General features: G+C 40.5%; 2 long non-coding RNA genes across 2 annotated transcripts in view; one reads left to right on the top strand and one right to left on the bottom strand.

The window, feature by feature from the left end:
* LOC145429207 (uncharacterized) overlaps nucleotides 1-550 on the bottom strand; it is a 5,487-nt gene extending 4,937 nt beyond the window's left edge. The window contains exon 1 of the long non-coding RNA XR_013909431.1: nucleotides 1-550. This exon is cut by the window's left edge and continues 330 nt beyond it. This is a non-coding gene — a long non-coding RNA (uncharacterized LOC145429207).
* Nucleotides 551-35,618: 35,068 nt separating this feature from the next.
* Nucleotides 35,619-37,392, top strand: LOC145432405 (uncharacterized). Its single transcript, XR_013912693.1, has 2 exons — nucleotides 35,619-36,892; nucleotides 37,148-37,392. It is a non-coding gene; the product is annotated as an uncharacterized LOC145432405 (long non-coding RNA).
* The last annotated feature ends 34,697 nt before the right edge of the window (nucleotides 37,393-72,089 follow it).

Genomic DNA, 72,089 nt, shown 5'->3' with positions numbered 1-72,089 from the left:
CATAAGCAGAGAGAGAAATTTATTTCAATTCATACTTGCCTTGCAAAAAAAAGGAAGTGTCATTGGGTTACCAGAGAAAAACAAAATGCTTCGAAGGAGAAAGATCAAAGAGGAGAGAGCAGGAAAAAAGAGGAAGGCTGAGCAGTCTTTTCCACCTCAGGGTATCTTGCTAAAAGCTATCTGTTCCCCTGGTGATGGAGTGCAGCGCAAGTTCTGAGGTTTGGAGAACAGAAGCTTGCAAAAACTCACATGCACATATACGTGCACACACACACACAAACACCCTTTGCTTCCATCAGTCCTCTCTCCATCAAATTTGTCCGTCCCCCTTCAATCATGTCTCCTACAGTAGCTTTGTGTGGCCCCTTCACCCAGCCTGTCGACACTTCATTAGCAGGCATCTGTTAGCAAGTAATCTCATCTTTCTACAGTTGAAATATCCAGCAGCTCTCTTAGCATTCTGCAACCCAAAAGCAGGAAACAAGCCAGGCTCCAGCAGCAACCACGGCCAGCCTCAGCCCCAAACAGAATCAGTCCTGCTTTATTACATGTCAGCATCTCTTCTTTTCATTTTTTTCTTTTTTTTGTCTGGGGAAGAGATTATGCCCCAGGCCAGCAAGGGATGCAGCAGCAGTGGGATTGGAGGGAGGGCGATGAGGGAGTCTATGGTGAGAGGAAGAAGAGGGAAAGCTCTGAATTTCTCATCACTCAAACCACAGGTGTTTCTTTAATACCTTGCTTTGTTGGAGGTGATGAGGAAATGAGGGGGGAGGGTTGTTCTCCCCCCACTCTTTTCGCTTCTTCTTCCCTCCAGGACTCTCGCACATTTCTCTCCGTTTAAGACAAAGCCAATTTGATCTCCACTTTGGAACATATGGTGCGGCGCCCTCCTTCCAACATGCCTGTCGCCCTGCACACAAAGGCCACTTCCTCAATATATTCTGCTCCAGCTATTACGAGATTCATCAAAAATTAAAGCAGCAGTCGAGAAAGGCTGCAGGGGAACGCAGAACTCCTAAAGCAGGAATCACAATGCAGATACATGACTGAGGTTGAAAATCTGGTCTGTTTTATCATATTCATAGAGAAACACACTTCCACATATGGTGGGAGATAGCTCGGTTGCCCTGTTTGTAGCTGACAGGCTGTTATGTGTGACTCACTATGTTCATATTCAACACACCAGGCTGTTGCCACCCGCCCTCCTTTTCTTTCTCATCTCACTTGGTGATAAATACGAGTAATAAAGGAGATACATTAGCAGAAGATTGTCTTTTTTTTCTTTCATTTTACAGGGAGACAGAGATAGATATTGATCATGTGGTGAGACATTGTCTTGCTAGGCCAATCTGTCTTGCACTGCAACTGGTAACGCATCAGCAATAATGTGCAGTGCTACAGGGCGAGAATCACTCTTCTGTATATGAAGATATTTATTCTTCACATTTACCATAATGTTAGATATTAGACCTTTTCGTGACCCTTTTACGGAAACCAGGCCAAAGCTACTTATATGTTCTAAGCATATCGTTAGATTACTTTTAGTAGTTAAAGATAAAAAAAACAATGCCTTGTAATTTAGATATCTGCATATGAATTTCAAAAACGTACTATTTTCTCATATAGCGCCAAATAACAACAGTCATCTCAAAGCACTTTATACTGTAAGATAAAGACACTACAATAATAAAGAGCAAACCCCAACAATCAGATGACCTGATCAGGCTCAGGGAGGAGAGGCCAACTGCCGGGACCGGTTTTGGAAGATGGGAAATATAAAAGACAAAAGACACGCTGTGAAAGAGAGCCAGAGATTAATAATAACTAATTATTAAACACAGAGTCGTGTGTTAGCACATAGAGAGTGAAAAAACGTGAGTGAAGAAGAAATGCTCAGTGCATTACGGGAGACTTCAGGGTCACCTGATCCAACCCTAACTATATGCTTTATGGAAAGGAAAGTTTTAAGCCTGATCTCAAAAGTAGAGATGGTGTCTGTCTCCTGAATCCAAACTGGGAGCTGGTTTCACAGAAGAGAGGCTGGAAGCTGAAGGCTCTGCCTCCCATTCTACTTTTAAATATTGTATATTGTAATTTAAATATTATCGTGTTCGATAGGGTGAGAGCAGTGTGCTCGATTAGGGTGATATGGTACTATGATAAGATGGGGCCTTGTATGTCAGCAGAAGAACTATTGAATTCAATTCTGGATTTAACAGGAAGCCAATGAAGAGAAGCCACTATGGGAGAAATATGCTCTCTCTTTCTAGCCCCTGTCAGTACACTCGTTGCACCATTTTGTAAAGTGTGCGTGTTAGTCCCCATAGGGAAATAGTTCCTCTGCATTTAACCCATTCACCCAGTGAAGCAGTGGGCAGCCACCAATGCAGCGCCCGGGGAGCAGTGTGTAGGGACGGTACCTTGCTCAGGGGTACCTCAGAGTAGCCATTCAGTGGAGTTGAACCCCCGACCTTCCGATCATGGGGCCACCACTCTACCTACTGAGCTATCCCTGCCCTTTTGGACTACTACAGGCTTTTCAGGGAGGTTTTAGGACAACCTGAAAATAATGAATTACATTTGTCAAGCCTAGAAGTAATAAATGCATTAACTAGTTTTTCAGCATCACTCTGAGATGTGTTACTAAATTTAGAGATATTGGGCCTGCAAGAAAGCAGTCCAACATTTTTGTTTAATATACTAAACATAATATTTAAGCTCTTGTATTTCTATCGATCACGCAATTGATTCAATCGATTAGATTGTGCATTGATGTAGCTAAAACTCTGCCAGTATGAACACAAACTTGTTTGAATGGTTGGAAAAAGAGAGGGGAGATTTTGAGGGAACATGCAAGGATTTTTACTGCTTTAGCAGCAGGAAGCACCTGCGCCACAACTAACTTACCGGATGTGTTTGTCAAATCTGCTTCCCAGGTGGCAGCCTTGCATGTGTGCGTGAAAGAGCTGTGTTAAAATCTTGTTGACTGTGTCTGCACACCTGTCTGCATTTGCAGGACAGGTAGATTTGTGTGCACTCGTGACTGAACGCATTGTTTGTGTGTTTGTCAAGTGATGTTCATATTTTAAGAGATAGACAGCGCTCATACACAGGTCAAGCCTAAAGGAAACCAGACGGATGTGTGCACTGGGCTGTGACCACTAACAGTTGTGCGAGCCTTTACTGTGTCCATCCCTTCATCTCCCCTCATCTTTCTTTCCTTAGCATCATCCCCTGTTTTCAGAACAAGCGAGGATACAGATTGTCTCACTCGATCAGCCTTGACTGCTCGACAGCATTTTCTTACTGTTGTTGGTTCAACAAGTTTGGCTCAGTGAAATTTAAATCTCAGCAATACAGACGACCAAAATATAGCAACAGTCCCAACCATACCATATGCTAATGGTAAACACTCAAATCAGTAAATGTGTAACATTAAATGTCATGTTCATTTTCCTAATCAGAGCATAGACAGTATTGAAGATGGATGGCGCTAATGTGACGTCACCTGACGCTGGTTTGTAGTCCTGGTTTTAAGTTTTGAGATGAGCAGTTGCCATCACTGTTGCCATCTTTATGATACTGACATGACAATGACAATACAGTTTGTTGCGCTAATTTTACATGGGATTCTGCCATTTTCAAGTGCTTTTAGACATTAAATTAGGAACATTTTAACGTGATCAAACAATGAAATTACCTATAAACAAGGTCAATGAATGTGGCAATATGAATCATAATACATAAATGTACAGAAATATATAGTTAACAGTTGGTTTAAATAATAATGGATTACATGCCCTGGGACAGACTGACAGAGGGGAGGCTGCCATATCGCACCATCAGCCCATCACCAGTAGGTGAAGAGTCTTGACCACGGACACAACGACCAAGAGTGTAAGAGCCGGGGATCGAACCGGCAACCTTCGGATCACAAGGCGAACTGCCAACTCTTGAGCCACGATCGCCCTAAACAGCAACGATAATAATACTTATGTTATGTAACACAAGCTTATAGGGATCATGTTATATACTTTTCCATAGCATTACATTTGAATTCAACAGTTCAATCTTTCAAATAACGGACAGATATTTGTGAGATCATGATACATTTGCGAATGTATTTTAACAATCTAAATATGCATATGTACGGACAGATACATTTAATAATCATGAAAATTATGTTTTATTACATTACAGTGATTTAACGTTAATTTACTTTTGAAATGTGAAATCACAGTCTATTTACATAACTTAAATGATATTCTAGAAGAACAGAACAAAACTGTAACATGCACAGTAAAATACTTTTATATTAGGATTTTTTCCTACAGTACAGCCATACCCGCGACCTTGTGGTTGCTAGTTCACATTCATTGGCCGATGCTTAGCGTCATGTTATTATGTGTCCCAACATCCAATGGCATGTCACATTGTTTTCATGGCCACACCCTCTTCCCAGGTGCAGAGGCCTATTTCTGTTCAGGAATGTTGTGAATACTTTGAGATTTATATTAATTACAATTCTTACCGCCACATTTATTTTTTGAAATATATAATTAGCACAGCGTGGCTGTGCAATGTTTTATATGTTTTTTTTAGTTTTTATTCCTATTAATTATATTTTCACTTGTTACCTCTGAATTATTGAATCAGACCTAGATGACATGAAATTATCAGCAAAATTATAATTCAAATACTCCTTTAATTATTGATTATTCTCATTCATTTTTGATCATTTTATATATTTTTCCATAGTATTACATTTGAATTTAACAGATCATTCACATAACAGACGAATTTTTGTGAAATTATGATACATTTCTGAATGTATTTTTACAATCTAAATATGCATATGTACAAAAAAATTTTAAAAAACAAGTAAATTGTATTTTACTATATTTACAGTGATGTTATGTTATTTTACCTTTGACATGTAAAATCACAGTCTACTTATGTAAATTTAATGATATTCTTGAAAGACATTACAAAACTGTAAAATATACAGTAAGATACTTTGACATTACTATTTTTTGGAACAGTACAGAACAGGTGATTGCATTGCCTTAAAAATCTTCTTGCCCCCCTGAGAAATATGATGGATTTCTCTATGTACAAAATATATCAGATTTTTGTCTCTTTAACTGCTGTGCTATCACCCGAAGCACATTGTTTGAACTTTGCAAACTCTTTCTTATTCACTGCTTAGGGAGGTGGAAGGAACCACACTTTTTGGACAGGATCCATTTTGGCTGTCAGGCAAAGGAGGAAATGTTCTCCACTTTAAATCATTTTGAAGAGTGAGACAGGCAGTAGCCATTCTACAATTCAAAACAGTATTTTCTGGCATGAGATTTGGTGTGTTTGCATGCATTGTATTTCATTGCCAAGCATTTTATTTGTATTAAGTTACTGGTATAAAGGGCACTGACAATATCAGTTGCACTGGATTTTTCTCGTTTAAGGCTAATAACAAATTAATACATATTCCACTTTCAGCACATTGTTGGTTCTTCAGTTCAGCTACACCAACATGCTGAACACACAGCCGCCTGGTAAATATTCCCACACAAGTCAGCTTATATTTTTGCGACAAGATCTCTGTCGTCCTGCATATATTAGGAGAAATAAATCCACAAAAACCATTCTGCCTCTGCATGCACATAAGGGGAGCTGATTTAAATGGTTTCTTAAATGATATATAAAGCAGTAAATCTCTATGCATGGAGTGCTGCAGAAGGCACGAGCACTGCCAGGTGAAAAAAGATAATGGTCGAAAAGAGAAAAGGGGTTATTTATGATGACAATGACGCTTTTGTTTTTCTCCCAGTTGCAAAGACTGACGACGTGCTTGAAGTACACGCGGCGGGTAATGAGAAGCTGTCTGGAGAGAAGAGTTTCCATTCGCCAGTTAATTGTGGAACTGTGACGCACATTTGTATGAGATAGCCATACTTTGACCAGCACCACTGGAGGCAGCCCTCTATGTCCAGTTATTATCTGGTTAACAGTAAGTACAAAAAAGAAATATGTGAAAAGCAAACATAAGCTCAAATTAAAGGTATCATAGACATCTGGTTATTTCCACTTAGCATTAAAGCTTTTACTATAAAGACTTCCTGCGCCTTGAATACAGTCGGTCTGTTGCTAACTTGCATTTCTGTGCACAAAAGTTACCTTTAAATAAACACCCGATGCACGCATCTACCGGTACTTCAGTGGCTCTATGTAAAGCAGCTGCAAAGAAAGGCTGATAGGTGGCAGAGATCATATTCATGCTTCACATTGTAGAAGCCATATCAATATTCCATGTCCATCTAAGTGTCGGGCCATGAGAGTTGATTGATGTGTTTTCGCAGCAGTGGTTAGAAAGTGAGCCCGGGAGACACGGGGGCAGCAGTGAGTGAGCGCTCCTGCCTGAAGAACACAAAACTCCATTTTCCCCACAACACAAAGTCAAGACAGATCACTCAGTTGGTTTCAGGATTAACTACTGTTTATGTATATGCGCGTGTCACTGGTAATAAATGTACACAGAACATGCAGACGGGGAATATGCTAACGGTTGAGTGATTCCGCAGACATTTCAGAAGGTGAGTAATTATTCAGCTTTGCTGCAGATACTACTGGTCCCTAACAGCACTTCAGATGAACTGTTAATATTTATTATCCTGAGGAGTGCAGCATACCGGATTAATTATTCACAAAAACTATTACATGCGTGTGATCCATGCTAGGCTTCTATGCAAGGCTCCAGCTTAATAATCACAGGCATTTGTTATTAATGTCTGCAACATGTCAGTGTACAATAATAACACATGGAGGAACAAGTCAGTCATCTCGAGTGTTGAAGGGAGGCAATTTCAAAAGTATACAGTTATTTATGTTTTCCACAGTATTAGGGTGGAATGATGGAATGGATTACCCGGGTATCAATCACTGTTTTCATTTTTTTTTCTTCCTATGACAGTATCCACATGGGAAGGTTTCAGGCTGATATAAGCTTGTTTTCAGCGTATTTGGATGGATATTTGTCAGGTTGTGCCTGAGGCCATCCTGGCTTGGTTAACTAAAGGAAACATGTCAGATGAAACTGCTTTGATCAAAAAAAAAAAAGAAAGAAAGTTCAGAAGAACCCAAAAGGGACAACAGAACTAATGCAGTAGCTATGTGAGTAAGCAGCTGATCGTACACCACATGGCTAAAATACAGCAGCCTGGGTTTGAATGTGACCTTTGACCCTTTGCTGTGTGTCTTCCCGTTCTCTCTCTCCCCATTTTCCTGTCTAATACTTAAAATCAAAAGCTAAACCAAGGTAACACATGCCAAAATGGGACCAGGATAGAGAAGCGTAATGAGCAAGAAGTGCAGTAATCATATTTGCATAAGCCAACATTTACTTTAATAACAGCTGGAAAGAGTAAATTTCACTTTGCATACATACATATACCTAATAGATTTAATAGAATTAGTGAAATAACTGCAGATTTAAGCATACCACCATATAAAAGGTATATTTTACTTAGTTCTTTATAATTCTGAAGAGCTCAGCTATATCTGTCTTCATACCACTGAAGTTTGTTGTGTCTGTGTTGGCGCGCAAAGCGGCCACTATCTGTCACTGTCTGAGCCTGGCTCTGTCGTTCTGTCAGAGACTTCCTGTGCCTCATAACCAGTCTATTCTGGCATCTCTGTCTGAGTCTGAGCATGAGCCTCAGTATATATCAGTTTCCGTGATTTAGCCAGCCCCTCTCTCTGAGACTGAGACAGTTTTTGCTTCTAACTTTCTACATCTGAACCTGAGCCTGAGGCCAGTCACTACTTATATCTGTTTCTCAGTCTATTCAAGACCCTGTCCATCAAGCCGTCACCCCGTCACAGTCAGATATTTGATCTCAGGAGTTCTTGCTTTATCATTTGAGTGCTCTAGGTATAGTGTGTGCGTGTGTGTGTGTGTGTGTGTGTGTGTGTGTGTGTGTGTGTGTGTGTGTAACATTTGAATAGAAGGTGGGGGGGACTCCTGTGCTCATGTACCTTAGATGTTGAAATTGGGGATATCTGCTGTTACTTATATAATACTGGGTTGTTTTGGTGATTAAATACCTACAATATGAGTGAAAGTAACAGAAAACAACAGCTGAATAAAAGAGGCACACAGTGATCCCAAAAGAGACTCATGACTGATTTCTTTGCTGTTTAGACCAGCATTCATTCTTCCTTGTTGAATCTTTGCCACTCTTCCAAGCATGAGTGTTTTCCAATAAAACCACACCTGGTGTATCGAGGCACCATTGCCAATGGACACCTCGTGCTTTGTCTATTTTCAGTGTCTTCCATCTTTCTCTTTCTACTTCAAATGTTCATTTTTTGGGATTTTCCATATTCTGACCGGTTTTATTTACCCTCTATTTATATTTAGATACTTCTCTCTCCTGTAGAGGTCAGCTGACACATTCACCTGTCTTCCAGTGTTGTCTCCTCAGTCCCAGTGAATATATGGCTTTCAGAGTCTTTGCCAGACAGATTATGTTGCCAAGCTGCCACTGCATACGGTCTGTTGCCTGCTACCTGCTTGTATCTGTCTCTTGTCTGATCACCTGTAGCTTCTTTGGATTTGTTAACCCGATTTGACTTCCTAAATATGAGAGCCAACATTTTTTTTTAAATTAGGATAGATTTAATCAGCATGTTAGACCTCTGGAGCTGAAAAATGAAGCCAACACCAAGATGCCAAAAAACTGCCGTTCCCCTCTGGTGGCCACTTGTGGCTGGCTCCAAAAAAGCGAGTCAGTCCAAGCAGATCGAGGTAAATGGAACAAAAAAATATGACGACTGATGAAAAGACAACTTGCGAAGAACTTGAAAGTAAAAGGCAACCTTTGGGCTTCTGCTATTAGATCTAATTGGCAACACTTGTCTCAGCTCTTCTTCTTACTTAGTGTAGATGTCTGGAAAGTCTCTTCATTTAAATTCGAATGTTTACTTTCAAAGGCTAATAGAGTGGCCACTGGATGATTTTTCCACAGAGTTTTCTGTCTTTACTACACTCTGCACTAAGTTGCATCAATGTTCACACATTACTGTTAAAATGCAGGCTGTACTGTATGTAAGTAATAATGCATGTGATGAATCTCACCTATTAAAAAAAGTTGCATCAACATAAAAAAAATCAGGCTGTACCGTAGAAAACCTGGGGCCCTAATTGTCAAAAGTGCAAGCAAAAGTGGGGGCAAGTGTACCTGGACCTGGGATATAGAGTATGTTTGGGAAGTGTGAATGTGTGTACAGCGTCTATTTCTGTCTGTCTCCACGTTGGGTGAATTGCTTATGTGTATATGGGGGTGGGAATGCATGTTTGTGTCTGCGTGCACCTGTTCGTCTGTGCCTACATGTCAGGTCGGGTCTCTGGGAACACCTCAGGGTCCCCGAGGTATGGAGGCCTATCTCCCCTCACCACACTCCCTGCCGGTGGCTGATGCCCTCCGATGTTGGTGCGTTGGTGGTTCTTGGTGTCTGGGGCTGGGCGCTCATGTATGTACCAGCTCACTCCTGGTGGCCGCTTGGCGGGGCCTGGCGCCTGTGGCCCGGCTGGGCCCATTCCTCAGGCCTCTGGGCCTGGGGCTCGGTCCTCTTTGGCACAGCTGGCTGCCGGCAGAGCCCGCGAGCACATCACTGCAACCCCCTCTGGCCTCTGCTCCGTGGCTGCTGGGTGACCCCTCGTCTGGGGCTCTCCTCAGCTCGTTCCAGGAGCGTGGCACGGTTGCCCCTTTGGTGGTCCTTCTTGGATCCTCGTACTCTGGGCCCTCTGGATGTCTGGGGCCTGGATCTCCTCCATACCCGCTTCATGCCCTGGGGGACGGGGCCATGGCTCCCCACACTCCCTAGCAGATCGTTACATGGAGAAACCTTTTGAACACAAGCGTGCTGATCCACAAAGGTGTGCACACAGGTGTACACACAGGTGTTCACAGACACAAACTACACCTTTCTTGGCTGCTACCTCAAAGCACATATATTTAGTATTTATTATTGCTGCACAATAACATAAAATATTTTGTAGTACTGTTAGCTAGTTTATTGTGATGGTGTTGTATTTATTATGTTGTTCTTTTTTGTTTGTTTTCTCTTCTGGTTTTTCTTCTTCTCTCGACAGGTGATCCAGGTGTTTTTTTCTTTTTTGTTTGCTTGTTTGTTTGCTTTTCTTTTTTTTCTCTTCTCTCCTTTCTCACTGTCGCTTCTCCCCTCTATTTTGTCTTTCTCTCCCTCTCTTTCTTTCATTCTTTCCTTCTCCCTGTCCTATCCCCCAGTCATATCTGTCCCATCTGTAACAACTGAAAATAAATAAAATAAATACATAATAATAACAAAAGATAGCAACTTGTAAAATGCAAAAAAGAAAGTGCAAGCTCTTACTTGAATTTTTTTGTTTAATAGTCTTTTTTTTCTTTAAATTGTGTAGTTTTACTACAATAAATGTGTACTCTGTACTGAAATATGTGTACACTAAAATACTGAAAAATGTGCAAAGTTCATGGTTGATATTGCTATCTTTGCAGCTATAATAGTTCTTCTACAACTGATATTAATCAAGCTGTTACTCTATTGGGGATTTAGTCTCACCAGCCATGCACTACTAAGAAATCCAGAGTACAGCTTCCTTCAGATCAATTGATCTTGGTAGGTAGAAACTATTTGTGGAAGCACTGCTTCCCATAGACGTTGGTTTTAGCTACAGAATTCTAATTAACATAGCTCAATATTGAGTGTTACCTTAGCACTCGCTTTATCTCACATGCTCCTTTTCCCTTAATTGAATCAACAGAGAAATTGACATTTTTTTTCTTTTTCTTGCTAAACAGGATGTTCGATTTTTGCCTGGCCAGATGGGGAGCAAAGCCATGGGGACTGGGGCGCTCTGATGACCTTGGGATGTTTTACAATCACATCACGACCTTGCCTCAGAAAACACAGAAGGGCAAACCAAGGAATCATGCCGTTTTAAACGTTTTACAGTGGTTTATAACACATTTACTCAATGACTCCTTAATACTGACTTTAATATGAGAAATGTTTAAATGGTACCCGAATACTTTCATACAAGGTGTGTGTCGGTCCTGCTCACTAATTTCACCCATGTCACCATAACTGATGGGTAGAGGCAAAAAGTCTTGTTTTTTTCTTTCTGGTTAATAACTGTTGAAGCTTAAAAAAAATCCCATTTCAATTTCATTTTTCAGGTTCATATTTTGTGAGAGGAAACATTAAAGTCAGACACTAATTTCTTATCACAGTGCAGGTAAAAGCCCAATGAAAATACCTGACGCCTCTGGTAATTCAAAAATCATTCATCACTCATTTTTGCAATAGTGCTGTGTTTTCTTCATGTCAGGGTGAGACAAGGACAGAGTCAGGGACTAATTTGCAGTGTTTGTTTGGGGGGGAAGGTTTTTATATTAATGCGCTATTTCAGAGTGAAAATAAGTGAACTCTAATGGTCCAAAATGTGATCCAGGAAGTACAACAGGCCTGCAAAAACTGCCAGTATCTCCAAAAAGATAAATAATGGACCTCTGTGCATGGAAGAGATGTGTCAGGGAAATGCTGCAAATGTGGTTCTTAACAAAAATATAAACTGATATGTTATAGCTGTATTTTTGTTTGTATGGTTTGTTTAGTTTTTAACCAGTATTAATTAAAAACCAATCTCAGCACAGCATGGTTGTTGCTTGGTTTTAGAACTTCGCCCACATTGGACTGCAGCACTGAGTTTTTAGCGGCCTGCTGTTGCTGTTGACATGATTGGGTTTCTTCACATCCTTTCTGAAACCACACTGAGGTTCAAATTTGTGCAAAAGACGACCTGTTTGCATACTCCAAAATACAGGAGATTTCAATTCCACATTTCTTTTAGGTTCAACATACAATTAGTGGAGTGTCTGGCGGCGTAAAGACAGAAGACAAGCAACTGTGCAACAACGGACATGAGGATCCATTGATGCTGAAGCACAGAGTACCTCATAAGCAGCTAGTGCTAAAATTACGGCGCTTTATATAAATGTCTCGTGCCATAGCAAACTTATTTTCTCAGACTTGTGCCTTGAGATCCCAAAACTCTATTTCCCACAACTATGTGCAGGAAATGGTTGTTCAAATAAAAAGTGACATGAATGGAGTGAAAGTCTAAAATACTGTGCAGTTACACTTCAACAATAGTGGCTGAAAAAAGATTCAAGTAGGAAATCTAATTAAATAGAGATGCAATCAACTAGCTCTCTATTACTGAGGTGTTAGCAATTATTTTTTTCAATTTTATCCATTTTATTTGTGAGCTTATTTCACACATTATCTGCAGGAAACAATAGGAGGTAGCGGAATAGAAGTGGACCATTCCTCTCTGCAAGGGGAGGTAAATAGACAAAGATTGAAGCCAACACAGAGCAGAAGCACACTTATGCCAGAGAGACATGGAGGACATTCCTTTTTCAAGGAAGGTCATGAAGGGAAAGAATGCAGTCAGTCATATTTTTACAGCTATCAAGTGGCTGTGCTATTGTAATAATAAGTCAATATATGACAATAATAATAAATGTTATTGACAGTCTGCATGTTTGTGTCATGGCTGGGGTTGCAGTCGTGTGGTGTTGTGAGAAAAGGACCCAAAATGCAGGTACTGGCTGGTGTGCGAGTGAGTGTTTATTTACACTGACCGCAAAGTTACAAAAACATGAAATAAGGACTAGGGAGCTACTAAAACCTAGGCTGTGAAAAACTAATAAACAAACCTAAAAACATAAGGACACGGGGATGATACGTGAAGATGACATGAGAATGCAGGGCAGAGCGACGCGGAGTAATACCAAATAACACAGACGGAGAGACAACGAACACAGGCAGGCACACACTATATACACACAAGGTAACGAGGCAATGACACACCAGAGGGGAACACAGCTGAAGCTAATTAGACACGACGAGACACAGACCTTCAAAGTAAAACAGGAAATTCACAAACTGTTCTACAACACAAACTCAGGGACACGAACAGAGCACAGGGGGAAGAACACAGGTAGGAATAATAAAACACTGACCACAAGAACCAAACCCTAAGAACTAATACAAAATCAGAGGAAACTAGAATATAATGACAATAAACTCGACTGGGTCAGCCATCCAGGACCATGACAGTTTGGGAGCAAGTAGAAGAGAGCCTGGAAAGGTGGAGGTATGCACTAAGAAAAAAAAGAGGGATGAAGGTCAGCAGAAGCAAGACATACGTGTGTGAATAAAAGGAAGACAGGTGGAAATATGAAGATGCAAGGGGCAGAGGTAGTGAAAATGAATACGTTTAAATACCTGAGACAGTCCAAAGAAATGGACAAGAAACAAGAGAGGTAAGGAGGAGAGTGGGTGGAGATGAGTGTCTCGGATGATTTGTGACAGAAGGATAGCAGCAAGACTGAAAGGGAAGGTTTACACGATGGAGACCTGCTATGATGTATGGATTGGAGATGGTGGCTCTGAAAATAAGACAGGAGGCAGAGCTGAACATGATTTTCACTGGGAATGAGCGGGATGGACGGGATTAGAAATAAGTACATCAGAGGGACGGCTCGGTGAGCGGTTTAAAGACAAAGTTGGAGAGGCAAGGGTGAGATGTGCATATATACGTATGCAGAGGTGGGATAGTGGATATATTGGTTGAAGGAGCTGCCAGGCAGCAGGAAAAGAGGATGACCACAGAGATTTATGGATCTAGTGAAGGAGGACATGCAGAGGGTTGATGTGACGAAAAAGGATGTTAGAGATAGAGCAAGTCACTGTGGTGACCCCTAAGTGGTGCAGCCAAAAGAAGAAGAAGACGTTATATTAACTCTGGGATTTAAAAAAATACAATGAAGTCTTTTGAATAATAGGTGTTAATCAGCATATATTTAAAAATTCAGCCCTAATGAGACAATTTTAACATTGTTCTTCTTTATTTAAATGATGAGGTCTCAAATAGTTTATCTGTGTAAGTACTAAAGTTTAGGACAATTTAAAACATTTAAACAGCCATGCTGAGACACTCTCAATCTAAAAATCGTTAATATTAACACCAAAATGCATTTCAACAGAGTACTGTAAAGTCTGTCTCTCTATGGAAGTGCTCACCATTAAGCCATTTTCAGATATGGGATATTTAACATAGCTTAATTTATCATCAATCATTCTGTCATTCAGACATAATTAATTTTTACATACTGTCCCTAATGGCTTTGAATATGATAGAAAGAGGAGCGGAGTGCACACAATATTTGCCGTATGCATTAGAGCATCCTCACTCTGCCCAGGTTATTCCCTAATTGGTGTTTGGAGATGCTGCTGCGGAGGTGAAAGTGGTGAGAGAAGAGAAAGACATCGGGCTCAGAAATTCTCTAAATAAGTGATTTTGAGTCATCTTGATAGGCTTCCACTCTGCACAGCCTAGTCTTTCCTTTCCTAGTTCCTTGCCTCTCTACAAACTCTGCCCCATTTTGCTCCAGGATATAGGCACCCTATTGTTGAGTTGATTAGCAATTAAACTGTTAATTAGGATAATGTATAGGTTAGAACCAACAATTTATGCCAGAGACTGCTGTTTGTGAGGGGTCTTATTGAGGGTCTGGTAAATCCCCTTCTTTAATTTTATCACCTATGGATGATAAACAGAGGACACGAAGCTGCCATTATAAGCTTATGACAGACGGCCACAGCTTACGAGTCTGAAAAATAAAGCTAACCTGATCTTAATAAGTGTCTTAAAACTGCATCTTTTTAAATGGCCAATAGGGGGTGACTGCCAGTTACACAAAGACTTGAGATCATTTAGAAGTTATGAGAAAAAGGCACAACATTTTTGAAGAGGGACCAAAAAAATCTGTTGAAACTGAGGTTCAAATTCTGCTATTAAGTAACAAATACAGCAGACAGAGGAAAGGTAGTTTCCCTGAAATCCCTTTACCCAGTAATGATACGTGTTCAACTCAGCTCTTATTGATCCTAGTAACCATGTCCTTGAACTGGTAATGGCTTAATGGAATTGCATCTACAATATTGTTAGACTTTCAAAGGGAACACACACATACTGTCCATAACAGACTGGGGCTGTATTGATTCTACTTTATTAGATGACAGGGATTACGATGATTTTAATAATGACTGACATAGTACAAAGTTGAAGGAGCTTAACAACATAACTGAAGAGAAATTATTTTTCTTATTTTGTTCATTTTTTTACCTTTATTTAGGCAGGAAAAAATACGACTCTTGAGGGAAAAAATAAAAAAAATAAGTCTGAAAAAGTGTCTCTCACACACACACACACACACACACACACACACACACACACACACACACACACACACACACACACACACACACACATCCAAATCTACATACTAGTTGAATATGGGCAATAAATATTAAAATAAAATACAGAAAGAACCAATATTTTTAAACTTCAGTGTCAATAAAGAAGAAATACCTTAATAAAAGTAATTGGCTATAACCAGAATCATCCATAATAGTGTTCAGGCATGAAGTAACTGTATCCAAATCATTTAAAATCACTTGAAGTTAATTCAGTGAGGTTGTCCTTAAGCTTGAGATGATTCTGTAGATGATTGCACAAGAGAGGAGCTGCAAATTTGAATGCTCTTTTTCTAATTTCAGAGCGAACTTTGAAGAGAAAGAATGAATCTCGGGACCACAAAACTCCCAAACTCTTCTGATGAATACAAATCAGCAAGTGTAGTGGCAGTAAACCAAGAATAGACTTATAAATAAGAATATAGCATATTTCAGCATCTTCTACGGAACCATAGTATGAGACTCCCAGCTGTAAAAACATTAGGAAACTGCCCAAACAAAGCTCACAAATGTCATGAAAAAGCCCATCAACAGTCTATTGTTGTACATTTCAGTCTTCAGCGTCACCACTGACATTCAGACCAGCAGTGCCAGGATAAGGATCTTACTCTACGAGGAGGGTCAACGTGGTTCAATGTGAAAAGCGGCTTCAGGGTTCGCCAACTTGTCGAGCCATAGCAGGTACATTTAATGACAAGTTTGGTTCATATTACGGGCGCCAACATGAACCCAAAAACGACACCCTCACCTGCCATGTGTTGCTAACACTCTCTTCTGCCACGGATAAGTGTTGCAGACTGCAGTGCCAGTCAAAGGTAAACAGATGTAGTTTATAAAACTATGTGATTTGGAAGCAGTCAAAAAAGTGGGAAATACACCATGAAATTGAAACATGTTTTGAAAGTCATTTTCATAACTGCATGTATAACTGTAATCAGCATCTGCGACAACTAAAATGTGAGAGCCTCCTGCAGGTGCAAACAGCTAAGAATGGATACGCAGAAATCCAAATATCCAAATTCAAACTCATAATAGAAAAATATCATAAATTGAAAAAGGCAAAACAAAACACTCTTATTTAACTTTGCTCACATAATCTCTCTTGCACCCTCCCTGACACACACAAATGTTGTGCATACGCACACACACACACAGATGGCCCTGTGAAAGCCTTTATTGATTGGACTGCAGGACAGAGGGAGGACACAGCAGTGGAAAAATACATGCCAAAATAATTTCCTAGACAGCTGGCCCTAACCAGCCGATCAACTGTCTTAACCTATTAGAATAAGGTGTGGCTGAGAGATACATTTGGCACAGTGATGTTTATTTGATTTTCAGTATGACATTGTTCAAATGTACAAATTCCTGTGATACAATGCAGGGAAACACAGTCCCTCACACGACTGCTGCACTTAGCTCAGGGTAGGTGTTTGGCAGCGTCCAGGCTTGCAGTATGTAATCTATCACAGGCAGACCATCTACATTAGTGCCTGGCAAGAATGAGGGTTAGTGGAGAGGGGTGCAAAAGCGCTGGCACAGAACAAAGATGTGGCCTAGTTTGCCCTTACAGATGTGTGCAGTGGAAAGATCAAAGCTCCGCAGTGCATCGCGTGCTCACAGAATAAAGAATCAAAATTGTTACCTCATGAAGAAGAAGAAAATATATAACGCTGCATTTACCAGAGCAAAAGCACGATGGGGTCTGTGTTTAAAATGAGTTGCCACGCCCATACTGTTTGTTGGTAAATTACTCTTCCCTAATTCCTCTCAAGTGGCACAGCAAGATCTAATAGTCATCCACAATAATAACATCAATAGCCATTAAACAAGACCAGTGATTCAGTCTGGAACCCATTTGGGAAATTTCTAAACGAGTCATCAGACTTTTCTCCATCTCACAGGACAGGCCTGGCTCGGTCGTTCTCCCATCTGTCAACAGATTTCCTCCATGCATATACAAACTGCATAGCAAAGTCATTACACCCCTCAGAAAAGCCAAATGTAAGCGTATGAACGCTAAGGAAAAACCACCCTCCGAATGTTATATTTAGCCTGCATGGTCTGGTAACTTCCTTTATGTTCTCCAGACTCAATCATAAACACTTCAGAGTCCCACAATAGTTGGCAGAATTGAAACGTGACAATTATACTTCGATTTGCTCAAATGGGTGGAAATGACTCAGTAAAGGCCAAAACTTACCAAATTAGTTTTCGAGGTTTCCGTTTACCCTAAAAATAAAAAATAAAAAAATTCAAGGTTAGCGGCAAAAGTTTTGATAATTGTTTGTGGCTCTTAACAGCATTATAACTTTAATTAGGATAGAGAAACAAAAACAAAAAAAACCCACATTAAATTACTTTATTTGCATTATCTTTCACTCTACATGTGTCACCTGCTAAAATAACACTTCTCCATAGACTTTCATTTCTTTACTTATTATTCTGAACCCTCCTCCCTTCTCCTCCTCAACAACGGATGTTCTCTAAAAAAATTTCCACATGCTCCGACGTTCTGACAGCAAGGACGCTTTTTAATTAAGCCAGGCTTCAAACATAATCTAAACAAACAAGAGAAACTACAAACAAACAACAAGTCCAATTACAGCAGTGTTAAAATGCAGGGCAAAGAAGCATTAGACTACCACAAATAGTGGGAGGAAATGGGAGGAGGAGGAGGAGGAGGAGGAGGAGGCGGAAGAGGCTTCTTTGATCCATGCTTGGAGATTCAACTTCAACGCCGCTGCTTAGTTCAACAGGGATTCGTATTAGTGGTCCTGTTGGTAATCAAAAGGCCTCGTTCACTGCTGCAGTCCAAGAAATCCTTTACACATTACAGTAACAAATATCACAGCGGGATTGCATCAGAGCCCCAAGGATGAAACATATTTGAAGGGGGACCAAAAAAATCAATCCAGAAAGAGGTTCAAATTCTGCTATTAAGTGACAAATACAACAGACAGAGGAAAGGTAGTTTCCCTGAATCACCTTCTTTATGGGGTAACGCCATGTGTTCAACTCTTATTGATTCTACGAACCCTGCCCTTGAACCGGTAATGGCTTAATGGAACTGCATCTATAATATTGTTTGACCGTGAAAGGGAACACACGCATATTGTCCATAACAGACCTGGGGTGTATTGATTCTACTTATTAGATGACAGGGTTGCGAGCTGTCAGAAGGGATTCCGGTGATTTCTGCTGTTTCCGGTGTGTAACATTTGGGACACGGAACACACACACACACACACACAATCCGAATTAAAGTCTTCCCTAGGAGGGAGCAGATGTGATGTTTTCTTATAAATGAAACAATATCCGTCAGGTTGCTGTACTGTTATTGGATTGTCTTAATGCCAGAGGCCATGTCAAACTGTGCCATTACTCCACGACGGTAAAAATGAGTAACTATGAAAAAGTGCCTCGAGCCACGTCTACCCAACTATTGACCCAAATGAGAATTTCCGGCGTGTCACCGACATTCAGGCTTTAAAGTACTGTGAGTCCATCTGCATTCATCTGTGTGTTTGTGTGCTTTAGCCACGCTAACAGTGAGCTGATTGGTTGGCAAGGTTAATACAGATTCATAATCTAAGCTACACAGCTGCAAACCCCTTACTTATAGGATGGTTTAACGCTGGTATGTATGTGTGTGTCAGTCTGCGTTTAATCTTCATGTGTGCTTATAGACATGATGTTTTTGTGCGGGCTCGTCTCCCACATTTGAGCAGCACTGCATGTTCCCTGTAATCTGGTTTACAGGAAACACACCACAGCCAAACACATGGTCGATTCCCCCTCCCGGTCCTATCATTAGCCTGGGGCCTAATCCTTAGTTATAATTCAGATGATGGGCCCTGTCAGTGGGGGCCCGCTAATAAGTCACATAAATCACAGTGTGAAACTGAGGCTGGGTCGAGGGCCAGCGGAGTCAGCCATTTTCCTCTTCTGCAGGCAGAGAGATCTTCATGTTGCTTGATTACCAATAAGGGCCAATGAAAAGGGCAGTTACACCCTCCCCTCCCTGCACACACATGCAGAAAGAGTGGTAATCTAAAGCTGTTCATGCTTTGAATACTGAGCACGGTGAGATACCAGAGGAGTGCAGCCGAACAGTGGGGGAGATTATTTGTTATCGTGTGTTGAATGCTGCACAGCAGTTTACTTTTCTCATGTCAACATACTAAGGACGAGGAAGAAAAACTATTTGAAAAGGATATAATAATATTTTTTCTTATCATCTGCTTTTATTTTTCAGTGCCTAATTGGTTTAGCCAATCCATTTTGGAATCATGACATTGAATCACCTTGACACATGCTCAGGCCGTTGTATTTGTTTGTCATCATGTAGAAAAGGGCCATGTGTTAGGAAAGCCGTGGTCTGATATGGGATTATCACAGCTCTGTGGCAGGCGAGGAATGCCTGTGGATTAAATCTCACACCAGATTAATCCAGGACAATCTGCTATGACTTGATTTTGTACAACAGGATTATTTTGACATATGCTTTTCCTATTAAAGATCTTAAACTTCATTTTGGAGATTAACACAGCAGATTTGTGACTAACCTATATGAAATCATAGTATAAGCATCGTCTTGTCTATAAAGATCAGGTAATTAAATTACTACAAAGTGTTATACCTCTGTAATAAATAATATATTAAGTTCCTTCATTGTAGATATGGTCTGACCCAAGGGTGTGAGTTAGCCATTGTCACGATGAGGCAGACGGTGTAGAGAGGAGAGGATGTGGACCCAAATGCAGACACAGAGATTTAACAAAAAGTCTTCATTTTGGGCTGCAAAAAACACCAAAAACAAATGGTTACGGGAGACTGCAAAAAAGTAACAAAAACCTAAACTGGGAAACACTGGGAACAAGTATAAAGAGAACAAGAACCTGAGACGAGGGCCTGAACATGAAACTCAGAGATCAGGGCCATGGACTCTGGAACACAGAAAACGCAGAGGATGAAATGCAAATGAACCAGCAACAAACAGAGGAAGCCACAGGGCTTAAATACAGAGAGGCATAATGAGGGAATGAGACAACGGAGGAGAGCACAGCTGGAATTAATCACACATAACCAGACAAAGGGGAAGGGGAAAACTCAATATACTGAACATGGTACAAGGACTATCAAAATAAAAGAGCAAGCATGTCAGTGCAAACAAGACACGCGAGTTTACCACGGAGACTGGAGGAATGAAAACAGAGACAAGACTAGACACTGAGACATGGAGACAAGAGTAACTAAACGTGGAACCACAGAAACCAAAAGACTAGAAATTCTAAATAATAATGACAGCAAAGACTATTAATCAGGGGTGTCCAAGTCCAGTCCTCGAGAGCTATTGTACTGCAACCTTTAGACACATCCTTGTTCCAGCAAACCTGAATCAAATGCCGGCTTGTTATCAGACCTTGCAAAACTTGATGGCATGCTGAAGAGGTAATCCAACCATTTGATTCAGCTGTGTTGGAGTAAGGATGCATCTAAAAGCTGCAGGACAGTAGCTCTCGAGGACTGGACTTGGACACCCCTGCTATTAATAATACAAAACACTGGGTCACCGATCCAGGACCATGACAGCCATTAAGTTTCTAATACGGTTTAAGTAAGAGTTCAAGGAGGATGGTGAAGAGAAGAAAAACATAGGGAAAACATGTTGGGTTAGCATTTACATGACTTTCAGTGAATCGATCTATGAAAACGTAACACATCCTTTGTAACCCATTGCAAATTTCAGCAATCACTCAAACACGTTTACAAAATTTTTGACAGTTAACAGCAATAATAACCTGAAATCCAGATTCTAGTGGTAAGAGCAATGTACATAGGCAGAAGTGCACCAAACCCAAGGCAAAAAGTTTGTAATGGAGCCTTAGATTGGCATACATTGCCAAGTATAAAGTATGCAGAGCCCAAACACATTACTTGAAAAGTTTGTATCAATGTCAGTTTATTGTAAGTGGAGAAATTAGGGCAGGCAGGGTGCCTTAGCATCTGCTTTGTATTACCTCTTCTTTCAGCCACTCCTTTTAGGGGTCCCCACAGCGAATCACCTGCCTCCATCTCATCCATTCCCTAGCATCACTGTCTGTTATCAACCCTCTGCATGTGTTTTGTAATACCACTATTTGTTCTTATATGTTCAATCAAATCCCCTTTACATACAAAAAAGCAAACTTTTATGTTTAAAATGGCTTATTTCAACTTGAATTAATAGTAACATATAGTTGATATTTAGTGATGCTTTTTATAATTTATTAGAAATGTATGAGAAATATTTTAAAATATAACGTATATTTCTCGATACTGCACAAATTATACATGCACTCAAGCTTTTATTGCATACACAAATGTGTGGGAGTTTGTGTGCTTAAAATTTGAGCTTGCACTAATGCACAGCAATGTGGGACTTTATTTTTAAACTCATCTATTGTACAGGACTCTGACCATTAAGCACCTAAGACTCAACTGAACTGTCCTCCCATCATTTGACAAAGGCTTACATAATGCTTCATGCTATAGCAGGCAATAAACATATCCTCTATCTATATCTATAGCCTCCATTGTTATAACTTCCCCACTCATTCATCATCATCTTCCATATAAATATGCCTGAACTGATAGCAAAGAGGTGCTGTACCAAAACCTTCATTGTGATTGCTCTGGTCACTAGCGAAAGATGCAGTATAACTTTTAGTTCGAAAAGTCTCCATTTCCATTTTGCACCATACTGTTTCAAGTTTCAATACAGGTCGGAGAATATGTGACGACTGTTTCTAGACAAGTCAGCATCTTCCATGCAGTTCTGGGAATCTTCCAGCAACCAATCATAAGGAGCGTTTTGGTACAGCGCCCTCTTTAGAACTCTTTAAAACTTTAGAACACCGACTGTTTAAAGAATGAGGTAGCTACTAGTCTCTAAGGCTGTGTGAATGGGGCCTTGTTCATTTGGCAGACAAGTTAAGCCAGATTTTGCATTTACATTGATCCTGTATTTACTGCTATCTTATGACTGTAGTTGGGTGTTGTCTCTCAAAACTATGGCTTGGCTACCTACCATTGAATCTGCAGTGCCAAGTAGCCAAGCACAGTTTCAGTTAATGATAAACATTTTAATGATCACGTCTTTATACTGTGTATTTTAAACACTTGATATGCAAAGTAATAATTATAATACACCTAACATTTTGTAGGCACAGGAAGCTGAAGTAGAACAAAATTACAAAATGATATGTTTCCATTTGTGTGTTTGCTGTGTTAAAGTTCTAAACTGCCCATTAAGACGGTTTGGTAAGGACAGAGAGAGGTCATCGAGTCTACTTGCCTTTTAAACTGGACAGCAGCAAATACTGGCAATCATCCGTGAAAACAAACAGAAAAATAATTAAAAGTTACAATTAAATGTGAACACACCAAAAAAAAAAAAAAAGAATTCAATTCACAGATGAGGCAATTACCCAGAAGAAGACCAAGCTGAATGCAAGACAGTAAATATAAGAACATGCTGGAGAACACTGGACGCTAAGTCACTCTGGGAGTCTGTTAATATGGGGCGATGAGAGAAAGAGCACCCTGTAATGAGTTAGTTATCCAACACCTGCAGCCGGCTCCAGAGATGTCAGTTAGTAATTAGTCCAAGTTTAGGCTTACTTCTCCTGAGTTTCGCTCATGAGTTTGTGGATTAAACCATGCAATAAGAGCTTCATGATGGCAAAGAACTAGATAAGCACCAAATTAGCACAACATTAATGCAGGTCATTATTATAGCTGCTGAAATTTTACAAGTCTGCTCTGCTTAGCTCTCCGCTTCATAAGAAGGTATTTACTGTATAATGCTAACTGACATATAGAGGTCTCCGGAGCAGTAGTTACACAGACAGAGTAGGATTAACTCACTGCCTCAACTCTCTCTCACGCAAGTATCCTCTGCTCTTTCATTAAATGAATAAACCATCCCTTCACTCATTGGCAAGGAGAGAGAAAAAAATGGAAGCTTTTTTTTTTCTTTGGTAGTCTGACATGAAAATAAAGTGGCAGAAACTTGTTACAGGAGCAACATATGAAGCTTCAAACTTTAATTTTCATAACGGTTGGATTACGTTAATCCTAAACACGGAGCAAGGATCTGACAAATGCTTTATGTGACTCAACAGGAATTAGAGTATTAAACATTTTAAATGGTTACCATGGCTCACAGTGAGAAATGAGAGATGAAGAAACCTGCACTATTGGGCTAAATGTATGCTCTTCTTTTTTTATTACCATGTTTCACTGCAACGATATATTACATGGAAAACAACACATAACTAAATACCAAACTATATTTTGCTGTTCATAGAACAGATGGAAGAAGCACTTTTACACAATGAATGAATCCCCTCCATTTTCATTTTAGCTGTTACAGCTGGTACTGAATATTCAATTGAATTGTGGTTTGCAGTACTATGTTATCGTTTCTTTGGCTATTGACCAATGACTACTTCCACTTTATAATTTTTAATACCATCTCTCAGGAGTGTGGTATTATAGAGCAGTATCTCTCACACCTACTGGGGGGACTATACTGCAAAAAATAGTTCATCCTTCTTTGTTTCGCATGTATGTCCACCTTCAGTTAATAACTCATCCACCTCTTTAAATATTTCACTAGGGAAATAATCTCAGACACTGGGAGAAAAGGAATTATCTAATATTATCACAGCTTTGGCAGCACACAATAAGGTGCTAATTAAAACACTACAGCAAGACAAAAGCGTGTGCGCATGAAAATATGGCTAGAAACGTGTACACGGGCCCAAGTGCAACTGCAGATCATTTGCCAGTTGGTCATTAAATACTTTTGCAAAACAAAGGGAAAAAACGAGATTGGTTTGTGAATAAAACTCTGCTGTGATCATTTTATGGTGTAACTCTCATATGCCTTCATGGCTCTACATGAATATTTATTTAGCTATTTTACAGCTTACACTTACAGATTTGCTCTTTTACTTCTTCTCAAAACTTCAAATTTTCAAAATGTTATAAATTGTATATGCATTATCCATATAGAGTAGACTTAATCTGGGAGTTACACTGTAGAGTGTATTTCTTCCCTATAATTCCTATAGTCTCTCTCTTTTACTTTTTAATAGTTTTCGACTAAAGCATGTTGCTTTTGTTTCTTACATTTGCAAAACCTAGACAGCTGCCTACATCACTATATAGGCCCATATAGACATCTGTATTACAGTTTTGATTCACAAGTACAACCAAATGCAGACTCATGGTGGACAGAATAAAACACCCAAGTCCAAAATCAAATCCAAAAGCAACCTCCAAAACAAAGACCCAAGCAGGCAAAACAAGGAGCACATGAGAGGAGATACACAGATGCTAAAACAGAGAGTAAAGGGAGGGATGGGACTATTTATGTACAAAAGGCTAATCAGGGGAGAGGAAAAAGGAGGGGAAAGAGACACAGCTGAACATAATCAGGACAATACCAGGGGGAAGTAGAACTCAAAAAAAGGCACAAGAGACAACTAATTTTCAAAGTAATACAGGAAAACATGACAAAGAGCCCAACTACTGCAGAGATGAGGAAACCCATAATGAACAAAATATAAAGAAACACTAGGGAGGCTAGGGCAATAAGGAAATTAAATCAGGAATTTAAAAATGCAATAAGCACAAATAATCTGAACTTTAATCACAGGAAAAGAAAACCTAAACAGAAATTCAAACCATAAGACAACTAAACCGAAACAAAGATCAAATCCAGGTACACATATAGATATCTTTATTTTGCAGCAACTACATTCTGCAGATTAGGAAGGAATGTTAATGAATGGTCACAGGACTGAATGTTAGATTACACTTTCCTTTGATATGTTAATTGATGGTTAGCCATGCAGCAATCTGTAATTTTAGCCTTGCTTTCAGTTGAGATGTAACATTATCGAGGTTGCCAGAGAGAGAAAAATGTTGATGAGGTGATGTTCATCTACTGGATTTGGAGCTGACAGGCTGTGAGGGGGCTGACTTCTTTCTCTGTGTGAGATGAGCATCTCTGAAATTGAAGCTAAAGAACCTCACCAGCCCACAGTCATGCTAACAATTCATCCTCATTTAGCTAATGAACATCCTCCTACACTTCCCATCTCTTTTGTCTCCCCCCGCCACCCGCCACCCTCTCTCCATCTCTTTTCTTCTCTGCACTCCATCTCCCTTTCTGACAAACTCACTGCCTCCTCTTCCTCGCTGTCTTTGCCTGGTTCTCGACTCTCAGACTTTCTCGCTCGCAACAACTCCCTCCCTTTCACTCAATTTCCAATCCCCTCCTCCACCAGTTCTTCTCGTAATGCTAATTACAGTAACATGAAATCATTAGAATAGCTATCACAATCTCTGCCATGGTAATTCCATAATCATTACCGTCTATGCTTGCAGCCCTTGCAGCTACGCAGGAGTCACTGCAAGAGCTGGACTACCTGACTCCATCTACATTATTACTAAAGTATTATTGCCTAGGATCTATAGCACCAGTAAACAGTGGAACTTCTGTCTCTGTGTATGCCCACATTACCCTTAGGATGGTGTCTCAGCTGCTAGCCATCAGTTTCAGAGCTATTGCTGGAACGTGTTCACATGCACACAACACTGAAAGGTAATCTTTCTTTACACAGGATTTTTTTATTTGTAGAGATGTACCAGTAGAGTAAATAATAAGTAAATAAAACCCGCAGTTGAGATGACGATACCTGTTATCCTTAGGCAAAATTGGAAATCTGATGATTTTAACAATAGCTTCTGCATAAATTATAGAATATTTGAGCAAGATCTTCAGCTGGAAAATTACCTGTGCAGTTTAGATGACCATCACATGTGGGTACTGGGGACTTCCAGGACTTAAGGGCAGATTTCTTGGTGTTGAATATGTGGGTCATTTATCTAAAGATATCACAGTGAAGCCAAATGTGCCATTCATTTCTTTTCTTTGTTTTCTTTCTGTGTGTGTGAATGACCTCCTGTCTTTTTTGTGTATGTCTTCTCTTTTACCGCAGGAGAAGAAAGTGAAGGAAAGCTGATGTTTTTTTCAAATTAAATCCTACAAGACTAACCTTGTGATATCACGGGTCTAATCATTGCAAGCAGCAGACTTAATCAAAGCTGAATATACCAGACTTGAAGACTTAACTTTTCTGAAGGTTTTGGGAGTGTTTTTCCATAAGTACAGTTGTGATTTCATTTCAGGACTAATAGGTATAAAGAATCTATCGCTATAAAGTCCCCTTACTCATTCATTGCCATTGTCACAGCTTCAAAGAGTGTGTGCGCGTGTGCTGATTGGCACAGATTAGTCTTGGCACTCTTGAATGCATTTATTTTTGGCCTCTTGTAGGAGACCCTTTTGCTTACTCACGAGCACAAATAGAGGCAGCAAAAAGATAACACAGGAAATTCAGTCCTGTGCAGTTTTAGTTGGATTTCATGATATGTAATTGGCTAATTAATACATGCAAAGACTTGATTGCTTGATTAGCGGTGACTAGCTGATTGCTCAGATGAGAATCTAGGAACAATGAATGAATACACTTAGCGAATAATATCACTTCTGTCTGACAAAGAACAACTTAATGTGCTTCTGGATATGCTGCGGCAGAGATGACCCCTCTCTCTGCATGTGTCCAGGCTGGCCATGATTCCGCATACATTACCCTTGAATCAAGGCAGCCAGAATGGCAGAATTTAAAAGAGGCTCCCTCTTACTGACATCTACTTGTATTCTCTACCAACTGTGGCTCTATGAAATTTCTTACAATCCAATTTACGTTTCATGAGGTGTCAGAGCCAAACACAGCGCAGGAATAATACTGTCAGCAGGAACACAAAGGTCACCTGTTGTGTGGACATAATGCGCAAATTCTGTCAGCTATGCAAACACACAGGAGCACATGGGAGAGAATGAACACAAACGCGGGAGGATTCTGGCTTCGTGACTGGCAGGTGTCTGTGGCATTGACAGATATGATGGAACTGGCTATTATACAATAAAGCAGCAAGTCTCAGCTAACGCTACCTGACACATTGCTACCTCACCACTATTTTGACCGTATGCTGACCGCTCGTGGCTAAAGTTACTGCAAGCCTTTCACATTATGATTCTGATCCAAGGTCTGACATTGTGCTTCTCCTTCAGCCTCTCAGGTAATAATTGGTCTTGAGCTATAATCTGCGTGTAAACCTAGGCTCAGTCTCTGACAAGGGATTAAGATGACAATGTTGCCAAAAGCCATGAATGCACACTATCTGTCCCGCACTTTTTCCTTCCCAAATCTGACCCCGTCAGAGCTCTCCTTTTCTCTGTCCACTACCCCTCTCCCTCTTCTGGGGAAGAGGCTTAGACAAATGTTTTCTCTTTATAGACAAATGCTGCACATCAGTATTTATGACATGAAAATGCCTGCTGACCATTCATCTATGAGCGCACTACTCAGCCCAACGCTTGCATCAGGTAGAAGAGGATTAAAGGATGAGAGAAAAATAATGAAATGTGTTTTTTGACCTCCACAGGACATAGATAGGCAGCAGCAGACGTCACATACTTGATTCTGATGTGGTTTATATTAAGCTAACTTTTACAAGACACTGATCCCTCTATTATTACCTTGACGCTCTGAGCTTCTATAGGAGCACTGATAGGCTCAAAGGCCATTCTGCTAGCTTGATGAAAGATGACATTTCAGTAATCTGAGTGGAGATTTTTCCAATAACTACAACAAAAAAGGATAGTGTAGAGAAAAAAATATAACAACATTTTTTAAAAACTAAACATTATAGAGCATAAAGAATGAAGACATATTCTCAGTGTCATGCAAAACTGACAATGTAACTTTAAGTGAAATACAAAAATGAATTCATATCTTAAAAATATATGAGTCACAAGTAAGAAGTGAAGTTATTATAGTTCCTTATGTTTTCTCTTAAGTCTGTTATTGGTAATCAGTAATTAAGTTCTTATGCTTCTGTAATGCTTAATCCATCAGTATGCACAAGCGTTTTCACAAAATGATATTTTAAATGGTAAAATATATTGTTGTTAACCCTGAATTTTCTAATTTTGTTGTTGCTGCCTGTGAAGTTGTGTGTCAACTTGAGGAGGTCAAGATAGCCCTGTTGCAAATGAGTATCTCATCCAGCAGTAATTTCTAGTGTTAATTAGTGTTAATTAGTATCTGAGTATTGATCTGAGTACTGATAATATTTTTAGTCTAATAATATTGTTTCCCATTCAGACTCATATAGTTTGGCTACAGTGACAGATCATAGGACGGTCCTTCCATTACGACAGCTTCTCTTTCGTATTGCCACAGCTACAACTTCAGGCATTCACAGGCCTTATAATAAACGGCTCCTCCTCCACACTAAAGTCAGCACCTAGACTGCTGTGGGATGGGTTCCTTGCAATTTGTCAGTCCTTGCCCTCTCACAGCCCCTTGCCCAGCATTTTGTTCAACACATTTTTCTTTCTTTTCTAAAAATACTCAGTGGATTAAGGGTCATTTGTGAAGTTATACTTTAATAAAAATAGCTGCGGTGGCGGTGGGTGAACATCAGCTACGTTGTACTATTTTGAGAGATTTTGGTAGAAATACTGGTACAGGAAGTTTTGAACTTCCAAAGGCTGCTCAGTGGAATTTAGTGGGGAGAGGTTAAAAAAATGTGTCAGTTCACTGCACTAGCAAACCTAAAGAGGATGTCTGCACACCATGACATGACACAGCAGTCAAGGGGGATTGAGAGACAGCGTGGCCGGGATAGCGATAAGAGCAATGAAGAACGGTCCAGGTTTGACCTCTCACTTTGATCTAGCACACTGGATTCTCTGTGTGTGTGGTATGTGTTTAAAAAAAATGGAGACAAAATAAAATAAAACCAAATGCTTCCTTCTCTCCTTAGACCATCAAAAGAACTTGTGTTGAGGTATGCTCTGTCACTGATGCTGTGCCAATGTTTCTCTCAAAGACATACAGCCAAGGGCAGCGTGGAAGAGGGAAGGCAGGCGCAAAGAAACAAGAAGGGAGTGGTTTTAGCACAGGGATCATAATAATAAGGTTTTCAAGTCCTCCCTCAGCATGTGGGAGAAAGATGAAAACAGAGAAGCCCAAAAACCCTTTTCGCCCCGCAAAGAACAAACAAATGTTAAAGGCTGTATACATTTTCTCCTCTGACTTTATATAATGTGAAAAAATACTTTTAACCACCATTTATTTGTATTCAGTTAATTATGAACAGGATTCCCATTTTAACCCTCAGACACACACAGGTATCTATATCAAGACGGAGAGAGCAGCCATTACTGGATGAGAGCACCGAGGGGGGAGCGCTCCTTCCCACCCTCGGCTCTTCTTGCCTGAAATTCCAGAGGGAGGAGAGTCATTGATGCCTACTTGACCTGTCTGGTTTACATATTCATAAGGGGATGGAGAAGATGGATATGGCCCGGTGTCCCATTTGCTCTAACTTAATTCTCCCTCTCTCACTTTCTTCCACTCTCTCCCTCTCCGTCTGTCTCACCCCACCTCCGTCTACTAACCCCCACCCCCAGGGTGCACGCAGAGGCTTACACAGCAGGAGGTGAGGGTGACAGACAGCAGGGCTCGTCGAGTCAGACTGTTGCCAGTCACTGCATGTCAGCACAGTGCACTATCAGGCGGCAACAAAATGAAGGTCACATGAGCAATGATGCCTCTTTGTCACTCAAGTATGGTCATTCGGTTAGACTACGTTATATAGTAACGGCTTTCTGGGAGTTTTCCGTAATATTTTGGGGATTGTCTATCCCTGTGATTGTCTGAAACTGCTAGCGTTGTCTAATTTTATCTTCCTTCGACATTATAAAGACATTTGTTTCAATTTTAAGATCTACACTTTTGCGGCACAAGACAAAACTTTGGGGATTAATGATGTTCAAAACTGTGTGAGGAACAAAAAAAAAGGAAATTGTAAATTATTTAGTCCCCCCCCCCCATGTTATATATAAGATTTATATATAACCACTTTTTGGCATTGAAACTGGGCTATACATGATTAAACACACTTTTCATTGAGGCCTGGAAGAATGGTTACCCACAGAGATATCAGCTCTTGCTTATTACTTCCAGATCCTCGTAAATCACACGCACCCTTTGCTAAAAAAATGTAAAAAATGTAAAAAAAATCATAATTTCCATCTCATTACTTTTCTTGTTTTCCTACAAATGGAGAAAGGTTCCAGAAATAAACTTGAGAAACTGAAGGGACGTGAGAGACAGCGAACAAGCGCGCATAAGCCAAGAGGTAGAGCATAAGGAAAGATTGTGTGTCGTGGCTTGGCATTGTAACAGTTGCAGATTGGTGGAGGAGGAGGAGGCCTATAACTCAGCATGATAATAGCCGAGGCCAGAGACCGTGGCTCACCTTGCTGCAGCTCTACCACAGTCCACCTTTGCAGCGTAAACACCTCTCATATGCTCTCTGGACCTCATGTGCTTCTCACACCTATCATCCCAATTATAGTTCTCACTTTCCATCAGTGGGCAGACGAGAGAAAAGATGCCGTTGATGTGCCCTCTCTCTCTGACAAGCTTAATAGAGGTTCGGTCAGTGCCAGCTTCTTCTTGGCAACCACTAAGATTCAACGATATATTTTAAACAGTAGTTGTGGTCACTATATAAAAGGAAAATAAATAAAAAATCTTGGTAAACCTGTAATCGGATGTGATTCTGCAGAACAGTCTTGAGAAACTTTATGTTTTGCTTATACAACAGAAGCATTTTTCCACTAGCTCGTTTATATGACAATTACATCGACTAGTATCTTCTACTACATTGCAGAATAAGGTTTTACATATACAGTACATCTGATCCACAAATAAAATTTTATAGTCTGAGTATTGATTTCAATACATACTGAAGTTGGGCTATGATATTTAGTTCTGCAGACGGAAGAGCTTGCTGTATGGATCACAAAACACAAAACAGCATTACTGCTTTTCATCCCCTAACCTTTACCAAATGCCTGTTGTTGTACCTGTGTTGCTTCAGGTCCGCTTACATGGATGAAATGCCAATTTAAACTATTCCCCCTCCTTAATCTCCTTTTCATTCGCAAACCTAAACAAACTTTAATCATAGCATTTTACCTGGTAAACCTGAGGCACTGAAAAGGTGCAAAATTAAAGCCATTCTGCTGATGCAGATCATGCGGTCAATAAATACTTCTCTCCTTTATGCCAAAAGAGCACAGATATTAAACACATTTTTGCTGTTTCACTTGTAATGCGTGTTATCTATACGAATATATGAGCGGCATATCCCTTTTCATTAAATAAATAAATTTCCTCAGTTGCTTTTTTGGTTTGGTTTTGGGTTTTTTCGTTTCCCCATCATTTGAAAATGCAGAGTTTTTTTTGTTTTTCTTTCTTTTTACATAAGAGACTGAACTAAGTGTATGTTCATAATGGCGTATACTGCTATAAAGATATCTTCAGAGAGAGCAACAAATGCGCACAAGCACCCAACCTTCTATAACTGAAATTTTAGCATACCTCAGCTGATAATAATGACCCTCCAGAGAGCTACATTAGACCATTATAGTCCTAATGGGTTTTTGTCACTCAACACTGCCTGGTGATGTGTATGCAAACAGCCCTTGTGTATTTTAGTGAGCCTAAGGTTCCTGTGGGAGCTCCCTGTACGTGCCTTCTCAATGCCATAGTCAGGATGGATGGCAGCTCAATTGAATAAAGAGGCTCACTGCTGCACAATACAGCCAACGTGGTGAATTCACAATGAGGACTGGATTTACACCCTGCGTCTGTGTGTGTCTGAATTAGCATTTCGTACCTCGCCTTTTCTCTGCATGTGCATGTGCATGTGTGTTTATGGTAGGTTTCATCACCAGCTAGGACCTCACCATAAAGCCGCAAGTCTCCCAGTGGAAAAATATTGGTCTTGTTATTGAGCGGTGTCCGTGCTTTAAGTGGACCACAGCCCAAATAAAGATTTTGTGGATGAAAGAAGGGAGAGGAGTCATCAGTGGAGATTTATCTGATTCACCCTGCTTGCTTTGGGTGTGGCAGGGGAAAGCTACCTGTATACAAGAAGTGTGCGACACTGGAAATACAAAACCAAAAAAGGAAAAGGAGTGAAAGTCTGCATTAAGGCACTTCTTTATAGACATTTTAAAAATCAGAAGAGAACATGGGGATTCTGGACACGCAAGGCACGCTAAGCTGGGATCCAGGCAGACTATAAAATTCACCCATGCTTCCTTAACATTCATGATATTGTGCCAGGCGGCAGTCATAGCCGAAGTCTTTGTTTGGAAGTTTTTGTCATTTGGGAGCGAAAATTTGATCCAAGATTGTTATGAAAGCGCTTCCCTAGCAGTGGTGATGGGAAACAACAGGACAGCACTAATTCCACACCTGCCGTCAATACTGCTCCAGATTTACTACAACAATAATCTTGCGAAAGGCTAATTGCATGCCTCAAAAGTGTCCGGTCCTCTGAAGCCTCCTGTCTGTCTCAAAGGGCAGGATGTTCCACAAACCACAGACACAAAAAAATTAGATGCAAAATTATCAATAATGACAGTGTTTGGGTATCTGTGAATGTATCTTCACATACTAAGCTGGCAGCTCTCAGCATTATTCTCACTTACAAACAAGTGACCAAGAGAATGAGGGGATCGATTTGTCTCAGTCTGTTTCTAGTGTGAATGGATCCCAAATTCCTTATCTCGTCAAAACACTGAAACTCCCTGTCTGCTGTGAGCTGAGATGCTTCCATTATTTGCCTATGAATCAGTATTTAGGGAGGGGGAAAAGCCAGCAGAATATGGTATTATCTGAGTAGAAAGACTGAGTGGTATTAACCAGCTGGAAAGACTGTTGTGTTTGTGTTTCTACGCACTCATGTGGGCTCGCACACATGTGGTGGAAATTGCAGGCTGAATGAACAAAAGGTTTGGGTGCAAGTTGATTAAGTGTATCCAAGAAATCACCAACACACACACACACACTTCCACAGTGTACACTACAAAGCTAAGATAGCATTCTGAGTCAAGCCTCCAGTCGTCCTCTTCATCTCCTCTTCTCACCACTCTCCTTCTTTCCCCCCCACTTTGTCTCTTTCTCTCCATCTGTGTCAGTGGAGGTTGTTACATCTCAATCAGGCTCACAAAGACGCACAGGAGCACCTCCTCTTTGTCTGCCGTCACCCTCATTCAGAAGTAAGTCACTTTTCTCTTTTCCTTTCTTCTTTCTCCCCCTCTCTCCACTGAGTGCGCATTTGCTTGTCCGATAAAACAGAGGAGGTGAGACGGGGATGTCATACAGTTCGTCACTCTCTCTCTCTCTCTGTTCTCTTTACTCCTCACCCCCTGTTTGCTGTCTCTTATGACTAGCTCGTGCTCCGACTGGTGAACAACCCATCTATATTCTATGGAGATTACAGGGGCTTTGTGAAAGTGAAGGCAAGGAGATAGTCATGTGAAATGTAAACAGGGAGACATTGATTTGCTTTCTGAACTCGGTGTGTTTTTTATTTTTTATAATTTGTCTATGTGTCTGTGTTGCTGTGTGCATGTCATGAGTCTATTTGTCTGTCTGCCTGTTGATGACTTGTGATTACTTGCCCTTACTCTCAGAATGTGCTACATTAATTCTGCTCTTTCCTAGGCGCAGTGCATTAAGATGCCCAGCAAGTTACAAATGAGATTTGGTTACATTAAAAATGAATGTCCAGGAAAAAGAAGTAGCATTTACATGCTGGACAAGCGTAGCATCATCTATCAATTCTTTCATACAGTGTTTTGCATGGTTCTTTCCTTTAAAAAAAAAAAAAGGCTTTGTCTCAGCGGCTTAGTGTCCTGCTGGCTACAAGGGCGACCTAATCAGGCAGCAATTGGCAATGCCGCAGGAGTACAGTTTCTGCATCTCACTGATTATTTCATTGACTTATGGTTGTGATGGCTGGCAGCCTATCAATGCAAAGTAATTACAATAGGCCACTGTGAAGTTGAATAATTGATGTGCTTTTTTGGAGCTGATGTATGCTGAAAAACCTATCTGCCTCAAGTCCCGTCAGTAGTTTATCATGGGGTGAAAGAGGGGAGAGTGCAGAGGACTGCCAATGCTTAGTGTTGTAATAATGATGCTGGTCTGGGCCTGTCAGCACCAGGAGCACTGGGAGTTAGCTCCCAAGTTGGTTGCAGCTCAGCTATCAGCTTTAGCCTTGCCCTCGATCAATACCTGGAAGAGGAATAGCTCCGAGCTAAAGACACTCCCAAACTTTCAGACTGTCGATCAGCCTCCTGTTAAGAGTGTCAGCCATACATGATGGCTCCTCGCCGCTCTCTAGTGATTAGTGACAATGTGAAGAGTACTTTGTGATTGTGTGAGCAAACTGTAACCAACTGAGATAAAGACAGAAAGCCATACAGATCAAAAACAGCACTGTGTTGCAAAAACACATGGTGCCATCAGTGTATGTGTGTTACTTTCGGTACAGGTGAGCGACACGACACAGGCAGCTCAAGTATTAGATTCATGAGTTTTGAAAGCTTTTCAGCTACACTGTACAAGACTGAACAAGTCTTTTTTTTACACTATGAGTCAAGACTTTACAACTCTGGAGAGTTATCAGGGTGTTATTTCTTGTTCTTCTGTCGCAGGTTATGGCAGGATAAATAGAATATATCAAATATGCCTACGTAGCGCATGGCAGCACATTGTGTTGGAGCCTCTGAAGCTGAGCAATATTTAACTTCTTTTGCCAGATGGCCCTGCATTTTCTGTAGGTATTCATATTTCTGACATCACTGTGCCAACGCAGTGCTTTTATTTAATAAATAGGAAGATTCATGCAGTGACAATGTCTGACTTGATATAGCCCAACCTGTAGTTGTCTGATTCCTTTTAGAGGTAGACACCAACACTGACTTTATTTCAGTCCTTTTTGTTTAGTCATAGATTTGTCCTCAGTGACTCCAGTCTATCATTTTCTGTGGTCTTTCAGTACTCACAACAGTAAGTGAAAACATCACCATTTACCTGCCCCTCCCTTCCTTCCCTCCCCATCTCCAGCTGCCTCCCTCTTCCCGCTCCTCCACAACCACCCACACATGCAGGGCCTTGGAGTGGGGGTATGTCACCAGGGTGCAGAGGAGGGTGCAGAGGAGGCTACCCCCCCCCCCCCCCCCCCCGTCCTCTTCTGGCTGCCTCTGCCTCAATTTTATCCCACAACTTAGACATTCACATTATTCACACTCTCATTACACATACATATAGGATCTTGGGGGTGGGCACAATCACGGAGTCCAAAGTACCATCAGGGTGTACACCCCACCCCTGACGTCGTTGCCCACCTCTCAATTTTAAATACACTTAGTCATTGAGGGCTAGCAGGAGGGACTATGCGCTTACCTGCTGCTCCTTGGCAGGTAGCTCCATGCCCTCCTGGGTTTTAATTGCACCTTAGAACACATATGCATCAACACTACAATGAGCGGGTGGAGGGAGGTTTGGAGTCTTCTCCCACCCCCATTCTCTGCGGCCTGCTGGAGCGGGAGGGCTAGTAGGAGGAGTTGGCCGTCCGACTGCGGTCTGGGGTGTGGGGCCTCCCTGCTGCTGCGGAGTCGGGGTGGTCTGCCTCTCCCCACCGCAGGGAAAAGGGTAACACCACCTGGCTCTGGGTGCAATTCCCCCCTCCAGGGGCAAGGGTACCTAGACCCGGTTTGTAGAGTACGCTTGGGGAGTGTGATTGTGTGTACAGCGTCTCTTTATGTCTGTCTCCACGTTGGTTGAGTGTGGAGTGAGTGCATATGAGAGCATGAGGGTGGGAATGGATGTTTGTGTCTGTGTGTGCCTGTATGTCTGTGTCTATATGTCAGGTTGGGTATCAGACGCCACCTCTCTGGGGACACCTCAGGCCCTCCAAGGTTTGGAGGCCTATCTCCACCCACCACCACTTCCCCTGCCGGTGGCGGACTCCCTCAGGTGTCGGTGTGTTGGTGGTTCTTTGTGTCTGGGGGTGGGCGTCCGGGTACACACCGGCTCACTCCTTGGCGGCCGCTTGTCGGGGCCTGGGGCCTGGGGCTCGCTCGGGCCCCTTTGGAGGTGGGGTGCCCCCGGCCTCTCGGCCTGGGGCTCGGTCACTCAGGCACAGCTGGGGGCCGGCGGAGCTCACGGGCGCGTCACTGCAACTCCCCCTGACTTCTGCTCCGCGGCTGCTGGGCGAGCCCTCATCTGGGACTCTCCTCAGCTCTTACTGGGACAGTGGCGCGGCTGCCCCTCTGTTGGTCTTCCATGGTCTCTTGTGTTCTGGGGGCCTCTGGATGTCTGGAGTTTTGATCTCCTCCATACCCGCTTCACACCCTGGAGGACGGGGCTGTGGCCCCCCCACACTCCCTAGCAGATCATTACATGGAGAAACCTTTGGAATGCAAGCATGCTGATCCACACAGGTATGCACACATGGGTATTCACAGACGCGGACTAAAGCTTTCTTGGCTTTAAGACATGCATGCGCTCAAAGCACACTGTGCGCTGTCTATCTTGCGTGCTGCACAATATCGTTTATTATTTAGTAAATATTGATATCTATGACTAGCTAGTTTATTGTGATGGTGCTTTGTTTTTTCTATTATTATGTTGCTCTTTGTTGTTTGCTGTCTCCTCTGTTTGTTTTTTTTGTTTGGTTTTTTTTTTTCTCCATACAGGTGACCCAGGAGTTCTTTTTTTTTTTTTTTCTCTCTCTCTTCCCCCCCCTTCTCACCGTCTCTTCTCCCCTTTGGTTTTCTTTCTTTCTCTCCCCCTCTTTCTCTCATTCATTCCCCCTGTCCTATTTATTAAAAAAAAAAAAAAAAATGACAAAGGATGAACTGAAGCTCTGCCATCACGTAATGTCGCATACTGCTGTTTCTGATGTCATTTAAGAAAAAAAAAAAAAAAAAAAAAAAGAAAACATCACCATTTAGAGTGCCTAGCGTTCTGCTCTGATTCTGACTATTGTCAATTCATTTTCTATGGTTATTTGGACAAACCCAGCCAACACTTGACATAAAATTTGTATCTCAACAGACTTTTATCCATTACCAAGTTCTCAGGTTGTTGTGTTCTGTAGCTTTTGTGGTCTATGAACACGCTGCCAATGACAAACTAATGTACTGTGAATCAAAGCTGCACTAAAAACATGTTCAGTCCCTACTGAGGGAGAATCCATTTCTAGTCACATCAGTATTGTTAGCTCACTTGTCAATAGGTATTTTTTCCAAGTACATCTAAAGTTTTTATTTAGGCTTTTCAGAGTGTTTGCTAGTCAAGTAGCTAAATAGCAGCATAGTCTAGGGGGGATTGATTGGGATCCTGTCATAATAAACCTCTTCCTCTATGTCTGGTTCTAATGATGGCTTTACATAATGTACCTTAGGGCATTCAATAAGAAAACAAGATGAAGATAATATTTATCCTGAAATAGGGCAGTTATAATAAGCATTGATTAGAAAGGCATACTTCTTGTTTTATTCCATTTTTCTATACTATTCGTGGACGTTCATGTTATTTTGTGCCAGACATAGGTCCCTGACAGTGGTTTTGCGACCGTCTACCATGATTTATTTTCTTTTCATGAGGCAAATAATCTCTCTTTTTGCTTAGTTGCCAAGGCTTGGCTCAGACTCTTGGTCAGTCTGCCGCTCTCCATGTCTCTCTTACCTTCCCATACTCTATCTCGCTGCAGTGCCCACAAGCCCCAGAGCCAAACTCCACCCTGACTCACTCACACAGCATCCATTATGTATGGGCCAGAAATTGAAGAATAACAGGCTTGGGGCAAAGAAGTAAAACATAAATAAAATACAACAAATTTAGGGAGAGAATAAAGGAAATGGCAGTGGTTATATCTATATTTGTGTTTTGAATATGCATACCTTTTCAGCATTAGAAGACTGATATTAGCTAAAATATTGCTAAGATTATTCCACATTTTATGACTGCAAGCAGAATGTAACATGCAGTTAGGTGCATAAATATTTGGACAGACTTTTTTCCAATTTTGGTTCTCTACATTACCACAATAAATTTTAAATGAAACAACTCAGATGCAGCTGAAGTGCCGACTTTCAGGTTTAATTCAGTGGGCTGAACAAAAAGATTGCATTAAAATGTGAGAAACTAAAGCATTTTAACACATTCCCTTCATTTCACGGGCTCAAAAGTAATTGCACTAATTAAATAACTAAAAATAAAATGTTCATTTCTAATACTTAGTTGAAAACCCTTTCTAACAATGACAGCCTAAAGTCTTGAACTCATGGACATCACTAGATGCTAGATTCCCTCCTTTTTAATGCTCTGCCAGGCCTTTACTGCAGCGGTTTTCAGTTACTGTTTGTTTGTGGGCCTTTCCGTCTGAAGTTTAGTCTTCAACAGGTGAAATGCATGCTCAGTTGGGCCAATATCAGGTGACTGACTTGGCTATTCAAGAATATTCCACTTCTTTGCTTTAATAAACTCCTGGGTTCCTTTGACTGTATGTTTTGGCTCATTATCTATCTGTATTATGAAACTCAGCCCAATCAATTTGACTGCATTTAGCTGGATTTGAGCAGACAGTGTGTCTCTGAACATCTCAGAATTCATTCGGGTGCTTCTGTCCTGTGTCACACCATCAGTAAACACTAGTGTCCCAGTGCCACTAGCAGCCATGCACGCCCAAGCCATCACACTGCCTCCACTATGTTTTACAGACGATGTGGCATGCTTTGGATCGTGAGCTGTTCCACGCCTTCTCCATACTTTCTTTTTACAATCATTCTGGCAAAGTTTAGCAAACTCCAATCTAGTCTTTCTATTCTTGAGGCTTATTAGTAGCTTGCACCTTGCAATGAATCCTCTGTATTTACATTTATGCAGTCTCTTCTTTATGGTAAACTTGTATATGCCTATCTCCTGAAGAGTGTTGTTTACTTGGTTGGCTGTTGTGAAGGGGTTTCTCATCACTATGGAAATGATTCTGTGATCATCCACCACTGTTGTCTTCCGTGGACGTCCAGGTCTTTTTGCATTGCTGAGTTCACCAGTGCTTTCTTTCTTTCTCAGGATGCACCAAAGTGTAGATTTCTCAGATTTTTTTTTCTGTTTTGACAGCTTAAGGATGACTTGTTTCACATGTACGGAAAGTACTTTTGATCACATGTTGGCAGTTCACAACAAAATCCTCCAAATGCAAGCAAAGAACCAAAACTTGTGTCAGTGTCCAAATATACAGTACATGGACCTAACTGTAGATACAGTGGATTTCAAATATTCAAAATAAAAGATGGCTCACTATCTCTAAGAGGAATAGCTCCAAGCAAAAGACACTCCCAAACTTTTACATTGTTGATCAGCATCCTGTCAGCAGTGTAACCCATGCATGATGGATCCGTGCTGCTTTCTATTATATGATTAGTGACAAGGTTAAGTGTTCTGTTAATAATAACAGGCCTGGAGCAAAGAAGCAAAAACCTAAATAAAATACAACAAATTAAGTTACTGATATATCTGTTATTGTTATAGTTACATTTATCTCTTTGCTATATGGGGTGGATTTGCATTGAGATTGTGCAGACGTGTGGTCACTAACCCCGTAACATCAACTTATCAGTCATTTGAATAGAGCCCAAGTGAATACGGCCCCAATCACACAGGCCTAGAGACCGGTCAGTGACCCCTTGGCAACCAGATGTCACTAGGGAAAAATGTGTATTCCCCAGCTAGTTGGCAAAAACCTGCTTGTGATTGCTTGGCCACTAGCATATTGTTGCACTTGTTTGCATCAGAACAACAAGTAGGAAAAGTGCAACACAAACCGCAAACAGGGACCATTTGCCTTCAAAGTAAAAGCCACCTACAGGAACACTGCCATCTAGACATATTTCCCTAGCATCCACTGACTGAATTACATTCAATATGTCAGCCAAATCCTGAGCATTGTACGCATAATATCACATGACTGTACACACAATACTGGTTAATCTCTTGAGCCAAGTGCAAAAATGATGGCTGCAGTAATAAAATGCTGTAATTAATATAAAATAAAAATTCATAGCAGTTCATATTTACAAGCAAACTTCATCTCCACATCACTGCAACTTTATCTGCTGGTGACATCAAGCACTCAAGGTTGGTGATACTTTTCGTGGAATCCTCACCAAAACCACCACACACCTAATAATACTGCTAATAATAAGGGAAATCAGAAATATGATTAATGCCTAAATAACTGAAAGTAGGAATAGCATTTAGGTTAATATATCACGTATGCTGGGAATTTGTAGCAGCATGTTGTTGTTTGGTCCATATTACTGACTGTAATAATCATTCTTCTTACTGTGAGCACATTATTGAAATGTTTTGAGTTTTTATGTTTTGTTTTGTTTTGTGGTTCATCTTGGCCCTGACCTGCTTTCCTGCTACAAGAATCTCAGCCACGCCACTTCTCATTTGGCTCTCATTTTATGCAGACATCCCACAACCACATGACCCTTTTAACCACAACAAGAGACGAGGCTTAAATTGGCTATAAGACGTGGAATCAAAAGTGTCCTCATTTGGTTGGAAAATGAAAAGGCTGTGCATATTCATGCACATCGTAAATTTGAATTAATTTACAATGCAAATTATAAACAAGCACGACTTTATTTGGACGAATGCTCATTGAATGAGAGAAATCTATAACTATCCTCTATGGCAAGCTGAAATGCTTTTTCTCTAAAACACATTAACTGAGCTCTCTGACTGAAGTAAGGAGTTCTTTTGTCAAAAAAAAGAAGAAAAATCCTGTACAAAGAAATGGATTTTGTGTCTCTTCCTCTTCTCATCCCCACAAAGATTAGGTTATAAGGTTTCTTCTCTTCCATCTCCTATCAGACAAAGATACCGACTACAAGGTTTTCTTCTCATCAAGAAAAAAATCCCCAATACATTTGCTTATGTACTCCAACAATTTAGGCATGTCTTTTTCTGGGAAATAGAAATGCCATTTCCTTTTCGCATGGCAACTGTTAGAAGGCACGCAGGTAGTCAAGCATGTGAGATAATGACTGCAATCGTGCAAAAACACACACACATTTACCTGCTATCGTTTGCCATTATTGGAAAAAAACTGAATGGTATATTAAGTCATTTACCTCTGCTTCATATCAGTAAAAGCATTCAGGTGTGGTTTATGATTCCACCTACGCTATCTGTTCCCTAACAGCACAAACTGACCTTAAAGGACAACAGCTAACCGGTCATGTGTTGGTGTTCTGATGTCTCTTTCACTAAATTTGCAAACTCAGATGTCATGTAGGGCCACTGCTAATCAGTTTGAAAAAAAAAACAACCAAAAGAAAACAACTCGTAATACATTCTCTTTTGCATGTTGGAGAACAATACAAAAGGATGAACACGTCAAATAAATGAGAAGCAAAAGGATTAAATTACTGCTACTAAATAAGTCACTTAGTGTTTCGCACTACCTGCCTTCCTCTGCTGCCACATGCTCTGTCAGCAGATTAGCCACTTAAAATGCATTGGGCTTTCTTTCCGAAAGACCGACTGTTTGTAACAAATAAACCACATTAGCTATTTATTGCAGGTTCTACAGTATGGATGAGGAAGAGGACAGTTAGATTGTTACACAGCCTTTTTCTCTAAATTTGTTTGTATACGTGAACTCTGAACATTTACTGACAAGAGAGCGTCTGTGTCACTGCCGTCTCACTGCTGGTAATATCCAAGCTCATGCGCTTGCGATCATACATTACACCAATGGCAATGTCAGTTTAATGTATGATCTGACCTGATTTAGATGTTTGTGTTCTCACATGCAGCAAAAGCTGGAGAAGTTAAGAGCTATAGTGAAATGTGTGAAAGTGTCGTCTTAAGAGAGTCTTATTGCATCTTTGTTCCATCTACCGCAGATGAGCACAGTCTGGATGCATTGTGAGAATTCATACAAAGATTTTTTTTTAACTAACTTGAATAGAAATTGGCAAAAGAAGGTTAAAAAAATTCAATACTTGAGAGCACTGGGGACTAAGACTTGTATAATTAATGTCCTTGCATATGGTGTCTTGCCAGCAATAGATCTCCTTTAATAGGCACACATTGTGAAATATATAATGGAAGGTGGTTTAGCACAGTCTCCCAGTCTGCCACTCTCACAGTCAAAAGATTGGTAGAATAAAATTACATTAGCATATTTAAACTATCCGTGCTTAGGAAATAAAGGTGTCATAAAACATTTATAACCACACCAAGTATATATATATGTAACACCTTACAATTCTAGAGCAGAGAGGGTTCACTTCCAAAGGGCATTCTGATTACTCTCATCCCTTTTTTAAGACAAACAGCATGCAGGCAAGAGCCAAATAGAAAATGCTTTGTATATACTGTGATATAATGCATAACAGTCTCAATATTCCCTTGTATTATTGTTCTTCAACACTCTTAAATAAAAGGATAAAAAAAATCTACGTTTATGTGTCTCGCTGCTATAAAAAATATTTTAGCATGGATAAAATTATGCAGGTTGCACCATTGCTGAAAGTTTTCAAAACATAAACTTGTCCTCATAAAAAGTAAGTTTATTTCTTTTTTGATCTGGCTAGCAGGGGCTGGCATTTAGAGTAAAACACACAACAAAGCTGGGGTATTTTTTACTGCCTGGATACATTTTGATTGACATATGAGTGTGCAGTCTACATCCCTCCCTGATGATGACTGGTTTAAAAAAAAAACAAAACAAGACAGCTGAAACAGAAGTCCACTGACCAATGGGTGACTATGTTCAGTAGTAATTTTAATCTATCTAGGCGTATCTAGTCTGGGGTAGCTGTGCTGGCTGATAAGCTGACCAACTGGAAACAGGAGGCACCGGAGGCCCTGAGGTAGGTGGAGAAGGTGAAGACAGCATCAGAAAAGTCAAAGTGATGCTGCCAAGGGCTGAGGCCTCAGGAGCAGCACTACATCTTATCTCCTGCTGCCTCTCAGTAGACCTGCAGCCCTGATTCGGATGCAGGTCGTTTAGAGCAAGGAGGGCGGCTCTCAATCAAAGCAACTGGACTCTCTGAATCCTCGGAGATGCTGCTTTATATGAGGAGAAATGTCAGCAATGGTACCATTGCTCAAAAGTTTACAACCTGACAAAATTCTAGTATTTTTTTTACTGTTTCAGAGAGTTTTCTGTATCTGTCTGCCAAGACAAACAGGTAAAATAGGCAAAGTGGGACTAGAGAGACTAATTTATTTGAATTTCACATTCTTTGTGGCACAAATTAGAATTTGTTAGCTCTGTGTGACATGCATGATAAACTTCTTAGACGTACCTGGCTGCTGACACTAAGGGAGACAGATGACATGTAGTTACAGTAAGAAACTTTGCTAAAACTTATGTGGTGGAACAACAAAGTGCCGCAGGTTTCCTAAGATTCAAAGACTAAAATAGCAAATAAACCCTGAACAGGTAAACAAATGAACCAAACTAGGGAAGCCGATCACTCGATCATTTTACATTACCGGAGGGAAGACACAGACAAAAGAAACGCGGGATAATATGGCATAGGTGTGTTCGATCACACAGTTAAAAGAGTGGGCAAAGGAAAAAGAAAGGAAAGAAAAACACAGAAGGAGATGTGGAAACTACAACAGAACAGGAAGTGACTAAAAGTAAGGCAGAAAAACAACAAAGACAGAAAGTGCACAAACAAGAAGACACTCAGAAACACGAGAGGAAACAAAATAAAACTAAGGTGACATTGTGGTGGACTTCCAAACAGCTTCAGCGGCAGTGTGCGTTCTGAAAGGAGTGTGAGCAGTGGAACGACGTGCCCAGCACTATTGTGAAATGGTAGTTGGTAGGTGTTCCAGACCATTGTCTACATTTTGTTGCTGTGAACTGAAACCAGGGGGGCAGTGTCTAAACTAAGCGGAACATTCAACAACTGGGCCTATTCTACTTGTGTTTGCGCTGTTGTTGGTTGTCGAGCTTAGCTAGTTGCAACTTTAATATACAAAGAACTTTACAGAAAATTAACCCAAACATTTCTAACTTTAACTTCATTGCAGGTATTGTCTGTGCTTCTCATAGGTACTTTTGATTATCTTTGATGGGTACATTTGCATTGTTTCCTGTCATTTCACACTCCTCTTCCTTTTAAAGCCAAATTTTGAACCAGCAGTCAGATTCAACCCATGCTCTTATTGTCTCTTTGAAAAACTGCAAAGAATGTGTGTCCCTGTAGCCTTTGGGTCACAATCTCCCCGTCCTTGTTGCCCAGTCTCACAGAAACCGCCATCAACACATGACCATAAATCCTTCATTAAAGGAGCTCAGCTTCTTCCCAAAGCACTTTTTTCAGCATCACCCTGGACCCTTACCACCACCGGTGAATGGTATGCTGAGCGTATTCCCCAATCTGCATGTGCACACAAGAAGCTTTAAAACTGTTAAAGACAGTGCATTTGTGCTGCTTATTCGATATTGCTGTGAACACCACTGCTTTAAGCCACCTGGGCAAACAGGTTATTGCCATATCAATCATTTACACCGGCATCCAACAGTCGAGACCACAGACAATATTGACCAACAGACTGACAGAGATTAATGCTGCTGCACATAAACAGACCTATTCACCGCCTCTTCTACCTATCCCCTTCACCAGACACCATCTATTCTCTTCTCTTCTCTCAGTTATCTGTTTTCTCCTGTACTCTTTAAGTCATCTATTTTCTATTGTGTTATTTGTCATTCTCCACTTTCTGTTCTTTTATTTTGTTATCTTTTTGCTTTGCTTTTCTTTCCTCCAGCAAGAATAAGAACAAATCCCAGTCTGCTAGCTGTGACTTAAGTTTGACTCTTTAAGCTGTAGAAAATTGGATTATATTAGGCATTAACCAATATATGAATAGAAAAAAAAATAATGACTGTAATGTCTAGTAATTTACTTGAAACCAGCTCATTTGGCTGAAAATACCTCCGAATTAAAAAGTGCATAGCTGATTGACATAATAATCCAAAGATATTATGAATACACAGAGGTATACTGTCCATTAGAAACAAATGTACAGAACCAAACATTGAGAGAGAACTGTTCGGTGCTATGGATAAAATAAGTATGAGTGCTGCAACAATTTATGACACTAGCATGATGATTCAGACAAGATAAAGCATAAATCATCTCATGAACAAGTTAGGCCTTTGCAAAAACTTTAATAAATCAGTCATTTACGCGAATGTGTTCCTGTGTGTATGTGCTTTTCAAACTACCTTGTGTTGTCGTTGGGGGGGCATGCACAAATCTCTGCATAAACTAGGTCTACAAGCACTGCAGCCACAAATCCATGATTAATCCCCGATTAATTTCAGCAACAATTTCAGATCATAAATGCACAAAAATGTTGAAACCTTGGTTGTCTTAGAGAATATAAACACATGCTTTAACATCATGTCTTTTATCCTGTCCTCCTTCTTTCACCCCAACCGGTCGCGGCAGACGGCCGCCCCTCTCTGAGCCTGGTTCTGCCGGAGGTTTCTTCCTGTTAAAAGGGAGTTTTTCCTTCCTGCTGTCGCCAAAGTGCTTGCTCATAGGGAATCATGTGATTGTTGGGTTTTTCTCTGTGTATATTATTGTAGGGTCCACCTTACAATATAAAGCTACAATATACTTGAGGCGACTGTTGTTGTGATTTGGCGCTATACAAATAAAATTGAATTGAATTGAATTATTCTAATATGCATAATGATCAGAAATTTTTTGCACAGTTGTCCAAAACAACATTCAAAAATGCTTGAATTCCATCAATTTCTGGCCATTGTCCCACAGATGCTGATTCTTACATCCATAAAGTCTCATCTTGTTCTATACCTGTCTTGTTCAGAACCTTTGTTCCCCAATTTTTTTCATATATACTATGCTGTCAAGTTTTAAATGAGTGTATCTAATATTCTGTATCTATATTATTTCTGTCTATGCCTCGATTCTTTTTTCTTTCTGTCCTTTAACCAAGGAAACACATTTTCATTTCCTGGTTTCCTCTTTGGAAACTATAGTTTTGGTTTTTCCATTTGGAAATTCTCCTCCATTATTGCTTTAGTGCTGTAGTCTCTGCTACACCAGGAGGTTCATATGTTTCCCTGCATAGGGAAATTGGGGCATGTGAACATGTAAACTGCAGATAGGGTCTGTTGATCTCTGTTACACTAATGGACACACTGGACGAACAAAATTTGCCCTGCACACATTTTATGAATCAATATTCTTGGACTTATTTTATATACATGATAAGAAAATGTCTATTAATGTACTCATATAAGGCTCCGTGAGAGGGTAAGGCACCTATTTCAAATACCGTAGGTTATACTGGACGTGACTGAGAAAGTTAGACATCTCCCCGCAAATGACTGATGAACACATATTCACTTTAGATTTTTTTTAGCCAGAAAACCATGATGCCTGTTTTGCGAGCACATTAACCCCACACAACCTCATGAGACCTTTTTCTGAGTTCAACATTTACTTTAAAATGCCATCTCCAAAGATGGAAAACAGCTTATCAGCTTGTAAGTCATGTGTGAGGCATTTGAACTGTTCTAACCTGCAAGAAAGTTTAGGGAAGAGCAAGTCATGACATCCAAAGCAATTCTGTTTGTGCAGTAATGCGCACAGCTTCCTGGCTCAGTTATATTAGATGTTCCAAAGATGACTTGTAAAGCCTCCCCCACACACACACACATCCTTATTTGCTTTTTTTTCATATACAAATAAATCCATATAATACATTGTATATCTGCATAGCATCCACATAATTACACTTAATTTGCCTCCACATTTTAAATTTAATTAAAGCTGGCTCCGGTTTTAATTTGTGTAGCTTAGCTGTATTGCACGCCAGGCTAATATGTCCTAAGATTTTTGGATGATTCACATGATGAGATGTTTTTCCATCTTTCGCAAACCTGAGGTAGAATCACATGCAGTCATCTAAACAGGATATTTTTGCCGCACGTGAAAATCACAACTTATTTTTATGCTTCAAGTCTATTCTCCTCAGTTTTACACACGTACCTATGCTGACTGTAGATAGGACTCCAAGCATTGTCAAAATGCAGGGGTCATACACTCAGTGCTGCACTTGAAAGCATCTTACGTGCACACAAACTAAAGGTGATTTTATTTTTTCTTCCAGTACAGAGAGAAAGAAGGAGATGTTTTAATGATAACTTCATCCCCCTGTGGCTGAAGAGCCAGATGAGTAAATCAAGTGAAACCAAGTGTTAAATGCATGAGAGTAGAGCTGATATATTATTGATGATCCGTAGCATTGCATGACCAACCACACACACACACACACACACACACACACACACACACACACAAACACAGATATGCATGCACATGCACTTACAAACCATAAATGCAAGCTCAAGCACAAATACACAGACACTGCACATATAAAGCATCCATTATTCAGCTTACTGTATATGCATCAGCATGGAAAATTTAAGTTCTGGGCATGAACTGTACACTGGCAACAAAAACAATTTGCACATTTAAGGCACCTTTGAAAATGTCTGAATCCAGTTACAGTACATTTGATAGTAAATGATATTTATCTTAAAGAAAGATCACAAATGTCAAACAAACAAAGATATTTGGAAGTTATGAGTCATCCATTTCATTGACTTCAATAACTGTTATATTGATTTTCCTTAGGTTTACATCTAAGATTGTTCAGTCAATTTTAGAGCCAGTCATTTTAATCCAATCCGACTTTATTTATAGAGGACATAAAAAAACAACATAAAGTGCTTTTCAAAATACAAAAACATACAAAGAAGGAAAAACAAATAACATTTTTAAAAAAAATCAATAAACTACTCTACTGTAAGAAAAATTAGGCATACACCAACCAACCTACTCCCATTTCCAACACAATACTGATATCTTGGGTCAGGGTAGCTTTCAATACTATTGTTAAATAAGTAGTCTGCATTTCTTTAAAAAACAAGGGAAAGAAAGAAAGAAGAAAACTGAGCTGTATTTCCCACTTTGAAAAAGTGATGCATCCCTTTATTTGGAATGCAAATGAAATTTTAAAAAGTATTGTCACAATTCATCTGATTAATTTGCACTAGTTTAATTTCAGCTCAAAGTGAGAGTCATTACTCATTAGGTTACTTCATACTGCCGTCATTTACAGTTGCTGTCTCTTTCTCCTTTTCCGGCATTTCTTCACACACACAGCTGAAGTAAAACAATTTCAAACGAGCTGATGACAACGTGTGTTAACCTAAGTGTAATAAAAGCTTCCCAACTAGTGGCAACTCAACTCCTCTACAACTTTCAGTTCCCTCAGAGCAGTCTGGTTAGTGTTCTCTCCTGGCTGTCTCCACACGAACCATCAGGTCCATGTAGAAAGTCTCATCCAACGCTTTTGTCATTCACGGGGATATGTTCAAACTTCCTTTAGTGACAACCTAATTAATCAAAGTCCACAAACAGAGCTAAGAGGAGTCGTGGTGGCATAAGAAGCTCTACCAGGAGAATATCGTGATTTCCTCTATTTGGAAGCTGCTGGATTTCACTTCCAGCACATCCAGCAAATCGACTTGTTTTAGGGCAATATCGTGGTTTGAATTGAACTACACAATTTTAAGACTGCACAATGATAAATAATACTTGAGAGTACCCACTCCAGCTCAAAGACGACGCTCATGGGAGTAAGGATTACTCTTCCTGAGTAAGAATCCAAATTTGATGATATGAGAGAAAGACAAGGACTGAACAGCATTGTTGAGGAGTACTCTCCTGCTGGTGACCAGGTTAGGAAGCTTTTGGAGAGGCTCAAGAAAAGACAAAGAAAGTGGTGTCAAAGACCCTACAGTAATACAGAGAAAACTCCAACAATCACACAGCCTCTTATGAGCCACCCCATGCGACAATGGGAAAAAGGTACATTTTAAAAGGGGAAAACCTGCGGCAGAACCAGGCTCAGGGAGGAGCAGCAATCTGTCGGAACCAGTGTTAGGCGAGGAGAGAGAGGCATGTTAGCTATTCTGAGTCACCTTCACAATACATGCCTCAAATAGGAGTAGACAGTGATGCTTTCTGTTTTTTCTGTTCCCAAAATGCCATCCTCATCTTCTTCTGAACAGAGGCTGTATAAATAAAATAAAACTGAATTGAATTAAAGTGATTAAATTGCTGCAGAAAGCTCACTCTGCTCTGGATGTAACTGGTTGCATTACATTCTTTAATTTGTCCAGCACAGACAGAAGCCAAAAGGGACGCAAGCAGACGTGCCCACCATCTCCTAAATCACTGCCTGCAGTTTGTCCTAGTGGGCAGTGGTCTATCTGATATAGTTGTGACTTGTACAGGAGATTTCAAGTGAACTGTTTTGTCTCTAAACCTATGAAGCTCTCACACAATCAGTATAAGTCTATCAATAATCTACAGTGGAATATGTGGTGGGTCACAGGATTTCCATGTTTTTGTTTACATTGCAGCAATGGATGACTTTCATTGACTTGAATGCTGATTTTTAGTCAAGATGCCTTTGAATTTTGTGTGATAGCACTGAAAATATCCAGTAATTTCTCATTAAACCTCCTTTCACCTCCACTGAGTGACTTCTTCTTAATTGGAATGTGAAATTAACATATTGTCATGAAATAGCTGAAGGGATTCAAAAAAAAAAGAGAAGAGAAACAGTGATACGAATGACGCATACTGCCATCAATCAATGGGCAGCGTAATGACAGAACAGAAGCATGCTCAGGGTTATTTTTAACCTCTATTTATATTGCTTTTAGTGCCTTGTTATTTCAGAGCTAAACTCTGCTACAACCTAGCATCATTACACAGATTCTCAGCTGGGAGCACAACAACAATCTTTGACTCAACATTAATTCACAAGAATTAAAGTTGTGTTTACGTGTCAGACTAAAGGGCAAATTCATCACAATAAAAGGAATGAAAGGCACAGTAGCATTTGCCCTCTCTATACACTTGGGTATCTCTCAGTGCCAACACTCGGTGCTAGCTGGACAACCCTCTCTATAACCAACCCTTTCTCTCATGTTGTGATGTTGTGGTGTAATAAGACAGGACCTGTAACTATTTGGAAGCAACATTATCATTCACCAGCAGCATTTTCCCCTCAGTCATTCAAATGTCGTAAACTAACATACCATTTTTTTGCTCTCTGGACTTGAAGATAATCCTCCTACAGTGTCGTAGATCAGATAGCTAATTATGTTAAATTATTTTGAGGTCATATTTTTTATGAAGCTTTGGAAATTTACTTGTATTTTGTTGCTTTTCCTTTTGAATACCACAAAAGAAACCAGGGAAAAAAATGTTGAGAGGTGCATCCGTTGGTATAAATATCTTCAAGGCTGCTAATGTTACCAAAACAGATTCATATTCTTCTACTTGCAATCGTCCCCACTCCCCCATCCCACAATACCCTGTGCTATACACACTCGACACACACTGTCTCTCCTTCAAACACACATACACACACAAACAGGTAGAAAGGTGAGGAAAAAGAAAAAGGAAGCTGCGAAGAAGAAAAGCGTTCAGTGATAACAAATTAGTGGAGTTTGCTCTGTGGCAGAACACTGGTTCCCTCTGATTATCTCTAATTAACCTCTGTGGAATTGAAGCACCAAGCACAGAGGGATTAGCACACAGAGGCACGTATGATCTTTGGGGGGTACTGAATGCATGTGTGTGAACCTAAGCATGGGGAGGAAAAAAAGAGAACGATATACAGAAAGAGGCAGAGAGGGAGAAGGAGAGAAAGACAGACAGAGAGAGTCTGTGGGCTCAGACAAAAGTTACCTTTCTTTAAGTGACACACTCCGAAGTCCAGACTTTACCTGATTCAGGTAAATCTCTGAGATTTCTTCCCTTTCTCACCCACACTGCACACCCACACACATCTGCCCCATCAATGACATGAGTTATGTTTTTCCTGGGAGCCATCGCTCTATACGAGTTCTTCAAAAATATCTGATATAACTGAAATACACTTTTTTGTTTTGTTACTTTGTTAACTTTGTTACTTATTAGTACACTGCATTCAGCACTTTTGTTTATTGCCTTCATATATGATGTGGACATCTGCAAAGGAGGGTTAGTGGATAAACTGGACGACGGATGTAAAAGATGGAGCTGGCAAGGAGCAGGAAAAGAAAAATGGTAAATGGTAAATGGCCTGTATTTATATAGCGCTTTACTAGTCCCTAAGGACCCCAAAGCGCTTTACATATCCAGTCATCCACCCATTCACACACACATTCACACACACACTGAAAAGAAGAAGAACTCAGAGGAGATTTATTGATGTAGTGAAGGAGGACATGAGGAGGGTTGGTGTGACAGAGGAGGGTGCTAGGGATAGGATGACATGAAGGCAAATGATCTGCTGTGGTGACCCCTGGAGAGAGCGGCCGAAAAATGAAAAAAAAAAAAGCTGCATTTCCCGAAGACTGTCCCCAGCCTAGTCATGACTTCAGTCCTAATTCTAACCTCAAGCTTAACCTAAAATGAACACTTAGATGACAGCATGCCTGACACTTGTCCACACTGTGTACCTCAGTTCAACATGTTGTCTCCAATTTGCAAGTGAGAGCCAAAAGTTCACAATGTGTGAACATTCACTTTGTGTCCCAACAATTTCATGTAGACACACTGATGTATATAAACATAACACAAAAAGTGAGGAAATATGTGTTTGGTCAATTATTTCTTGGTGATAATGACGTTATTACCAAGAAATAATCGACCAATGAATCTCATGCCATTGGAAATCCTGTTTAGTTCCCCTTAAATGGTCCACATTTGCTGCTTCAAGAATGGGATGTCATCCCACAGCAGTATCATCCCACAGCATGAGGAGGAGGTGCTAGGTTGTTCTATGGTTCTTCCACGTGCTACTCGGGCCACTGTTTGTTAAATGTATTAAATTACCAATATGTCTTGCTTCTTCAGACTCCAATCATTCAATCCATTAAATGACACCAAGCAACCCACATACTCAACTCTGCTGCTCAACCCACAAATGTGTTTTACTTACAAATGTGGCATAAATGGTGCCACAAACAGGCTTTCCAACGTTTAAGATTTATTGCCAAGAAACAGTATCACAACAAAGAAATAATTAACCAAATACAAAATTCCTTACTTTTTGTGCTAAGTTTATATATGAAGTGTGAAACGGAGCAAGAAAGAGAGGAAGAGAAATAGGCTTTAGCTAAAGAGAAAAGACTTGCCACTTCACTAAAGCATTAACATTCTCATAACTAAAAAATGTCTCTAATTAATAAATGCTTCAGGTGCCAAGGCAATTAGTGCCAAGGCAATTCACATGTAAAATTAAAGCGAGGTTGAGTGAGTCAAAACTAAGTTAATGTCTAAGGGCCACACACATTTAATGCGTTAAATATTATCAGCTTTTCGGTGTGGCATAAATTCTGATTTCCAAGGAAGATTAGAATTTAAATAATGTGTTCAATAGCATGGCATGAAAAAAAGAACGATACTTCATCTCCGGATGGTGCTTTTAGAGCTCTGAATGGCCTGCCCTGATTTCACTCAGGAACAATCTATTATCTCACAAAGATACAGTCCTGGTCTCGCTAATGGTGCCAATTGATGCACAAAACTCTGCTGGGTTCAGTTTTGTGATGTCATGTCAGTGTCACACAGCACAGCGAGCTTAACGTTTTTTGACTATGTGACAAATCCATTGAAAGACTGTATTTCAGCATAAAAAGATTTGTACATTTGTACAAGCTAGGTTAGAGGTTTGAGGGTATTTACAGCTACATTTTACAATTATGCTATTTTTTCTCATTTGACCTCACAGATTTTTCTCATAAATTCAACAAAGCAGTAGAATTAACCTGCAAAAGGCTTTAACTCCCCATAAAACCTCATTTCATTTGTCAAAATTGATATTTAATTCCACTGAATAAGTCAGTGCCACAAAAAATGGCAACTTCTTTTAATTTAAGTAAACCTAGAAAGTGAAAATGTTTCGTTATTGTGTCAGAATAGCAGCGGACTCTTGTGCGTTCTTGTTCTACTTCTTTTCACCAACATGGCATGCCCACTAACAACACCCATTTATTTCCAGGGTTAACTGACCTGTATTGTCTGTGAAACTTTTCAGATACTGATTCCAAATGTACATAAATTTCTGTTCTCCCACATGAAGAAAAATCAACACCAAAGCGCATTAATGTAGACGCAAACCAGTTAGTAAAATTAACAAAATATGGTGTGAATCATGGTGGTGCATCAATTCTTTGAATACATTTTTTATATTATGTTGTCTTTCTCTTGCACACCACACATATTTCTCCTTGGACTGACCGTTTTCTCCATAAAACATTTATCCCAGCAGGTTTTTCCAGGTTCACAAATTGCTGTAACTCTTCCAGTTCTATAAATATGTTGCATTACTCATACTTATGACTTACACCGGTGGGCTCAGCAGATTTCGACAAGTAGAAAATCTATTATGTAAGTGATGACTTACACAATGAAATGGTGCTAAGATGTTTTGGAAGTTACAGATAAACTGATATAACCTATTCTAACCACAAAAGAAAAATAACAAATGTATTTTATTAGAGGTTGACAATTATGCTGCTATTTACCCAAAAGTCCTAAAACATTTAAAATGCTCCCAAAGAAAGTAACAATGCACATGTTGTGAACTGGTGTGCACAAGTCAGAAACACTTTTGAAGTAAGGACAAATTATGAAAACCTGTGTGTCTGTGATGTCACGATCAGGCACGTTTTCTTCGGTCCTTCACTGTATTTCAGAAACAGAACATTTAGTCTGCTTGGAATATTTTTTGATTCTCTTTGTTGACTTGTTGTCTGACTTCCTGTTCTATTCATGTGGTCCTTGCAGCATGATGTGAAAAAAAATACTCGTCACAGTTTTTACTGCCGTGGATGCGAGAGATGCTTCGGTACCCACTATGACGTGTCTGCTGCTGTCTGCAGTGTAAACAACTCTAGCGGTGTGACGCAGTAGCAATTGTTGTATTAACGTTTGACAATTTAGCCCAAGTAACTTACAGATGCATTGTTTATCATCTTCTTCTGACTGTTTCAGCTGCAATCCTATCTCTTTAAGAACATTTATATATGGCTAATGTGTTGTCTCAATTATTGTATGGCATTTTAATATTATCAGGAAGCAGCACAAAAAATGTTGGCCTTTGCCAGTGAAATACAGGTTAGCAACATGAGAGGGGTCAAAGCTAAGGCAACAAAAGCACTTTGATTAGTGGTTTTTGGTCACTGTCACAGTTAAGAATCAAGTTGGGTCTCATGCTTTGACTAGGGATGGGAATTCCAGTAGTTCAGTTCCTTGGAATTGTTAGTCTGCTTGCCCGACGATTCCACTCATCAGTTCCACTGATGTCAGGACACACTTGCATGTCCTGGTCTATATTTTGGTTCAGAACGTATCCAACATGGTGTAGAGGCAGAAGTTCTCTAAAACATGGTTGTATTTCACAAGAAAAGATGAAGCACATGCAGAGCTGTCATCTTAAAAAGGGGGTGAAATAAGCCGATCGATAAGAGAATCAATAAGGAATCAAATGATATTGATACAGATAAATTATAGTGATACTGGAATTGGAATCGCAATCCCTAAATTCTTGTATATTCCCATCTCAAGCTTTGACTTCTTGAAAAATCATGACTTTTTCCTCACGTTGACCATGGGCCGTTGCTCCCTAAACAAGCAAGCACAAACTACATATATACAGACCATCTTTAGTAACCAAACCTACTCATTTACAGAAAAGTCAAAACAAAAGCTTTTATGACAAAACTGCAGAAGAGAAAGATGTGCCTCCCCTACTGCTCAGTTAAAGTTCAAAACAGGTGCTTAGGTGTATGACAGACTGGTGCTGCAAAACTAGCTCACCAACTGATCACTGTGTCGCACTATTACGATGCATGCATCCTCACATGTGTAGTAATTGGCAGTCAACATGATAAGTAGGGTGGAACAAAAAAAATGGACCGAAAAAAAGATGATCATGGTGAGCTGTGCAATTAGAAAAAAAAGATCAGATTGGTAAATACAGTTGAGGCATAGAAGGGGGCTTTTAATTGGCTATTATAGCAATGATGCAGTGGGAGGTAGTTAGTCCAAATGAGCGTTTTCTTTTTCTTGTCAGTAACCCAAGAGTGTTTTCAAACATCAGCTCATGAAATCCTAAAGTAGGTGTTTTATGACAACTTTCTGTAATTGTACCATATCTAAGACTCTAAGATATAAAAGTATTCGGAAGAGTTATTGATTATTTGAAGTCACACATTTATACACTTCATTATCAGATGAAATGAGTGAACTGCAATTACAAGACAGGTTGGTGTGAGAGAAGGAGGTCCGGGCTGCAAAAAATTGAGCAAGACAGACATTCTACTTCTATCTCCTCGACAACACTAATTATACTGACCCCCAGCATGCACTCGCACACACACACACACACACACACACACACACACACACACACACACACACACACACACACACACACACACACACACACACACACACACACACACATAAATACAAGTCTGTGTTTGCCAGATTCCCAGTGCAGAGCATGGTGTGTTTGAACAAGGCAGCCTGTTAAAGTGTCTGATTAGACCCCTGTTTGAACAGAAAAAGACAACGACCTATCAGCACACAGCAGGGACCAGCCAATCATTGCAGTGGCTCATCTGCTGTGGGCCACTGCATCTATCTGGCTCGCACAAAGACGAACAGAAAGAGACTCTGGCTGACACAATGAGAAAGACATCTAGACAGACACACCCACATACCCAGCAGGATGCTGAACGTAATACATTTAGTTGTTCTCACATGGGTACACAAAGAAGCCCCTAAATTACACTGATTCGATTGACAATGACCTTCTCTCTATGTAGCAGGTGCGGGTCATGATAGCAAACAGCCGGCAGGCAAGAAAGTCTCACAATCTTATTCTTTGATAGGAATAAGATACTCCTGTTCATCCCCGACGAATTGTTTTCTTTTTTTCCCTAATCCCACTGAAACAATATAGGGTAGAAAATCAAACTTGTAAAATAAACCAGAATTTGCTTTCAGTATTTGTCCTTACAGAGCTAAAATAATCATTATCATTTAAAACGGTTGTCAAAAAACTAAGAGCTTGGCCTCTGTCCCAGACCCATATGTTTGTCATCGTGGAGGTAGCAGCAAGAACAGATGAGGCAGTGGCTGTGCCAGTAAAGATGTGACTTACAAATTAATCAACATTCAACTTATATTGAGGACACTGACACAGTTTCTCATTGTCGGGTTGTCTATTTCTACCTACACTAGATCTGGATTACATAAGTACTCAAAATAAGACAATGACATTCATCCGTGTTTGACTATGCCCACTTTCCCCCCTCTGTTTGTCTAAAAATCCATAAAAAGACCGTAAAGAGACAAATCCTGCTTTAGCTGCAGTGACAGCATGAAGAACGCTGTTGTTCTTTTCCTCAGGTTGATTTCTGAACAAGCAATTGTGGCATTATGTTTCCTAAAAAAGAAAAAATGCTCATACACATTTGGTAGTTTTTCAGAGATTGATCTTAGGGGACAGGGTTGGACATGCAGTGACATGATGCATTGCAAAAGACTTGTTTCCTGAGGCTGCTTGATGTATACGGTTTCTAAATAGTTCCCTGTTGTATGCATAAGCACTTGCAGTAAGAGCCTAGATGTGGGGGTTGGAAAGAGTTCTCCCTGTCTGCCTCTGCTATCTCCGACTGTCGCCTAAACCAGCAGCAAAGTCTCTGAGGCTACTTAAACTCTCAGACAGTCTGTCTGTGTCAGCAGGCACTGCTCCCCGCTCAGCAATGACCCTTCACATTAAGTCTTTCCTAGAACGACCCTTTCTTAACCTCTCACCATGCACTCATACCTTCGTTTCCCCCTCAAAATTGCACAAATCCATGCTCAAGTCACCGGCCTGTCCTCACTGCTCTTTCTCTATCTGTCACAAAGTCGCCCCACCTTTCTCCGTCCTCCCCAACCCCATTGTAACAACCTTCACTGTTCACATAATTGGGTGTCATTTGGCTACGATGTATTCCTTTCTTAGACCCTTTTTCTGTCTATAAAAAAACCTCACTCAGTTATTCAGTTTGTATAACTGTGAGTATAATTGTGTCACCATTTAAATGATAAGGTCAGAGCACACCCAATTTTTTTCTCAGTCATTTTTCTTTGTCTTTAAGGTAGGCAAATGATCATCATTAGCTCTTTGGGGTTGCAGGGGTGGATGACTGAGCTAAGGACTGACTGATCTCTTTGTTTTGCCCATCTAACAAACCGGCTTTGGATGCAGGAGGAGGGATGATGTGTTGAGGACAAGTGCTGCCTAATAACAGAATGATTGACTATCATGGGAAAAATAATAACCACGCTTTATCCCAGTCCCACATTTACAGGTCGTTTCAAACTTTATCTTATGGGACTAATAGACAACGGGCAATGGAGGGGTACTAATTTGATTGAATAATGAGCATAATTATGTTTTAATAAGGAAACTGCGCACGTACAGTTGGTGAATGATTGCAGTGCCTTCTCTTTGGTTATGCACATATATTAGCCATTGCCTTTAGAACCAGACATTTTGACAAGCACCTCTTGAAGAATTTGTCCTAACAAAAGCCCACTTATCATGAGTGCATGCCTAAGTTTGACCTCGAGTGGAGCAGAGTGCTGCTGGGAGAGCGAGACATACAAAGTAACAAGCAAGAATTATCTTCACAAGACTTTGAGGTGGACTGCATTTTCACTGTTTCTCACACACAAAACTTTCTTAAATGTTCGTCTTCTAAGCGCAGCTACTTCCTCTGAGTGCTGTTCCCCTAAATAACAGAACATATATCTATGCTTTGGTGGTATTTACCATGGCCTCTCACCCACTGACAGCTGGGATAGGCTCCAGCCCTCCCATGACCCTGAAATGGTGTCTAAGAAAATTGATGGATGGATAGCTGATTTTTCTAGCCCTAGCATTGTCACTTCAGTGAGGTTTTTGATTTATATGTGGAAATTTTCATCAAGAAGAAGCTACAAAACTGCTTCCAGGCAATGATATCTCTGCCAAAGAAAAGACATCAGCTGACAGTATGTTAAGCTGGATAAGCTGTGTGACTGGGCTGTTCTTGGTTTTGTAATCAAAGATCAGACCTTTAAGATGACCATCTGCCGCTACAACCTACACCAACAAACCACCAATAGGAATCCAGCAAGAAATATTGGATAAATCAAGATGACAGGAACAAACTCACTTAAAAACCAAAATGTTTGCGGGTCCAACAAAGATGAAAATCTAATTTAGTTGTGGCAGCAGAAGCTTTGTTTTAGTGGGTTCCCGCGACAGTAATGTCGGCTGTGTGACTCATCACGTCTATTTCAGATATTAACAATCTCCCGTTGACTAACCTGTGCACTGAAAAATGAAGCAAAAAGTGAACCTAGTGCATTGCCATGTGTTGCTTACAGACCCAGAGAGTCAGCATGTGACAACTTGAGAGTGAGATTGAAAATCTCACATACTGTGGGTTTGTTTAAGAAATAACACTTGGTAATCTGAAAGGCTTAACCTGTCTTAATATACTTAGTAAGAAGTATATATTTCATCCATTTAGTTGTGGTTTCACCTTACAATTACGTGAGTGCATGACACAGCTCTGCAGAAAATACCTACTCCTTGTACTGATGACCTAGAGAGGCTGCGATCATTTGGGATTGCTTGGTTTGTAAACTTTGAGCATCAGACCTCAGAGTTTTGCCACTTTGGGGTAGCTGGTAACCTCTGTCGCCTTTGAATGAACGCAGAAAAATGAACGGACAGATTCTTTTATTACCTCTTTGTATACGGTCTGTATATAACCTGCTGCAGTGTCTTGATCTTGATGTGGCCTTCCTCTCTCTTCCTCTCATATCCTCTCTCTGTCATCCGCCGCAAAAATACCTGGTAAATGTCGGCATTTTTATGAGTTTTTCCATTTGGCTTTATATGACTTTGTGGATCCATATTTCAGTGAAAATGTGGTCTTCTCATCTCTCCAATTGCTACCACAGCTCATTTTTCTTTTTTCCAGACTAACAATCTGGACTACCTTATAAAGTATTACATTTTTCTATCATGTACGTATATATACACGCTGGTAGATGCTCATATTAACAATGACCAGCGTTTCAAATAATGAGGTCAGCATAGGTACAGGGTGATCCCTAACAGAAGTTCATGCTTCAGGCTGCTCTAAAGGCTCAGTTTTCCATGTTTTTGTCCAGCCTTAATAATGTCATAGAGATGGGATATCCCTAATATAGTCATCTCAGGTGCACAGCTCTGTAGCAGCGCTACACACCTGCTGTTCAGATCTTTTGTTTCCCAGCTGCAAGCAAGAAGGAGGGAAAAGAAAAAGGGAGATAAAATGACCAAGACCCAGTATAAAATAAGTGAGGATTATTTTAAAATGTGAAGCATGCAAAATGAGCACAATATGTCTCCTATCATGTAAATGGTCTGTAAATGTGAATCATCCAAAAATGTTTTAATACTAGAAATAAACCATGTTTTAGTTTTAGTTTGATCTCATTTAAGAACAACACTTTTTGACAGACAAAGACTAACTTCTAAAGTCTGGATTGCACTCTGGAAGGTTTTATACCTGTAATTTTGGTTCAGTTTAGATCCAAATACTTGTTTCCCTTACAGACAGAGCTTTCGGTATCTGTGTAGGCAAAAGAAAACTTTGCATACGACCAAAATTCCTCTAGAAAAACTGTAATTTGACACATTAGACAAATCGTACTGTTGATTTGGGTCATATATGAATAGTGTCACTGGGATTACAATACAACAAACAATGAAAGGCTGCTCATCCATCTGAACTCATGAAGAAAACAAAGGGATATGTGCACTGTGAGTGTGATCTTTATGCTTGCCCCTCAATCACCACCAGCCACAAGCGAACAGAGGATGATATTGTGTGCAAGCCGCAGCTGCACCAAGGAAGGCTGCTTGCATTCTGTATTTCTCCTTCATCAGTAAGAACCAGAAGTCGATACTATTTCCCACAGACACTGAACGCACTCCGCTTTCTCTGAATCTCTTTTACCCACAGCACATACCCCACCCATGCTTCTCCCTACACTAAATCTCCTATATTCTCGTCCTCCATCCTCCCGTCTTCCAATACCCTGCACATGCCCTTTTTCTTTCCCTCCCTGTGGTCATCTAAAATGCCTATGCTGAGCATTTGGAAGCATCTCTATATTTACTCCATCTCCACCCTGCTTCCACCCCGGCAGTCAGTGCTATGCGTCTTTCATCCTAGGGGCTGAATGACCTATATTCTCAGTCTGGCCCCGTGCAGCCATAGTTCACCACCGCTCTACTCTGTCCTGCTGATCTCGCATTGGCCCCGAGCAGCAGCTGTGGGTGTGGCAGCCAGGCTCAATTGGAATGGGTTTTGCAAGCACAGACTCCCATTCAGAGCAATCTATCTTGGCTGTCTTGGACACACTGAATTTCAAAAGTAAAATGACAAAACTAAATCACACTGCACTGAGAACAAGACAGAGATGGAGGAACAGGCCCATACCAGTGGCATAATAAGCATTTCAACATACAAGTGTTTGGGAAGAGTTGCTCTATTAAACACAGCTGAATATAGGTCAAAGCACACTCTTATAGCGCATAACCCAGTTTACTAGTTTTTTTCCACAGCACCATTATTGCATGCTCAAATGTGAGTCAACTAATTATCACTTGTTATAAAATTTCCATAGACTTATAAATACACATGCAAACTAGATCAAACATAAGCACAAAGATGCTTCTGTAATGAAGTTAATTTGCTCGTAAAGAATGCATTCATCACTTGCTGCTTATTGTCCTTGACATATGAATGTTTTTTGTTTTATTTCTTTTTTTTAAAGCAGTGAATATACAATCATATTCACACTTATCCAGGTCAGTATATAGTGGGATGAATATTCATAACTGCTGCCTTCAAAAGACCTAATCGCTGTTATAGCACTATTAAAATCACTGTGATAACTATTTCTTTTGAAAAGCACCTGAAAACTTAAAAATATAACACAAAACAAAATGGTACCCACACCCACATCTCTCACAAAGGAAGTTGTATAAAGCTAGTGACTTTAGGACAAGTACAACAAACGTAATATTTGTGTTACTAAATCAAACTCTGCTTGTTTTTTTAATGACAAGACCAAAGCCTTGCAATAGACTCTGCCAAATGTGGTTGAAAGTACTGATGCACACACAAGCACACACACACACTGTTTATCCATATGCTAACCGTGTTTAACCATTTGCTGTTGATCCACAAAAGCTGATTAGAAGGTTTCTCTTTCTAACAGATGTCACCACACTGGTTGGCTTAAATTCATGTCACCAGTGAGTCACTGCTCATGTCCATCCATCCATCCAGCTTTTCAATGAAGTTCTTTTGGAAAGTGGGCACTGAATAGCACACCAACTGCAGTCTCCATTTGTTGAGAGTATGAAAAGCTATTGATCTTCTCAAGTTGGAAAGAAAAATATATTTTGTTAAGAATCAATGCCCACACTCACTTCCCCATACAAAGTACAGTAAGTGCCAATGAGGAAAAAAAATCATCAGATGATCCTTTCCCCTGGGTATGATTTGTGTTGCTAATATAGCTGCCCTCTGCAGCAGAGCTGCTGAGTCACAGTTGTTCCCATACCCTGGGAAAGTGACCTCTCTTTGGGCCGGAGACAGGTGCCTGCCCTTTCCCCTAATGTCAAGACCCCCAACCTGAATGTCAAATACTCACAAGACATACACACACATGAATATAAACACACAAGTCAGCTTCCGGGTTATTAGGTCACTCTGAAATGCACAGGCCAAGCTGTCATATCAGCCATTATTAACAGCCCAGGCGTCTGGGAGATTTATTTAGCGTGGTGTGGGCGAGGTAAGTCTCTACTGCAAGCTGGTAGACTTGGGTAATATGGGGTCTAATAATATGCCTCTGACTACAGCAGGGCTCTGCTCAGTTTAGGCTGAGAGCTAACAATGAGATACTAGTCAAACTTTCCCAATCAGGATGTCACATTTCATTAATGGCCAGACAGGGTTAGCATGCCAAGTTCATGCACAAGACAGCGGAAAGGTATTAGCCTAGGTGGCTTAAGTTTTCTGCATGGACAGATGCTTCTAAGTAGGGAGAAACCAGCCAAGAATAGATGGGAAAATGATCTAATTCACATGAATATTTTCCAGTTTGGTTTTTCACTCATCTAGACATTTTGCTCCTCCTCCTGTAGGTTGGAAGCAAGGTTGCTTTTGCACTTCATAATGACACGTGGCATTCTAAATATTGACAGTTAACCTTATAAAAAGAAAAGTTTCAATTCTCCAAAACCAAAGATCAGTTTATGGCTCAGTTTAGTTCTTTAGAGGAGATGAGTGACGAAAACCAGCAAAATGTTATTTTTAGCGATATGCCTTATCAAATAATTATGACTGGTTCATGAACTTGAACAATCTTTAAACATTATAGCTTTCACCATACAGGAAGACAAAAGAAGAGCCATTTTAAGCCATTCCCATATATCCACTGCAGCCCTGAAATTTTATGAGAGCAGAAATGTCCAGAAAATAAAGGACTACTACAGGGAGTGCAGAATTATTAGGCAAGTTGTATTTTTGAGGAATAATTTTATTATTGAACAACAACCATGTTCTCAATGAACCCAAAAAACTCGTTAATATCAAAGCTGAATGTTTTTGGAAGTAGTTTTTAATTTGTTTTTAGTTTTAGCTATTTTAGGGGGATATCTGTGTGTGCAGGTAACTATTACTGTGCATAATTATTAGGCAACTTAACAAAAAACAAATAGATACCCATTTCAATTATTTATTTTTACCAGTGAAACCAATATAACATCTCCACATTCACAAATATATATTTCTGACATTCAAAAACAAAACAAAAACAAATCAGCGACCAATATAGCCACCTTTCTTTGCAAGGACACTCAAAAGCCTGCCATCCATGGATTCTGTCAGTGTTTTGATCTGTTCACAGCCTCCCAGACACTGTTCAGAGAGGTGTACTGTTTTCCCTCCTTGTAAATCTCACATTTGATGATGGACCACAGGTTCTCAATGGGGTTCAGATCAGGTGAACAAGGAGGCCATGTCATTAGTTTTTCTTCTTTTATACCCTTTCTTGCCAGCCACGCTGTGGAGTACTTGGACGCGTGTGATGGAGCATTGTCCTGCATGAAAATCACGTTTTTCTTGAAGGATGCAGACTTCTTCCTGTACCACTGCTTGAAGAAGGTGTCTTCCAGAAACTGGCAGTAGGACTGGGAGTTGAGCTTGACTCCATCCTCAACCCGAAAAGGCCCCACAAGCTCATCTTTGATGATACCAGCCCAAACCAGTACTCCACCTCCACCTTGCTGGCGTCTGAGTCGGACTGGAGCTCTCTGCCCTTTACCAATCCAGCCATGGGCCCATCCATCTGGCCCATCAAGACTCACTCTCATGTCATCAGTCCATAAAACCTTAGAAAAATCTGTCTTGAGATATTTCTTGGCCCAGTCTTGACGTTTCAGCTTGTGTGTCTTGTTCAGTGGTGGTCGTCTTTCAGCCTTTCTTACCTTGGCCATGTCTCTGAGTATTGCACACCTTGTGCTTTTGGGCACTCCAGTGATGTTGCAGCTCTGAAATATGGCCAAACTGGTTGCAAGTGGCATCTTGGCAGCTGCACGCTTGACTTTTCTCAGTTCATGGGCAGTTATTTTGCGCCTTGGTTTTTCCACACGCTTCTTGCGACCCTGTTGACTATTTTGAATGAAACGCTTGATTGTTCGATGATCACGCTTCAGAAGCTTTGCAATTTTGAGACTGCTGCATCCCTCTGCAAGATATCTCACTATTTTTGACTTTTCTGAGCCTGTCAAGTCCTTCTTTTGACCCATTTTGCCAAAGGAAAGGACGTTGCCTAATAATTATGCACACCTGATATAGGGTGTTGATGTCATTAGACCACACCCCTTCTCATTACAGAGATGCACATCACCTAATATGCTTAATTGGTAGTAGGCTTTCGAGCCTGTACAGCTTGGAGTAAGACAACATGCATGAAGAGGATGATGTGGACAAAATACTCATTTGCCTAATAATTCTGCACTCCCTGTAGAGTCTGTGTATTTTCTGATTGCACCACTTTGCACGGATTTTATAAAAGCACGTACAGTGAATTCAGAGCTAGAGAAAGGCTGTTCTGTGTCTTGATCCCTGCTCTCTTTACTCAGGCACTACCCTCGCCCAAGCCAAAGGGAATATTTCCAGCAGCAAAACTGACACGGATACTTTACTACTGTCTTTAAATGTGACAGAGGACAAGTTTGGAACAGAGTCCAGTTCCTTAAAATCAAAAAATTATTTTATTTTAATTCCCTGTAAGTGACACTGAGACAGTGTCAGCAACCTTTGATCACTCCAGTACTAATTCTGATCTTATCCTTCAGTTTCTTCTTTACCTCATTAAACATCATTTGGCTTCACTTCAGAGCAGTTTTGCTATAACTAAAGCTATTCTGCTACCAGCACTGAAATCATATTGTACAAGTGAATGTGTTATTGCAGGTGATGTGTCTGAGTGTATAATGAGTGACTCACCAGGGACAACTTTGTCTTTGATGTAGCTGCCAGCCAGCTAGTTGGATGACTGATCAGCTGTTTCTGAATTGGGAACAAGAGGCTATCAGAGATTTTAGCTCCACGGCTACAGGCAGATGGTGTTGTGTATGCGCACACAGAGTGAAATACACACAGGATGTACAGTTCAAGAGACTGTAAAGCACATGCACAAGCATTCACACAAGCAAACACAACGAGACACACCACTATCTCATCCCACACTTAAAAAGATCCAGGAACACAACATCTCTCTCAAGAGGCAGCAGCTCCAACATGACTAATTAAACACACACACAAAGACAGAGCCCTCTTGGACATTGTAAATTGCCGTGGCAATAATTGCATTAGTGCAGTAAGTAAATTAAATGGCTGTATGCTTGCAGGCTCTGCAGCAGGATGGAGCGGTGGCCTCTGCTCTGCTGTTGGCACCCTTTATGGACCCTGTTGCACTGTCAGCTGTTCCATGTCATACACCATTACCTGCAACCACCCACCATTTCACACACATGCACTTGCATGCGCACAAAGACCTTCATGGTTTCTTTCTAGTTAGCTGTAAATTTTCTAAACTGTGTCAAGATGTAGTTCAATAGCACATGCATTATTTACAGCTCTTTGCCAGCTCGCCCTTGTTATTTCTTCTGTAGCTACATGCAGCATAAAAGACAACACCTGAGAATACTAAGTGGGCAGCGATGCATACACAGTACAGATGGATAACAAACTTGCCTTCTTGTCATCATATGCATAAACACGCACATTCAGACATGCCCTGCAGTGTAGGTAGTACTGGGGATTTATGCTTGCGCAGAAAATCTACACCACAGCTACGTCGTAACTGTAAACCCCTCTGAAACCCTACCCTGTAACCTACAGAATAACCTGACATGTACCTCCAGAGAAATGTAACCACACATCTGGTCAACACAGCCTTCAACTATTGTGACTGGCCTGATCAGTACTGTTCATTCTTCCTGTGCATTTCCAGCTAATCTTTCTCTTCATTTTTGGAAATGATCAATGAGAGATAAACAATCATCATAAGGAATAATAATCACGGCAACAAGGTAATTAACGCATAATGGTGTTGAGCACCCATGTAGGTTACGCATAGGCTCTGGAAGACTCCCTGTAGAAGTCTAAATTAGTCCTCTGTTGTAAGTGCTCTGAGTTTTATCTATGTCAGTATCAGGAGTCACATCACGTCAGGGGTGCTTGTGGTCACAAGCTAAGGGGCTTAACTAGCTTGCTGCCTGACCTGTTAAACAGCTGATAAGCCCTCTCAGCACATCACCTGGTGAGCTTTGAGGATGTTACAGGCAAGATTAATAAGTAAGAAAACTTTCTGTTATGGAAAACCTTTCAGAAGCCTTAAAAAGAAAACGCAGTATCATGACTTCCTACAGTTGTTCTATAAAGTCTTAAATAATGAATTAACATTAAGTTGGCGACTCTGGTGCTCATATTACATCAACAGCAGAGTTCAAATTAAGTGTGCTGTCTAATTTTGTTGTTTCTAATCAGGGGTGAATGTTATGTTAGTTAATGAATAATAAGGTCTGTTAAAAAGGTTAATAATATTACTACTGAACGGCAAAGGGGCGCTTGCACAGTATTAAGAAAATAATGACATCCCATGGCCTACTGCAATGTAAACACATCAGTTTGTTCATGGTCTAGATGTAAAGTTGTGGTTGCAGTAGTTTATCTAGCTAGCTACAGAAAATGAGCGAGCTTTTATGGAAAAATAGTTTTTTGTTTTGTTTATCTGCTGAGAAACTTCAAATTCAACTTTGCAAACAGCTCAACAGATATCACCAAGCACACAATGGTTTCCACACAGTTTGTCAAAAATGTGTCTGTGAGCTAAATGTACAGTTGTGTTTTTTCCCAGGAAAAGAAAAAAACACAGAGATGGTGAAAGATGTAAGATTAGTTTCAAAGGTGACGACAGCTCACCTTAAATTATATACATGTCATGCATGTCATATCCCTATTCATTTTAAACTGTTTAACAAAAATGTAACAGCATAACAGTCCAGTAATTGGTTCCATATATGGCAACTTCCTCCTTGACTTTGCATGTGAAATTGCAAACCTGTGTGCAAAAGCATTCTAGTTTTACAGCAAAATCAGTGATTTTAACTAAGAAAGTAATTCTGGATCAAGTGTGTATATTGATGAGTACTTTAAATGATGTAACTTGTTTTGTTTAACTTTTTTTAAAGTTGTCTGTAAAACCAAACCCTATCAGAACTGGGACATGGACTTAAGCAAAGACATGAAAATGTTTCTAATTTAGAAGATTTTTGAAAATGTTATGTTAGATGTTAGAAAACAGCAGTCAGACCCAGGTAAATGTATCAATCTGTAAATAGATGATGACGGTTGGAACTAATCAAACAGAATGGGAGCTTTCACAGTGTTCGGTGAGTGGGGGGTTAGCTCAGTATCTCAGTATCACACAATGAGAGCCAACTTTTGTATATTCAAAGAAAAATCCATATATTAAATAAACTAATGGGAACACACTAATGCTAACACTAATACCATTATACTCAGTTGAACAGAGGTCATGGCACCAGAGCTGTCATATCCCATTTTGACTCAGGGATCGAGGCTAGAGCCACTGTCGATGCATATGAGCTGGAATGAGATCAAGGCAAGGAAACAGCCACAATTACCGCCACACAGCCTGAGCTGGCCTCCCTCCGAATCATTATAGTACCATCTGATGCAGCTTGAGTACAAACGGTGGATTTTTGTTTGTCAGGATTGCAGTGGTGCAAAGTCAGAAATGACTGATTATATGAGGTTGTCTTTTGAGGTGAAGCAACTTCATTTTTAGTGTGTTGTTTTTTTTCTTCTTTGTATTATTATTATTATTAATTATTATTATTATTATTATTCTTTTTAGAAATACTCTATGTCTTCTTTTAAAAATAAGTCGCAAAGTAGCAAGATCAAAGAAAAAGGGCTTCCTCAAGAAGCAGCCACAGTTCAGGAGATAATATTTAGAGGAAGTCATTGCAACATTTTTACTGAAAACTGCATTCTCTCGATGGAATCGGATTTACATCTTTATTCGGGATTGTCTCCTATGGGAAGGTGGTGTAATTTATGCCTTTTGTTACTGGGCTGTCTGCTGCAATTTTGAAGCGAATGCTATTGTGGTGTGACTTTTTCCTGACTGCTGTGCATGAGTCTCTGTGTGTGTGCGTGCATGTGTGCTTGAAGCATCTGAAGGTGTCTTAATGCCTGCGGCAAACTGGCACACTCAGCAGATGGGACAGAGACTGATCCCCTGTTTGTTGACAGTGCACTCAAATGTGGATGTTTGTGTATGTGTGCACGTGTGTGAAACCTCACATCATAAACCATCTCCGGTAGTGTAGTAAATAAATCATAAACAATTCAGTCAATCCAAAGCAAAGCCCAGTCAGATCTGCGTTCTTCTTTATTTGTGCCTGGGTGTGTGTAAGACAGTAAGAGAAGGGGAATACGCATATATATATATTCCCCTTCTCTTACTGTCTTACACACACCCAGGCACAAATAAAGAAGAGCGCATTCTCCACTACCCTTGGGGGGCATCTCCCATTTTGACCTCGGGACTTCCAGGTTATACTCTGCACAGATGTTCCTGTACACTATGCCGGCCACTTGGTTATGGCGTTCCATGTATGCCTTGCCTGCTAGCATCTAGCATATATATATATATATATATATACACTCAACAAAAATATAAACGCAACACCTTTGTTACTGCTCCCATTCCCCATGGGATGGACGTAGAGACCTAAAATTCATTCCAGATACACAATATAACCATCCCTCCCAAACAGTGGTCACAAATCAGTCCAAATGTGTGGTAGTGGGCACATCTGCTATATTGAGATAATCCATCCCACCTCACAGGTGTGCCACATCAGGATGCTGATCTGACATCATGAGTAGTGCACAGGTGTACCTCAGACTGCCCACAACAAAAGGCCACCCTCGAATGTGCAGTTTTTTGCGCTATTGGGGGTCTGGGGACCCAGAACCGGTCAGTATCTGGTGTGACCACCATTTGCCTCATGCAGTGCAACACATCGTCGCATGGAGTCTATCAGATTGTCAATTGTGGCCTGTGGAATGTTGGTCCACTCCACTTCAATGGCTGTGCGAGGTTGTTGGATATTCGTGGGAACTGGTACACGCTGTCGTATACGCTGGTCAAGCACATCCCGAACATGCTCAATGGGTGACATGTCCGGTGAGTATGCTGGCCATGCAAGAACTGGGACATTCTCAGCTGCCATCTGCCCTGAACAATGTGAACCATGATTCATCCGTGAAGCGCACACCTCTCCAACGTGCCAGACGCCATCGGATGTGAGCATTTGCCCACACAAGTCTGTTACGGCGACGAGCTGGAGTCAGGTCAAGACTCCGATGAGGACGACGGGCATGCAGTTGAGCGTCCCTGAGACGGTTTCTGACAGTTTGTGCAGAAATTGTTTGGTTGTGCAAACCAATTGTTCCAGCAGCTGTCTGGGTGGCTGGTCTCAGACGATCTTGGAGGTGAACCTGCTGGATGTGGAGGTCCTGGGCTGGTGTGGTTACACGAGGTCTGCGGTTGTGAGGCCGGTTGGATGTGCTGCCATATTCTCTGAAACGCCTGTGGAGACAGCTTATGGTTGAGAAAGGAACATTCAATGCACGGGCGACAGATCTGGTTGACATTCCTGCTGTCAGCATGCCAATTGCACGCTCCCTCATTGCTTGTGGCATCTGTGGCATTTTGCTGTGAGACAAAACTGCACATTCCAGGGTGGCCTTTTGTTGTGGGCAGTCTGAGGTACACCTGTGCACTACTCATGATGTCAGATCAGCATCCTGATGTGGCACACCTGTGAGGTGGGATGGATTATCTCAATATAGCAGATGTGCCCACTACCACACATTTGGACTGATTTGTGACCACTGTTTGGGAGGGATGGTTATATTGTGTATCTGGAATGAATTTTAGGTCTCTACGTCCATCCCATGGGGAATGGGAGCAGTAACAAAGGTGTTGCGTTTATATTTTTGTTGAGTGTATATATATATATATATATATATATATTCGTATCGATATTGAACCGTTCGATACAGTGCTTTTGGTTCGGTACGCATATGTATCGAACAATACAACATTTGTAATTTATTTTATCAACTTTCCTTCTGACGATGCTGTCTGTGTTGAGCGCTCAGTGAATCTGCGTTCGACTACTCCGCCTAGGCTGCACTGTCGAGCGCAGATCCACTGAGCGCTCAACACAGACAGCATAGTCAGAAGGAAGAGCGCTGGGCAAGCTAGCAAGACAGAAGTTAAGCTCCCCTTGCAAGATGGACCTCCCCCACTCTCATTCAGATCTGGCGTTTGGAATTATTTTGGTTTTCATGTGACGTATGACCCTGAAGGTAAGCGAGTCATGGACTAAAGTAAAACAGTATGTTGGATGTGCCATGCAATGCTTAATTACATGGGTGGGAACTAGTGTGTTAGCGCAGTTAGCTCGTTAACGTGTTGGCCGTCTAGCCCCATGCACGGGGCGATCGGCGGTAGCTCGTTAACGGAGATTTGCCGTGTTGTGGCGTTAAGGTCATTTCAACGAGATTAACCTGAAAGCACTAGTGGGAACACAACGGATATGACTGCACATTTACGCCGACATCATCCTAGTGCAAAGACCAAAACAACAAGCATGCTACTAACTTTAGCCGAGTCATTTAGACAGCTGTTAGCACATGATTCTCCTTATGCTGCTGAGAATATAGCCCAGAAGAAGCGGATAGTATAGCTTTTATTTTGGAAAGAGACATTTCTCTGTAATAAACTCTCTTTTCCAAAGAGGAGTGATTCCTCAATCAGATACAGGGCTCACAAAATCGCTAGCCCGACGTCCTGGGGCTAGCGATTTTTTTCAGACGGGCTACCCTGCCCGTCGAGCTATTGTAGGAAGGAAAAATATATGTCAATGCTTTTGCATTCTTTCAGAAATGTAGCTGGGTAATTATGTCATTGGCATCGGTGAGCCACTGTCAATATGTGACATATTGAAATCGCGTTTGAATTTGCGCTTGTTTTTTTGCTTTCACTTTGCAATCGTGCGAACTGTGTATAGAGAGCGACAGCACTGATCTGTGAGTGATGATAATTTGTGCACCAATTCCTCTGACATCGTCTTATTAATCGTTAGCTTACTATGCAAACATGACAAGTGAAATCTCCCGCAGCAAGCTTAAACATGTGAGAGGTTGATCGCGCAGAGAATCGCTGAGCTTATGTGAGTCCGTGTGTAAAAGCAGCAGTATATATATTTTAGTTCTGCTGAGCCAAATAAGACAGGTCGGGGTGAAGAAGTGACAGCCAAAGAAAAGCTTACCACAAAACGGAGAAGTTATGACAAATGAGACTATAAGGCAAAAAGAAAGTGCAGCTTTATGGTTTCATGGACAAAAGAATTTCTGTGGCTGCAATATGACGAGCTAAATAACCAGGGCTGCACATAAGTGGTCCGCAGGTGCGCATTCGCTGTCAAAATAAAAAACACGCACAAGGGTTAGGGTTAAATTTAAAAACTGTACTTTTGAGTTAAAATATATATTTATAATTTTAATAAATGACAAATTAAAAAGGCATGAACATTTTTTTGTATCGAAAAAATATCGAACCGTGACACCAAAGTATCGAACCGAACCGAACCGTGAATTTTGTGTATCGTTGCACCCCTAATATATATATATATATATATATATATACACCCAGCACGCCCCTGCGGGCGGTTTATCCTTCAAGCTCGGGT

Source organism: Astatotilapia calliptera, chromosome 1 (assembly GCF_964374335.1).
Source record: "Astatotilapia calliptera chromosome 1, fAstCal68.1, whole genome shotgun sequence".
NCBI classification, from domain to species: Eukaryota; Metazoa; Chordata; class Actinopteri; order Cichliformes; family Cichlidae; genus Astatotilapia; species Astatotilapia calliptera.
This window is presented reverse-complemented; position numbering and strand designations above follow the sequence as displayed.